The 72089-nt window shown below is 34.8% G+C and overlaps 1 pseudogene; it reads right to left on the reverse strand.

Moving 5' to 3' along the window:
• Positions 1–29375: 29375 nt before the first annotated feature.
• On the reverse strand, positions 29376–54147 carry LOC107865370 (annotated as a pseudogene).
• Between the last annotated feature and the right edge of the window lie 17942 nt (positions 54148–72089).

Genomic DNA, 72089 nt, shown 5'->3' on the forward strand with positions numbered 1-72089 from the left:
AGTGTTATCATGATCTCAATTACTGTTTACATTTTCATACATGTACCATTAGTTAGTTATGTTCAAGTTACACAGTCAGTATTTGTTCATCCATATCAGCCAACCTTACTTAGCATACCAGTACATTCAAAGTAATGACACATACTTCTCTTTTGCAATATTACATTTTATATCATAGATTCAGATGCACAGGCTCCCAATCATACTTAGGATTTTAGTTTTTCAGTAGTTAGAGTTAGTGATGAATCCTCATAGTTTGAGGACATGATTATTATTTTAGTCTCTTAGTTTATTTCTAGAGTCAGATTTAGTTGGGGACTTGTCCCATCAACTCCGTGTTCAAATATTAGAGCTTTTTTAGACAAGAGTATTTTCAAACTGATGCTCAGTTTTAGTATTTATTTCAAATTTAAAGATTTTGGCATGTTTTTGCCTAATTTTAGAATAATTACAGTAATTTTATTTAGTTTTTGGAATAGGTACCAGTCATGGGTTAGCTTGTGGTCCTTTGAGACTATGAGCTCCGTGTAGTACCCAGGGTGTAGACTCGGGGTGTTACAAACTTGGTATTAGAGCCTAAGGTTCAAAAGAGTCCTAAGAATTTTTAAAGTCACATCAAGTAGAGTCTTGTGCATGGGTGTGTAATGCGCAACACTTATGGACAAGAAGCTATGAGGCATTTTTAGGAAAGTTTCCCTTCTTTTAGTATTCATGTTGTGCGACTGAGCATGATCTCAAGTTAAGATCTAAGGCTAATTCATCTCTTCCTTATGCTTCCAAAACATATTTTCTAGAGAAGCTAATGAATGAAGTAATAAAACCAGTCAGCCCCTTCGTCTGTTCAAGCAGATCCCCTGAATGAGCATATTCCTAACGCTGAATTTAGTGTTGCTTTCACCGTCTTAGCTTATTTATTAGTTGCTCAGAACAATTATCAAGCTATAATCCTAGCTAGGATTATAGCTCATGCTCTATAGAGTAAGTAGGAGAGGTATAGGAAAAATGAGAGAAAGAATAAGAGGGCCAAAATGTCAAGGCTAAAGAGAGCCCCAACAAATCCTCTTTGCCAAAAATATGGCAGAAACCAGTAGGGTATTTGCAAAGCTTACAGTGATGTATGTTTTAAATATGGTAAGCCAGGCCACAGGGTTAGAGATTGTCCTCAGTTAGGTTCCCAGAGTCAGTATAATCTACCCCCAGCCCAGTTTGATCACCCAAATCAGTATGGTGCTGCTTCCAGTGCCACTTGTGGGAAACGCCTAAATAGCCTCTATGCCCTTCAGTCCTGACAAGATCAGGAAAGTTCTCCTGATATGTTCACTGGTACATAACAAGTTTTCCATTTACATGTTAATGCTTTGCTAGATCCAGGAGCTTCTTTGTCTTTTGTAACTCTATATATAGCTGTTGACTATAGAGTCGGTTCTAAAATTATAGCAGTGCCTTTGACAGTCTTTACCCCAAAGCATAAATCTATGTTAGCCTGATGGGTATACAGGATCTATACAATTATGGTATTTCAGAAAGTCATTTTAGCAGACTTAGTAGAATTAGAGATTTCTAATTTTAATGACAATCTTGGAAAGGATTGTCAAAATTCCTGCTATACCTCGGTTAACTACAAAAATAGAATTTTCCAGTTTGAGTTTTCAAATATGCCCATCCTAGAGTAGAGATGTAGTACTTCAACATTTAAGGGTCCGCTTATTTCTTACCTTAGGGAGAGAAAACTAATACTAACGGACATGTCTACCATCTTCTTCAAGTCCAAAATTCTAGTTTAGAAACCCCTAATCTTGAATCAATGTCAGTAGCATATGAATTCCCAGGTGTATTTCCTAAAGATCTTCCTGGAGTTTCTCCCGAAAGGGAAGTTGACTTCGAAATAGACCTTCTTCCAGATACTTAGCCCATATTTATTCTGCCATATAGAAAGGATCCTCCAGAACTCAAAGAATTAAAAGACCAATTTAAAGATCTCATAGATAGGGGATTCATCAGACCCATTGTGTCCCAATGGGGTTCACCAGTTCTATTCATGCATAAGAAAGATGATTCTCTTAGAATGTGTATGTACTATCATCAACTAAATAAAGTCATGGTCAAGAAAAAGTATTAATTTCCCAAAATCAATGACTTGTTTGAGCAAATTTAGGGTACCAGTTACTTTTCTAAGATAAACCTCTGATCAAGCTATCATCAGCTCAGAGGCAGAGAATGTGACATTTTGAAAATAACTTTTAAAACTTGGTATGGTCACTTTGAATTCCTAGTCATGTCATTTGGTCTTTATAATTCCCCAGCTGCTCTCATGGACTTGATGAACCGAATGTTCAATAAGTACTTGGGCATGTTTGCTATAGCCTTCATCGATGAGATTTTTGTCTATTTCAATAGAGAGAATGATCCTACTTGTTATCTCAAAATCATACTTTAGACCCTCAAAACTACAGACTCAGGTCATACATCTAATGACTCATGTAATTATTTCATGCTTTACAGTATGCTTAATTCCCATGACTCGTGCTACACTTCTAACAATCGGCAAAATTCAGATTATGTCATGTATATCCTCAGTTTAGATTTCTTGATAAATCCATGATGTTGATATCCTATTCTTCAAAACTAAGTAAAGTGTCAAGTTTTGTATAGTATTCATTCATACCTCAGGTCCTTATGTCTCAACCCTTCAGTGAACCCTCCTTATAAAATGATATAGTGATGAGCAATTACTTAGATGTTCATGTTAATAAGAGATTTTTGCATACTTGTTTTGAACAAGGCTGTATTTATGAAGATATGCTTGAAAGTCAGGTTAGTGTGTAAGTAAATGGCCAGCAAAGAGTTGTATTTAGTTGTTGAAGAGAGAAAATCAGAATTTTTCATGAGATGAGAAGTTTAGAAAATACAGTGTGATTGTATATTTAGATCCTTGATTTATGTCAGTCTCCATCACGTAGTTTCAGATCGTAGAATTCAATTTAAGTATGAGTCCCAGTTACAGTCTTAGTTACAGTCTTAATTACTATCTTAGTTATAGTCTCAGTCAAAGTCCTAATCTAGTAATCAAATTAGTAACTCATTTTAGTTTAGATTTACTTGTCCAAAGCATACAATGCGTATTTCAGTACCTCAGGTTATAGACTATTTAAGAATCATGTTATATGCTTGATCATCCATTCTCAAATAATAAAGTTGGCATGAATTCATGCTCAGTTATCTCATGTTACCCAGTCATTCCTTACCTCATATGCATAATACTATACAGTTTAAGTTTAGTTATTCATTCTAAGTACAGTTTAGTCTTCCAGGCCTAATATTCATCTATCAGTCATTTAGTTAATTAGATAAGTTTGTATATTTACGCATTCATGTTCAGCGCCCATTTGAATATTTTTAGTGGTCTAAAGTGAAGTGTTGTACTAAGGTGGAGAGTATAGTTGAGAGATTATTAGAGAAATATGTCTAATCTTGAAAGTTTGTAGTTGTAGTGCAAAGGGCATAGTCACTCCATCTTAGGTGGTGTTTCGAAGGCCTCACCTTATATTGGTGAATTCTAACCAGGAGGTGATTTCTTATTCAGATGTTTTATTCAGTCCATGCCAATATACTTTCTCCCAAAAGTCACTAGAATGATATAAATAATGTCATAGAAAGGCTCCAATCGAGTTTAAGTTTTCAGCAAAAGTTAGTCGATAATGCCAGTAATTCAGTTTAGGAGTCAGGCGGACAAGTTCGTTCAGTTTGGTGTCCTAGTCTTTCCTCAGTATCTTAGCCAAGTCAATATCCTTTATGGGACGTATTATCCCAAGGGGGAGATGAACTATAATCCCTCGAGCATTCATGACCTTAGCCTTCCATCTTCTCTTTAGGTAATGAATCTAGTTTGGAGTAGGGGGTACTCATAAGTTGACCCTGAAATTTCAATCTCAGTCCTAAACCATGTCTCTAGAGGCTAAATTCAGTTCATGATATTAAGTTCATATCTCACGTTTCAAGCTCAGTTATGTTCTCATATTCCCATTCGTACGTGTTCAGTAAAAGATCTCGAGTTTGGGATTAGAAATTTTGTATTTTTGAAAATCTCTCCTATGAAAGGAGTGAAGAGGTTTGGAAAGAAAGGTAAAATCAGTCCCCAATATTTCGGTCATTACCAAATTCTCAATCGTTTTGGAAAGGTAGCTTATGATTTTGACTTACCTTCATACTTTACTATAGTACACCAAGTGTTCCATGTCTCCTTGCTTAAGATATACATTGGTTACCCAGCAACCGTAGTCCATATAGAGGGCATAGTATGTTCAAAACAACCTCTCTTACGAAGATATTCCAGTTGAAATCCTTGATTATTAGATCTGCAGACTGAGGAACAAAGGAGTCCCTCTAGTCAAAGTTCTTTGGCGGAATCAGTCCATTGAGGGAGCTACTTGGGAAGCAGAAACAGACATGCAGATCAAGTATCCTGACCTCTTCTCTAGTAATTCAGGCTCAGCCCAAGGTAACAGTTTTCCCTTGAAATTACTCAGTTCCTTGCTCAGATTTCCTTTTGACAGATTTGGTATCAGTTACCATTGTATTTTTCATTTATGTATTAATTCATCACATATGGATGTTCAGCATGAGAAATTTAACATATCAGTAATTCAAGTCATGCATTCATGAATCATGTTCAGCCAAGTACTCATGCATCAGATATACATGTTCAGCATGAAAATTTAGTATATTAGTAGTGTCAGTGATGAAATTATGTTGCAGTCATGCATTTCCAGTAAACAAGCTCAGTCTATCAGTACTCCAGCCTCGTTAGTCCCATTTGTGGATTAATATTCCCTTGGGGGAAATATTGTAAGACCTCGCAAAATCCTTAGCTTAACTCAGTCCCTTAAAATTGTTAAGGGGTCCCAGACATAGAAAATTTTAGCTGAGTATTCATACATAGTGTTATTTTAGCCTTGTAAGTTGGAAACTTTATTTCGTGACCTTTGTGGACTTAAAGTATCAATCTTTGTATTGATTCATGATCAGGAATGTCAGTAGCTGTTCTCAAATGAGTTTTGGATTTTTTGGACCATGTTTCAACCATGTTTGGGTATTCAAAATAGTGTATCGATGCGATCTGAATGTGCTGCGTTGGGCATTGCGTCGATCAATATTTTCCTTGGCTTCTAGTGACAATTTCTAGTGAATCGATGCGAACTCAATTCGGCGCGTCGACCTGTGCGTCGCTAGTCCTATTTTCTGTAATTAAAACCCACATATAGAGGGTTAAATAAGTCTTTTCCCATCTTATATAGCCCCCAAATAATATAATTAAGCCGTCCAAAAGGCAAAATTTACTCATTCTCACGAAAACTTTTCAAGAACAAACCCTACTTCATCACATTCAAGATCCAAGTTCCAAGGAAATCCATCAATCTTTCAGAATTCAAGATTTAAGGTATGTGAAGTGTTCATCCAAGGGTTCCTTCCTCCCTTGGAGTCCAAGAAACTATTTTAAAACTTTAAGTGTATTGATTTCACGACTTCCATGTAGGTTTTGATTATATTCATGATAATAATGATTAATTGGGGTTCTAAATCCATGTTTCACTACAAGTTTCATGTGTAGTTAATTAATATATGTGTAGTATCATGTGAATTTATGTTAAACCCTTGAATGGGTGAAATTTGAATTAAAGTTATAATGCCTACATTTTGTTTAGTATCATGTGCATAGATTGTGTTTTCCAAGTGTTTGATAAAATATCTCTATGAATTAGTTATGAACAAGTGCATATGGTTATGCTTTTCAAGTCTATGCTATTATTTACTTTTTATGCTATCGAGTCCTAGGGCTATTCAATAGCCAAAAACTTAGCTGTTTATCTAGAGCTACAATAGTTATAGATCAACCTCAGTAGTGTCATGAACATTAGTACTTAGAAATCCGTCGTAGTTCCAGTACAGTATTTAGTTCAGACCTCAGTAAACTTAGTTAGTTAACAAAACTCTATAGTATTTAGTCAGTTAATAGAATTAAGTAGTACTCCATCAATTAACGAAACTCAGTGGACTCAGTTCAGTTCAGTTAGACAATACATTCAGTAACAACCCAATCAAACCTAGTACAGACTAGAAATTAGTTCACTGTCTATTCAGTTGGGAGTAAAATTCAGCATCGAGTGAACCCAGGGATTGGCATTTCTATCACCGTAGGGTTTGACAATTTGTAGATATCCCTACATTATTGAACTATGTAGTAGATCGATGAAAGAGCTTTCCTGCCAGCGAAGATCGATGAAAGAGCTTTCTATCAGAGAGGGTTCAGAGAGGGTTAACTCACAGTTTATCTCTACACATGGCACAGAGTGACTCCCTTTCAACTGGGGTTACAAGTTAAACCCCAAATCAGTTCAGAGAAGGGGCATGTGGGTTAGATAATTACCTCCCACAATTTTAGTTTTAGATTCAGTCTCAGTATAGAACTAGTTAAGTTCTATAGATTTAGGAATGTCTGACATAGTCACACAGCTCAATATAGAACTCAGTTCAGTCCTACAGAATTAGGATTGTCAAAAATAGTCATTCAGTTTTTAGTAATGTAGTATAAGTTAACTCAGATATCAGTAAATCAGTATTCAGAACTCATTATCGAGTGTTATCATGATCTCAGTTACATTTTACATATTTATACATGTACCCCCATTCAGTTATGTTCATGTTACTTAGTCAATATTTGTACATGCATAAGAACCCATGCATATTACCCTACCTCACTTAGCATACCATTATATTTAAAGTACTAACTCATACTTCTCTTTTGCGCTATGATGTTTTATATCATAGGTTCAAATGTACGGTCTCGATCATACTTAATAGTTTGGATTTTCAGCAGTCAGAGTTAGTGCTAAATCCTCATAGTTCCAAGACATGATTATTATTTCAGTATCTTAGTTCATTTCAGTAGTCAGAGTTAGTTGGGGACTTGTCCCATCAAGTCCGTGTTCAGACACTAGAGGCTTTAAAGACTAGAGTATTTTCAGATAGACGTTCAGTTTTAGTATTTATTTTAGATTTGAACATTATGGCAAGTTTCTGCCTAATATCAGCATAATTACAGTATTATTATTCAATTATTCCAATAAGTACCAGTCATGGGTTAGCTTATGGTCCTTTGGGACTATGAGCACCATGTAGCGTCGGGGCACAAACTCGGGGCGTTACTATTACCAACCAAAATTCTCAACCCTTTATTTAAAATATATCATTAAAACCATGGAAATATGAAGCCATTGCATCTCATAGTGAAACTACAAGTTTAGGAAGAGATAAATGCATGAGATATCAAGAGTTATAGAGCTGAAACAAATCTTAGAGACCTAGATGATAAACCTTGAAAAACCCAAGTTGTTCTTGACTTAGGAAATTTGAGAAAGTAGAGAGTAGGTTATGATTGTTAAAGTGATGAAAATAACCCTCTTTAGGTGTTTTATGGTTTTGGATTTTAATTGGGGAAAGAGGAAAATGACAAAAGTTCTCAAAAATAAAACACACAAAAATTTTTGCCAGTCGTTACGATTTATGTCACGATTTGTGATGGCTGAGTATGAGTCATTGTCAGGACTCCTTGTCTAGATAGTGACACAAGGCACCCTTAGTAGTTTGTTCACGTGTCAAACCCTATGACTCATCACCGAACCCTATGACTTGTGGAGTCTAAGTCATTACCAAGACAACAACCTTAGGCCATCTCTCTAGTTTGGTCACAAATCCAACGCTACGACTCGTGAAATGACCTTACAACTCACTAGGTACCAATTGTGATCAGGATAAAAACATAGGGAATCAACACTAGTTTGGCTACGGATAACACTATACGACTCATATAGAGTCTTCAGGACTCGTTATCAAAGTCGTATCATGGGAAGTGAGGTTAATACTCAGAAATTTTTTAGAGGAAAAAACTAGGGTGTTTCATAGCACCCACCCCTACCCCAAGATCATTCTTCCCCAAATGAGAAGTCAAGGAATTCATTAGCTTGATTGTAAGAAGAATGCAATCACATAACCTTTAACAAAGTCAAAAAAAATAAAGTAAGTAGGAAAACCCATGCCTAAAGCGTGATTATTCAACCCGAGGAACAAGAACGGATATCTGGACTTTAAGTCCTCTTCAGGCTCCTACATAGCTTTTTCCTCCTTATGGTTCCCCCAAAGGACCTTCACTGAAGCTATATCTTTAGTCCTCAAATGATGGACTTGTCTAACCAAAATCTCCTCTAGTACATCCTCATAAGACAAGGAAACCGAAATAACAACACTCTATATAGGGACAACCAAAGAAGCATCACCTGTTCATTTATTCAACATCTACATATGGAAAACTCGGTCAATGGAACCCAAACTCAAAGGCATTTCTAGTTTGTCCGCAACATTGCCCACTCTCTTCCAAATTAAGTATGGAACCATATAGCGGGGTCTAAGCTTCCCCTGCTTACTAAACCTCATCACTCCTTTCTTGGGATATACCTTCAAGAACACCCAATCGCCAAACTTAAACTCCAACTCTCTTTACCTCACATCTGCATTAAATTTTTAGAGACTATATGCAGTGTTAAGCCTATCTCTTATTACATGTACCTACTCTATGGCTTGGTGAACCAATTTTAGATAGAATAATCTAGTCTCCTTAACTTTGAACCATCCAATAGGAGATCTACACCTACTACCATAAAGAGCTTCAAAATGAGTCATCCCAATACAAGAATGATAACTGTTATAATATGCAAACTCAATGAGAGGCAAATGATCCACCCAAATCCTACTACAATCAATCACACAGGTCCTCAGTATATCTTTCAAAGTGTTAATGGTCCTCTCCGTTTGTCCATCTATATGGGGTGGACTACGATGCTAAGGTTCACCCATGTGCCTAAGCCTTTTTGAAACGAACACCAAAAGTGAGAAGAGAACTGCATAATCAATCTGAGATAATGCAAAATAGAGAACCATTACACTTGACAATATCCTAACTAAACAACTTAGCATAGAGTAAGTAGTTTTCAAAGGAAAAAAGAGAGAAAACTAAGTCTCCTATGTGTGATAACCCAAATTAAATTATGTTGATTACAAAACTTATTATAAAACTTAGGAAGGTTGACAATAAAATCTACGTATATCACCCCATATTTCTACTTGGGAAACTCAATATCTTGAGTCATGTCTCAAGGGCTCAAGTGCTCAACCTTCACTTGCTGATACACCATACACTTAGCCACTAAGTCAGCCACATCCCTCTTCATATTGTTCCGCCAATAACCCTCCCTCAAGGCATGGTACATCTTCATTGAACAAGGATAAACAGTGTACCTCAACTTATGAGCCTTATTCAAAATTCTTTCTCATAGCCCATTAATATACGAAACACACAACCTACCCTGGTACCTCATGATATAATCACGACAAATCTCAAATTCCGTAATCATTTGATTCGATACATCAACCTTAATCTACATCAAGATAGGACAAAAACTTGTTTCTCCTTCTAATCAGCATATAGAGATAATTTAACCACTTCTTGAACAATCACCATTCCATCCACGGAGACCAAAAGTCAAACTCTAACTTTAGTGAACCGGTGAATATCCTTAACCAATCCTCGCTTCTTTTCATCCACATGAGATAAGCTACCCATAGACAACCTTCTTAGTGTATCGATAATAACATTAGCTTTACCTGGGTGGTACTAAAGACTCATATCATAGTACTTGAATAACTCAAGCTACCTTCTTTGCCTGAGATTCAACTATATTTTGGTGAACATATACTGGAAGTTGTTATTATCCGAATAAAAATCAACATTAACCCTATACAAATAGTGATGCCAAATCCTCAATGCAAACACCACAATCACCAACTCTAGATTATGAATTAAATCATTCCTTTCATGAACCTTATGTTTTCTAGAATCATACACTACCACCTAACTATGCTACATCAAGTCAGGACCTAGTCTAACTTGAGATATGTTATAGTAAAACACAAAACCATCAGTACCTATAGGCAGGGTAAAACTAGCACATAAGTCAACTTTTCATTCAACTTCCCAAAACTGCCCTCACAAGCATCAAACCAAAGAAAATTCTCCTATTTTTGAGTCAACTTAGTTAATCAAGAAGCAATAGAAAAGAAGATCTCCACAAATCTCCAATAGTAGCTGACTAAACCGAAGAAGCTTCAAATGTTAGTTTGACTCATAGGTCTAGGTAACTTCTTAAACTCCCCAATTTTTTGTGGATCTAAGATAATCCCTTTACAGGAAATAACATGACCTAGAAAGGTCACAACGTTCAACCAAAACTCACATTTTTAAAACATAGCATACAATCTCTGATCCTTAAGATTCTGTAACACTACTCAAAGGTGATTGGCATGAGCCTTCAAACTCTAAGGATACACCAATATGTTAGAAATAAACACTATCATGAACAAATAAAAGAACTGCCTAAATACCTGGTTCATAAGATCCATAAATACCGCCAGAGCATTGTCAACTCAAATGACATAAGTAGAAACTCATAATCACCATATCAAGTATGAAAAGCAGTCTTAGGAATATCTACCTCCCCAATCTTCAATAAATAATAACCCAACCAAAGATCAATCTTGGAAAAATATTTTACATCATAAAGTTGGCAAAAAGGATATCCATTCTCAGGGGAGGGTACTATTATTCACTGTCACCCAATTCAATTATTGCTAATCTATGTATGTCCAAAGGGAACCATCTTTTTTATGTACGAAAAGAATAGGAGCACCCCACGGAGAAACACCAGGATAAATGAAATCATGGTTAAGAAGATTCTTTAGCTGCTCTTTCAGCTTTTTTAACTCAGCCAGAGCCATTTTATATGGAGGAATAGAGATAGGATGAGTATCTGATAGAAGATAAATCCCAAAGTCTATCTCCCTATCAGGAGGAATACTAAGAAAATCCTCAAGAAATACTTCAGGGAACTCATTAACCATATAAACAGATCTTAAGGTAGGGCACTTAGAATTAGAATCTCTAACCCAAACCAGATGAAAAAGCTGCCCATTGGAAATCAATTTTTGGGCTCTAATATATGAAATAAATATCCCTTTGGGCACTAAGTAACTCTTTTCCCATTCAATTACCCGTACACAATGGAATTGGAAGCTAACCTTACTAGTATGACAATCTAAAGAAGCATAGCATGAAGGGAGCCAATCTATCCCTAAGATATTATTAAAATCCACCATATCTAATTCTATCAATTCCACCAAGGTCTCCCTATGAAGGATAGAAACTATGTAACTCCTATAGACTCTCCAAGCCATAATTGAATCACCTAGTGGGGTAGACATAAAGATGAGATTGGAAATACACTCAGTACAAAAACTAAAATGAACAGCCAAATAAGGGGTCACATAAGAAAGTGTATAACCCAGATCAATAAAATAATATACATCACGAGAAAAAAGGTTTAACATAGCAGTAACAACATCAAGAACTGCCTCAAACCATAATATAGGAGACCTATACCTCCTACCATATAAAACCTCAAACGGAGCCATACTAATGCTTGAGTGATGATTGTTACAACATGTAAACTCTATAAGAGGCAAGTGATCAACCTAATGACCACCAAAATCAAATAAACAAGCCCTAAGCATATATTTCAAGAGTTACCTTTGTGCCCAAACCTCACTGGAAAAACCATTGAAAGTGAGATGAGAATCGGGTACCATGATCAGAAATTATAGAAATTGGAGCACCATGCAAATTCACGATCTCCTCAATGAACAACTTGGCCTAATCCTCAAAAGAAAGAGTAGTCCTTAATGGAAAGAAATGAGCAGACTTAGTCATTCAATAAACGATGACCCAAACAAAATCAAACTATTGGAGAGACCACAGAAGGCCAATAATAGGATCTATATTAATTATTTCCCATTTCTACACCGACAGCTCAATCTCTTGAGTCAACCCACCAGGTCTCTAGTGCTCACCATACTTGTTGACACACTGGTTACTTATCCATAAAATTGGCCACATCCTGCTTCATATCATTACACCAATAAATCTCATTAAGATCATAATATATTTTCGTAAAAACATGATAAACCATATAACGCTACTCATGAGTGATGTTTCTATATTTGATGGAATATTTTGCATCTTTTACAAGGGATAATTTTATGTTTTTAAGAAAATATTGAGGTATTTGATGTTGGGTTTTACTTGTTCTTAGGTAAATGACTTAGAAGAAGAAATAACTTAGAAAATTAGGACGTGGATATGTGTAACAGACTAACTGACGGGCCATCAACTTTGTGATGGTCCCAGCAACAGACCGTCAGGATAACGACAGACCATCACTATGTCCATCAAACTTAAATAGAATATAGATCATCAAGGTGTCAAGTAACAGATCAGGTGATGGGCCGTCAGTCCAGAGATGGGTTGTCACCTTAGCTGTCTGAGCTAAACAAAACAAAGATGATTTAAAGACCAAGTGATGGTCCAAACAATGGACAATCAAGCCATCGATAAACTATCACTTTATCTGTCAACCATGATGTGACATTCTTTATTTTGAATTTTAGATATACACTTCCTTGGAACATATTAACACTTAATTTAGGGTTTGATTAGACATCTTTTTGTCTATAGAAATGTTTTGTAATTGATAATTCTCCAAGAACAAGATGATTACTTTAGGTTTTCTCACTTTATTCATAAACTATCTAAGATGAAGAACAATCCTTTGTATCTTTGTAAGTATTTTCTTAATTGTTTATGATAATTGCAATGGAATCTTTCTCTTATATTATGTATAGATATATCTCCCATAACTAGGGTTATGGGAGACTTGGTGTGAATTGTTTTCTCACTTTATTGCAATTGCATAATCTTCCCTTCAAATTAATGATCTTTATTGGTTGTAAACTTTAAAGGTGTGCCTATGAACATCATTTGTTTGAGTAGAAAAGTTGGTGTTGGGAAAAGAGAGAGTTACAAGAAATTCAAAGGCTTTAACCTTTAGGTTATGGGTTAGTTCTTTAAAAGGATTAAGACACTTGAGGATTCAATTGAACATTCCATATACATGTTTAAGTTCAAAATAAAATATGTGACAATCTATTAAGATTGTGAAACAAATAGATAAACTTTAAAGTTTAATTAACCTTGTAATTGGAATTGTTAATTAGAGATATGAAATCACAACATTTATTTCATTAACACCTTGGTGATCATAATCCTAGCTTGTTTAATCTCATTGAATTCACTTTGCAAAATACTCAACACTTTGAATAAAAATTGATACTATCAATAATATTTTTTAATAACATACTCCATTTATTTTTGGAAGCATTTGATCAATCGTATATTAATAATCTTATAACTTACTTAACACAAGATTCTCTGTGGGATTTGACCCCAAACTAGTTGGGTTATAGATTTTACAACTATTACTTACACTTTCTAGTAAAAGTTGTAATTTTGGCATATCAAACTTCAGGACGACCAGTGTTACCTTTCCACCCAGAACCTCACTAATTAGGAGAGAGACTAATCAATAAGATGTTGAAAGATTAGCTGCTTTTTCTAATTCATAACTCAATCAACAAAATGTTGATGACCCGAGTTGTGTAGATAATACAGAGGATAGTGGCCTGGGGATGATGACTTGGTTGATTCTATTAATAGGAGACACACAGAGAATATAACTGCACAAGCAAATCAAAATCAGCCAATTAGAGGGAGAGCAAACTGACAGGCTGCTGTGCAGTTGGACCTAGATGATAATGATGATGCTTATCTGGATGAAGCTAGTGCTATAGGAGGAATTATTCCGCTAGAATTAGTACTAGGAGTGAAGTTAAAAATCATAAGTACTATGGTACAAGTGATAAACCCTAAGGGTTTATTTGGTAGACTTTCAGGGAATAACTCGAATATGCATTTGTTAAATTTTATTAATATCTGTAAATTCTTTGATAATACTGGAGTAGGGAAAAATACAATCCATCTATGACTTTTCCCATTGTCTCTATCTGGGAAGGCAACCATGCAGTTAAATAAGCTAGCACCTGATTCTATAAAAAAACTAGAGGCAATTGAAAGAAGCTTTCCTATAAAGGTTCTTTCTGCCTTGTAGAATATTATAGTTGAGGGATGAGACTAGCAATTTTAGGAAACTGCCAAATGAAGCTCTTCATTAGACATTGGTATGATTCACGAATAAGTTGACTCAATTTATTAACCTTAAGATGACTTATGAGCATTTGATGGAGAATTTTTTAGGGCTTTTAACTTATTACAAAAGCAATTGTGAATAATGTTGTAGGAGGAGGGAACATTCATGGATCTTAGTTTCACTGAAGCTATGGAGATGCTAAAGAGAATGACTAAGACAAGTAAAGATTGGCATACTAGGGATTCTGTGGTATCAACTAATACTGGGTATAGTAAAATGTCAACAAAATAGTGCAGGAGAGAAGAAAAGCATAATCAGGAAATGACTCACACAAAGACAGAGATGGATTACTTACAAATAATCTATTATCATGGAATATAGAAAAGTTAAAAGTTGTAGGGTCACATAGTAGAGAAGTTGAATATAATTCTGATGTGGAGGCAAACTATTTCAATAATCTGGGTGTTTTTGAGGCAATTTGAAAGGAAATCAAGGTCAGAATTACTACGAAAAGGCTGGTTATCGATATCGTGACAAAGGCAGCTGAAAGAACAAGACCGATAAGAGTGGTTTGTATGTACCACTCAGGAGTCCTAATACTGCTATGACTAGTTTGGGTAAGATATAGATGGATGATATGATGGCTATATTGCTTAAAGGAATGGAACAAACAGATGCTAGTGGTAGGGAAATAAAATGTGACTTATCACTGATGAGTCAATTAGTTGACTCATATTCCACTTAGATTAAGCAATTAGAGCAACAGATGAACCAGTTGTCGGTAATGTTTAATTAGAGGAAGGGGGAACATTCCTAGTAATACTATACAAAACCCATGGAATGATAGTTCATGCATGGCTATTACCACTAGAAGTAGTAAAGTGTTATGTGGCCCTTGTTTAGGCTAAATTGTTTTAGATTATGTGGTAGAATTAGGCACAGAAGAAGATGGAGAACATATAGTAGAGTCTGAAAAGAAAGAAAAGGTAGAGAATCCATTTAAATAGAACCAGGTTGATGATTTAGATAAAGACAAAGAGAAGGAAAGAGAGTTGGCTGTTACAAGAGTACAAAAAATACCTTATCCATTCTCACATAGATTGCGGAAGAAGGCATATGAGACTAAATTTAGTATGTTCATGTCCATTCTGAAGTAGTTTACAGTAAATGTGCCTTTGGTTGAGGTGCTAGAATAAATAATTATGAAGGATCTTGTGACAAAGATGCGGACTGTGAGCTATTAATTGGTGGATAATCTCTATCATTGTTGTGCTATTGCTATAATATCTTTTGTGTAGACGAAGGCTGATCTGGCAGCATTCACTATTCCAATTACCGTCGGATCATTTAATTTTTCAAAGGCCCTTTGTGATCTTGGGGCCAGTCTATGCCATTGGTGGTTTTCCAAAAATGGTGTTTGGGAGATCCTACACCCACCAGTATCCGACTACTAATGGTGCATAGATCACTGAAAAGGCCTGTTTGAATTCTTTATGATGTCCTTGATAAGGTGGTCAGTATTATTTTCCCAGCATAGTTTCTAATCTTTGATTGTGAGTTGGATTTCTAGGTACCCATAATCTTGGGTAGACCATTTTTAGAAACTAAGAGTATATTAATTGACTTGAAGATCAATGAGCTGAAATTCAGGCTCAGTGATAAAGAGGTCAATTTTGATATTTTTTAATCAATAAAACCATAAAAGGAGGTGAGTGTTTTCTCAATAATTGATGTATTCCATGAAGATGAGCAAGAAGTATTAGTTGAGGAGTGATTTGTTGTGGAGACATTATCCGCAGTATTGATGAACTTTAATAGTAAGGTAATCAACTAGTATGATATTATGGTGTGTGAGTTGAACATTTGTATTAGTTGATTCTAGGTGAAGTCTGAGTAACCCATATTCTATAGTGTTGATAATTTGGTTGAAAGTAGGTATTTTGGCATAAATTTCACGAATAACAAGCCTACGTCTAACAGGTGTTCGACATAATTCCTTAAAAAACATGAAATAAAAAGGGAATAGTTGACAACTGAGTTGATAGACCATCAACCTTATGACGGACCATCACTAAAGCCATCAACAAAATAAATCTTTCATGTCTTGCTATTTAAGAAGTGAATTATAGAGCGATGGACTGTCAGTCAACTGACGGACCATAAACTAAACCGTTACTGAATAACTGAAGTATTGAGTCTCTGGTTAAGCTACGAAAGATGAACTAATGGGTTGTTACTAGCCCGAAGGACCATTACTTCAACCCTCAGTTCAAGAAAAAATATTTTCCTCCTGTGTATTTACAACTTGTTACATCTTTTGAATTAGTGATGTGATCTTATGTTCTATTTTCAGAAAAATAACTCAGAAACTACCTGTAAGGCAAGGTGGTAGGAAATATTAATGGTGTTGATACACCACTAATCAATGGAGCAGATATAAATAGCAATTGTTTGAAGAAGCACCATCTTATAACAACCGTTAAAATATGAAAAAGAAATAAGCACCGTCCTAGTCTGAAGAAGAGAGTGAAAGTGAGAGTAGCAGTAGCATAAGTTTTAGACCCGATGAGGAAGGGGTTAACACAACAAACCCCAAACCAATCAAGGAATCACAACCTAATGAAAGAAATGTAATCAAATACAATGACCCAAAAGTGCATGAATCGACTCGGCGGAAAGTTGAAGGTGCAAGGAAAAACTTATATGATTGGCTCCAACATACTCAAAATAGACCCATGAAGAGGTCCTTTATGGAAGATTATCTTATTGTCACGACTGAACTTCATGAGTAACCAAACATGGAAAGGAGATTTAATGAATATGAGTTGGCATGGCTGAGTAAGCCTCTAAGTATATACTACCCAAATCTAGTTTAGGAATTTTTTGCTAACTATTTGGCTTTGTTGTGAAAGGACTGTCCCAATGTTGCAAAAAGTATCGTGGATATGAGGAATAGAACACAGGTTCCCGTTAGGGTTGATGAGTTACATTTCAGTCTGTACACTCAATAGGATGTTGTTTGGTCCAAATTATGAAGCACCAGCCATCAAACCAGAGCTTGAGCATTATATGCTTAAAATATCTAATCAAAAGACCTAGTTGGCTCGACTTCTTACAGATAAAGATAACCCATCATAGCTGCAGGGAAAGGAAAGTATCACAAAATCATCCCCAAGTTTAAGGGTAAAGTTTTAGTGGGCCATCATTAGACTAAGGCTTATACCTACTAGAGGGGATGCTAATTTGGATAATCAAAGAAAAGTGTTAGTAGATAATATGATCGACGGCTAAAAATTAATTTCAGGCAATTAATTGCTGATAAGATGTTCATTAGTGCTCACAAGACGACAATCACATTACAATTTTCATTCTTAATCATAAAATTATGTAAGCAAGCTAATATGCCTATACTCAGGGGAGTAGATAATGAAGTCTGAACATTCAGAAGGAAAGAATTGAGCAAACAAAAGATGATTCTAAGTTTGAGATGTGAGTCCATAAGCCACCATCTTATGACACATAGTCTACACCCATTCCAGAGTCTTCAGAAATGCCTCAAGGTATTTCTTTTCCATTATCCACTCATGTACCACCAGGTTATGTGGTAGCAAGTACTTTTATAGGTTTATAATCTAGGCTTCCCATAGGAGATACTTCAAACACTACTTCTGTACCACCGAAATATTCAGAGTAAAGGTTGAAATAGGAGAATTTTGCAAAGACTGTGAAGGCTCAGAAGATATTTCATTAAAAATTGAAAGCTTTGTCAAAAGAATTCAAGCCATTTATAGACCATATTCTTGTTGAAGATCTCAAGCCCTTTAAAAACATACATGCAAGGATGGATGACATGTAGGAGTAGAAGAACAATTAGTTGAGAGAGCTATCCATCCCAGATTTTGCAAAGTTCGTGGCTGAGTTTAAACAAACACAGGTTGATATTGTTGAGTTGAAGAGAAAACCACCATCAAGTGCATTTGATCCAACATTTATGGTAAGAGATAAACAAGAAAGCCTTGTTGAAATCATGGGAAGGCCGTTCAATGATAAATTTAAAAAGATTGATGAAAGTGGCAACATAATATGAAAGAGAAAGAGAAGGCATGATATTTAACACCAGAAGAAAGACAATTAAGGAAGTTGATAAAACAATCAAAGAGATATAAAGAGAAGAGAGAAAAAAGTCGTTGATAAAGTAGTGGGAGTTTCAATAAATTCAGATCAAGGAGGCGGACACATGCCAGAACTAACTCTTATTCTGATACCTTTTATTGAGGAAGAAGCTGTTTTGAGTACCCCTACTACTGATGGGGTTGAAACTATCCTACATAAGTTTGAGTACGCCTCTGCTGAGGGTTTTTCTGCTTTCATACCTGAGTCTGAGGATGCCTCACCTTATTCGACTAATTCACCAGCCTAATGAATGTCTTTTCAAGTATTCTACTCCCTTGTACTTTATTGATAATGCATTAAGGACAAAGCACATTTTCTTAGTGGGGGTGGGTTCTTGGTTTTTGAAGTTAGTCACCATAGGGTTTTTGCTGCCTATGTCTTTCCCTCGTGTGTAATCTAGTAGAACCGACATGTTTTGGTTGTTATTTTTTGTTGGTTATCATTTGTGTTAATTTTGTTTCGTGATTAGAAATATGGTCTTTTATATTGTCACCTCTCATATTTATTGAAGAAGAATGATGTGGTAGAAAACTATGAACTTATTAGTTTATGAAAATACTTCAGTCGCTTAATGTCTGATGATCAACGATGGTGGATCTACGAGTGGCATTGAAGTGTTAAGTTAGAGTAAGCATAACTATGTGATGCAAGAATCTGACTTTGTATTATGAGTTGAGTATTTACTATCATTTTACATTATTTGTACTGCCAGAACTTGTCCAGTTCATTTGTGTTACTTTGTGACTGATTTAAGAGAATAGAATAAATGGCCTCCTTCAAATACTAGTACACTGAGACTTAAAAACCCCTCCAAAAGATGTAATTTTTCCTTTGAACCATTTTTGTTCCTTTATTTTATTTATTCAGCCCCAAAAATTCTGATTCACTCCCTTTGGGATGTTAGAACCTGATTTTGGCGCTGGACCAGTATTGGATATTGTGCACCTTAATTTAGGCAAAATGCCAAAGATAAGAGTGGCTACTATTAGAAGTTGACAATTTGATGTAAGTGGTTTGAGTTGTGATAAAATGACTTATCTAGCCATGATCTATTTAGATAATGTGCACCTCAATAGACAACATCAATATAAGTTGAAAGTGGCTGATGTAGACCAAAGAAAGGGGTTTATTTTGAAACTGTTGGATAAATAATATAGGTTTTAAGAGGAACGGAAAAGAAATAGTTATGGTGACTAGAAATTAAGGACAAATAAGGTGAAGTCTTTACTTGAAGTCACTATCCCAAAATCCTTTCTCACCTGTCACCAAAGCCTCATTAGAAGCTATAAAAAATCATGTCTGATCCTTGCACATCAACCATAGGGTGTGTAAGATGATAAGGGAAAGCTTATGGTATATGTGCAGTATTTGAAACTTCATTTGTGAGAGTAAGAGTCTTAGTTGATAGTTAGAATGTGAAATGAAAAAATGTTGAAGGTTTATTTGAATGTTAGGACAATCTGAGTTGTACTTGTTGTTACTGATTTCTTTCAGATGTTTTGTCCATAACCATACATGTGTTGGATTGTAAAATAATACCAATTATGAATCCTAGTGTATTGAGACTTTGTGATTAAGGTGACAATTAAGTAGGTGTGTAATGCATTGTTTAATAGTGGAATACCCGTCATTTTTCTTGGTTATACATGTGATGCGGCATTGAGTTTCTTGAGTACAAGAAATCGTCTTAAGTTGAGGGTGTTGATGTTTTGACATTTGACGAAACATTTTGCAACTTTCACAAGGGATGATTTTCTGTTTTTAAGCAACTATTGAGGATTTGATGCTAGGTTTAACTTGTTCTCATGTAAATGACTTGGAAGAAGAAATAACTTGAAAAAGCAGGAACTGTATGTTTGTGAAAGACTAACTGACGGGCCATCAACCTTGTGACAGAGAATGACTGAGTCTGTCATCCTTAAATAGAAAAGAAGAAATAGAGGACCTAAGTGACAGTCCTAGTGATTAACCGTCAGGCTAGTGATGGACTGTTTCTATGTCTGTCGGACTTAAATAGAATGAAGATCATCAAGGAGTGAATGATAGATTAGGAAATGGACCATCAGTCTAGTGATGGGCTGTCACCATGTTTGTCAGAGCTTAACATAACAAAGGTGATTTACAAACCAAGTGACAGTTCAAGCGATGAACCGTCACTTTGATCGTCAACCATTATGCGACATCCTGCATTTTGAATTTTAAATCTACACTTCCTGGGAACATTTAAATACTCAGTTTTGGGTTAGATTACACAGCTTTTTGACTGCTTAAATATTTTGTAAATAATAATTCTCTGAGATCAAAATTATTACTTTTGATTTTTCTTTAACTTTATTCACCATCCATCTAAGATCAAGAACAATCCTTTTTGTCTTTGTAACTAATTTCTTAATTGTTTATTATAATTACAATGGAATCTTTCTTATGTGTGGTTAAATCTCCCAAAACTACGGTTATGGAAGCCTTGGTGTGAATTGTTGTTAGGGTTGTGAGAATGCTCAAATTCCTTAGATAATTACAATTGCATAATCTTCTCTTCAAATTAATTATCTTTATTGGTTGCAAACTTGAAGGGTGTACCTATGAACACCACTTGTTTGAGTAGAAAAGTTGGTGTTGGGAAAAGAGAAGAATTACAAGAAATTCAAAGGCTTTAACCTTTGGGTTATATATTAATGCGTTAATAGGATTAACCCACTTAAGGATTTAATTGAACATTCCACATCACTCTTGAATTTTGAAAGAATTAAAGTGTAGCTATCTATTAAGGTTGAGAAACAAATTGATAGGCATTAGAGTTCAATTAACCCTGCAATTGGAATTGTTAATTAGGGATTTTAAATAGCTCACAACCTTGATTTCAGTAACATCTTGGTGATCATAATCCTATTTTACTTAACTCTTTGAATTCACTCATCAAAATTCTCAATAGTTCGAAGGCAAATTGATACTATCAATAATATCTGTCAACAACATAGCCCCTGTATATCTGGAAACCTTTGATGACTAGTCTGTTAATACTAATATAACTTAATCAACACCATATTACTTGTGGGATTCAACCCCAACCTAGTTGGGTTATATAATTGACAATGGCCGCTTACACTTTCTAGAGAAAGTTGTCATTTGGAGGTATCAATGAGCCTCTACAAAATAATTTCCTCGCAAACCATTAACATTGGAGACACATGATCTACCTTGTTACCTCAAGATATCATCACCACAATATCCAAAGCCATCACTTTTTGGTGACCTACCTCACCCTTGATCTGCATCAAGATAGGATCAAAAACCTATTTCTTCTTCACCTCTACATGAACAGATGACTTTGCCACATCTTGAACAATCACACCACCATCCTCAGAATCAATGATGTGGACTCCATTATTAGTCAAACAGTGAATGAACTTCTCGAAATTGCACTTCTCCTTATCCACATGAGATAAGCTCCCATGGACAACCTGTTAAGATCATCAACAACAACATTAACTTTATCTGGGTGATAGTGGAGACTCATGTCATTGTCTTTAAGCAACTAAAGCCACCTACTTTACCTGAGTTTTAGTTCTTTCTAAATGAATACATGTTGCAGACTCTTTTGATTAGAATAAATATCTATATGAACGTTGGACAAATAGTGTTGCCAGACCTTTAATACAAACAACTCAGCTAACAATTCCAAATCATGATTCGGATTGTTTTTCTCCTGAACCTTTAACTACCTAGAAGCATATGCAACCACCTTGATAGGATGCATCAAAATGCAACCCAGTCCAATTCAAAACACATCACAATTGATAACAAAACCATCAGTACCCTTTGGTAGAGTCAAAATAGGAGCCAAAGTTAACTTATCCTTCAACATGTCGAATCTACCATCACAAACATCTAACAATGAGAAATTCACCTTCTTCTAAGTCAATTTAGTGAACGGGGCAACAATAGAAGAGAAACTTTCCACAAACGTTGTATAATAATAGGCTAAACCCAAAAAGCTCTGAATTTCAATTGGACTCATGGGTCTAGGCCACTTTTTCACCATTGGAAATTTATGTGGATCCACCATGATCCCTTTACTAGAAACAAAATGACCCAGATAGGACACAACATTCAACCAAAACTCATATTTTGAGAAATTTGCATACAACTGCTGATCTTTCAAGGTTAGGCAACACAAGGCAGAGGTGATCGACATGATCTGCCTCACATTTCGAATACACCAAAATATCATCTATCAACACAATTAAAAACAAATCCATAATCTAATGGATTACTCAATTCATAAGGTCTATAAATGTTATTGAGGTATTAGTCAAAGCAAAGGACATCACACAAAACACAAAATATCTTTACCGAGTTTCAAAGGCAATCTTAAGTATACCCACTTCTTTAATCTTAAATAGATGGTAACTCAAAGATCAATCTTAGAGAAGCACTTAGCACCCTGAAGCTGATTGAAGAGATCATAAATCCTAGGAAGCGGATACTTATTCTTCACCGTTACCTTATTTAATTGGTGGTAATCTATAAACATCCGAAGGGACCCATCCTTCTTACACACAAAGAGAATTAGAGCACCCCAAGGAGAAACACTAGGGCGAGTGGAACCCTTGTCTAGAAGATCTTTCAATTGCTCATTAAGTTATTTCAACTTAGACCAAGCCCATCTATAGGAAGGGATAGAAATAGGATGGGTGTCTGGAAGAAGATCAATCCCAAGAAAATTTCCCTGTAGGGAGGAACACCATAAAGATCATCACGGATTACCTTAGGAAACTCATAGACCAGAGGGACTGAATGGAAAGAAAGACCATTAAATCTAGAATCATTTACATGCACTAAGTTATAGAGACACCTTTTGGAAATCAACTTCCAATCTCTAATACACAAAATGAACCTTACCTTAGGTACCAATGAACTTCTTTCCCATTAAATCACTGGCTTATTAGGGAAGTGAAAACTGACCCTTCTGGTCTGATAATCAAAAGATGCATAGAACTAATACAACCAGTCTATCCCCAAAATCATATCAAATTCTAATATGTTTAACTCTATCAGATCCCACAAGGTCTCCCTACTACAAACAGATATCACACAACCCCTATACACTATTCTAGAAACAATGGAGTCACTCATTGAGGAAGACACAAAAAATGTATCTGAAATACACTTAGGATCAATCCTAAAATGAATAGCCATATAAGGGGTCATATAAGATAAGGTAAACTCGGGATCAAGTAAACAATACACATCACTTAAAAAGTTTGAGCATACCAGTTACAACATCCTGCAATGACTCAGAATGTGATAAATGGCAAGAACGTACAGACTATTCTGACCAGTGTCGATGCCAGAAAAAGAAGTAGCACCCTTTGGTTTAGGAGCTAATAAAATAGCAACGTGGATCTTATTTTCCCCATCAGCAACCCTAGAAGAAAAATTCCTCTTCATATGACCAATCTGACCATATTAAAAGAACTTGTTACTCTCCCCTTCACAAATACCATGATACACCTGACAACAAAGTCTATAAGGGGGATATAATGGATTTTACTGAGCCATATGAGCATATGATTTAGCACCCTACGCCTAGGATCTAACACTATTCTAAGAACGACTATCACTTAATGGCTTCGAATAAGGAGCACTAGCAGTAGAGTAGGAACAAAAATTACCCCACTTCTTCTTAGGTCATTTTCCACCATCTCTACCACTCCTCTGCTGACCTCCACTAAAATCCAAATATCAAAACATCTTATTCTGCCTTTCACTCATCTCTTCTTTCTTCTTTCTCTTATCTTCTATTTGTTACATATACACCATAAGTCTAGATATGTCCATATCCTTATACAACAAAGTGGCCTTGCTCTCAAAAATCAACTCACAAGACAAACCAAAAGCAAACTTCATTATTATAGCCCACATGCTAGACACTAATTTTTTGGCATATCATGATCGCTGATGAAACTTCAAGGCGTACTCCTTTACTGTCATCCTACATTGCGTCAAGTTTATGAATTCCTCAACTATTAAGGAAAAAAGCGATCAAGATAAGAACTAAAAAGGTCATCCCACAAAGCAGACTTAGCATCATCACCCCTAGACTGATCCCATTCCACATACCACTGATATGCCATATCTATTAATTGATAGGCCATGAACTCCACACCCTCCACATCAGTATTATGCATCACACAAAAATTCTTTTCTATCACATCAATAAAATTTGAAGGATCTTTATCAACTTTAGAACTAATAAAGTCAGAGGACTCAACCTCATTAATTAACCAAATCTAGTAAAATTAGAGTATTGAGCAATAGAAGAAACACACTCAGTATGAGAGTTCACCAGCTGGGTAAGCAAATGAATCGACTTATGAAACTCAACATTAGACACATTATCTTGAGATGTTCGAGGAGGGATAGGGACAACCAGTAGAACTTAACAAGGGAAATTAGAAGCAGCAACCCAAGACCATATTAAACTCTTTAAGTGGGATGAGTCCATCCATATTGTCCTCAGATGGAATAGAAGAGTTTCCCTTATCATTAGATCTTATAGGACGCATGATCTAAAAATCAAATATATGGGGATTAGAGGAGATTTCAAGACCTTAGACTCTATAGGTCAAAATAGAATAACAAGAAAGGGAAACATTCCTAAATTCATCATAGCCTCTCCATTATAAGTATGGTGAGCTAAACACCCATAAAAGAGACTCTACTTTACATGGCTTTATGGACACCCAATGATAGCAAACCTAGACTCTAATACAAACTTCATCATGACCCAAACCACGACCTAGCCGTGATGGGCCTCTCTTATCCACTATGGACCAGAGATGACTATCTAAACCTAACAAAACACCATACACCATCCAACAATGATAAAATTTTGAACATATAAAAAGATGGAACAAGATAAGTTCAAAGAATAATAGATATGTCTGCAGCCGATAACCAAAAACAGACTAAACAAATCCAACTAATATCAACCAAGTCCATAGTAATCCAACAAAGAATTAATGCCAAAAAAATATAAAATCAGTCTTGGTCGGGACATCTCCCTGACTGTAACAATGACAATGATAATTTTAATGATTATAAAAACTCAAAATCCTTATACATGATAAGAACTAATGAAATCTCTAAGTCTTGTTTAGAAATTAAGCTCACTACTTCACCATAATAAACTGATGAATCTAGCCGATCCACCTAACGTTGTGTAGGAAAAGTAGAGGTATCTCCAATGACTGAATCCTATAGGGATACGGAGTTTGGAGATGGTTAGTGGGTTGAGCACCAACATGTAACTCAGGAATAAGGATAACATAATGTCGTGATCAATTGTTTGAGATCATGTTATCAATTATTTGAGATCATTCAATTTCGATGCAAAAAATCAAATACATATACATATATATCACATACCGGGATAGGGAACAAGGATTAATATGCACTTTAAAACTTCAGCCTGGATTATGTAGCTCAACCATCACAACAAAAGAAGACACCCACAGTATATATGGTCCCAACTTTCCCACAACTGGTATGGACCCGGTGCGTGTTACTGCAAGGACTAGAGGGTATATATATGGCCTATGGTGGGCTTGAACCTTCCGTCATATCAAGGTAACGGAAAAACCTAATTATGCAATGTAAAATAAGGGACTCAAACCTGTCAATCATATGATAATAATATTGGAGATTTGAACCACTTGACCATTTAGACCACCACATCGGCAATTGTCGTTTTTTATATTGGCCTCTCAGGACCTCCACTTTCACGACTTAGATACACAAACCTCATTAAAGCCCAATTAAATCATTTATCACATATTCTTATTAATTGAACCATGATACACATTAAGGCATACATTATTGGTATCGTCATACCAACTACAGTTGTAAGGTAACATCAATATGCCAAAATAGTTTTATTATTTGGGGATATTCATAGCTCCATTAGTTAAATGAAGCATTTACTTGGGGAACTACACTACCTCATAAGGTTCAATTAAAATTCGTTATGCTTTATTGATTTTTCATATTATGCAATAGATCAATAGTAGTTCAATATACATTCTTTTCATACTCATAACCAATTTTGCAATATGAGCTTGAGGTCATACCACTTCAAAAGTCATAAGTTAAGGGAAACCATAATCCTCTCATTTATTCACCATACCCATGCATCCCATAAGTGTAAAACCATAATTAAATCATGAATAGTCATAGGTAAACCATTGGAAACACTGTTCTTAACAAACATCCGAAACCCTTAACCTATGTTTCAAAAAAATCATCAATACCATATGAACATCGCTTTAAAACATATGCTTTTAGAAAATTTTCAATTAAGGAATAGTAAAATGCCTAAAATGACCCAAATTATGGAGAGAGTCCAACCCTTGAGCCCTTGGGTGACCTACTTCTTGTAAACCCTAAGTATGGATTCTTAATAAACTTGAGAGAGAAGAAAGAATATTTTGAGTAGGTTATCATGAAAATAAGGACCCAAGTATGTTTATAGGTTGTGGTTTACTATTGGGATTAGGGGAAAGTCTAAAATACCCCCATTTAATAAAATGGAAAAATAATCTGTTAGTAGTTATGGGTCTTATAACAACTGCTCACGATTTAGTATGACTTGTCTCTATGAGTCATTCTCAATAAAGTGTCACTAGGAACACATAATGTTGGCCTTATGACTAGTATACAATGGCTCATAATGGGAGCACTACAAGAAAAATAGCCTATAAGAAAAGAAAATCTTGTCCCAAAAGTCTAAATCTTGTCCCAGTTGGTCTTTTAGGATAGGAAAAAGCTGCTCGTATCCCATCCTAACAGGCTCTGCTACTAAAGCTCAATAGCGACGAGTCAACAATGCCGGTCCTTACAATCCTTTTGAGATGGAAAAAATCTCGATCTTAATTATCCCTTAGAGTTGATATATCTTGTCCTAATAGACTAAATACTTGGTCGTATTTATTCTTTTGCGATGATACATCTCATCTCAAATAGTCTAACTACCTTGTCATAGTTATCTTTTAGTGATGGTATATCTTATTCCAAATTGACTAACTACCTAGTCATAGTTGTCTCTTAGTGATCGTATATCTTATTCCAAATAGACTAACTACCTAGTCATAATTATCTTTTATCAATGATATATCAAGTCCTAAATAGATTAACTACATCATAATAATATTTTAGAGAAGGAAAATCTCATCTCAAATAGACTAACTACCTGGTCCTTAATTATCTTTTAGGGATGAGAAATACTTGGTCCTAAATTATCCTTTAGCGACAGGCAAAATTTTTGTCCTACATCAACCTTCAAGGACAAGCAACATCCTAGTTGTAGATCAATTTTTAAAGATGAGTGATATTCTAGTCCTAGATGAAATTTCTATCAAGAATCTCAAGAAAAAAATATGATATAATTAGAGACCAGAAAACATAGTTAACATTTAGAGATGAGAAACCAACTCATCCAGCATGGCTTTAATTGCTCACCTTTTCAAATCCTTATATTTTCACCAAAATAATAAATGATAACTCCAAAATATACATTTAGAATTAAGCTGCAAATATCAAATAAATATTTAAGATGAAAGTATGCATCAGCAATAGAATAGAAGGTGCATTTAATCTTAGTATCAGTTTTCACAAATTTTCTTAATCTTCTGGGTAGGCCTAGTATTTAGTGTATAGTCTAAATCATTGATCAAGTCATTGACATATTCAATCCCAACTAAAATTCTAACCATATCCTCAATAAGACCTCTAGCCTCTCGTACTTCAGCTGGTTTGCTTGCATAAGACATGAAGCAAGGCAAGCTTATGTGAGACTTGACGCTTCCTGCAAATTTTTAGGATTACATAAAATGTTCTGATATCAACAAAAGGAAAATGTAAATGGAAGAAAAGGTACATACTAAATGGCATCAATATAGTCATATATTTGTATAGAATATGAAACATAAGATCTTGTATGACATGAATAGAGAGGTCATTTGAAGAATCTTTTACGTCACCCACTACCATACCATTGTCATGTTGACAGGTTCAAAAGGTCAAATGGTTCATGTGCCATGTAGTTGTTTACAAGAAAGAGTTATTGCAATTTTAATATTCATTCAACATCCCCATTTGTTATCTCCCCTAGTATATAATAAAATCTACAATTGTAATTAAAGCTAAAATTTTGAGATCCAGCTAGTTTATCCTAAAAACAACTGAAAGGCCTAAACAATTGTCTACATCTATCTCTCTTACCACTAAAAGTGTTCTATGGATATCAAATATAACTGAGTTAAGGTGGATACAAAGTATTTCAACAGACCATCTCCTAGTTTTTTTGTAAGATTTGGTGTTAAAATACTCCACGTCCAGGTTATTTTGCCTATCCTTGATAACACTAGTGTTAATGCATATTTCCCATGATACTACCATCTATTTCTGCATTGTTCATTCTTGCCTTTTGCTATTACATGGCGATTTCAAAAAGAAACACTGTTTGGATAATAATCTGTCTGTTCCACACAAAGGAGCAGACACATTTAAGAATAAACACTATTTTGTTATGAGATTTTTATCCTCGGTAGAATATAGTTTCAGCCTTCCAATGGAAATAATATTACATGTTTACAATCATCAACAAGAAAATGAGAGAGGCCAAACTCATGTAATATACATTTTAATAAGAAAAACTAATTTTAAATATCGGATAAAGTAATTGTGCATATGATGAAACCAACCAAAACTGACAGTAATGCTTAAGTATTTCATAGCCTCAATAAGATGCTTTGAGAGTGTCAAAGAACCTGTCAGAAAACTCAGGACCGATCTAGCGCCATTAGCCAATAAAGGGGTCTAGAATTAGACACATATCTTTCAAGGGAATGCTTGGAATCTCTGAAAGTGTTGTTGTATACGCATCAGTAGGGCCTTACATGCATAAGGTGACATTTTTTAAGAGTCCAAGCTATGGATTCAAGTTATCATCAAGCTATATATGTTGTTTGTTTGATTAACTAAAGAGTTTAGTCTTTCTTATTTTTGTTGAACAATGTCTCAAAGTTGACTTTTTTCCAAAACCTTGCACATATGATGACAACAGAAATAAGTGTTGAAACTGATTTTATAGATAAATAGTTATGTGTATGGATAGAACTGTAGAACATGATTATAAATAATTAATGAATTTGGTAGAATGTGTCGATAATACTTCTCTTAGGACAATAGAAATGCCCTTTACATGACAAAAGGACAAATATTGTAGCAGAATACAAGATGGTATACTACAGAATGATAAGTTTTGTCAATGTTTATAGGTAAATGTTACCTCTCATCATTCCTGACTAGTGTGCTCTGATAGCGGGTCAAATTTGTATCAAATAGTACCGCTAAAAAGCATAGGATCTTGTGGAATGATTGATAAAGAATATCAACGATCATTAATACCGATTGTTGAAATACTTAGTCCATCGATGATGATCCTTCCTTCCGTTGTATCTACCAAGCAACACAAGGAACTAATAAGAGTTGCTTTGTCACTACCTATCATGACAAAAATTCCAACTTTATATCCACTTTCAATTATGAAGCTAATGCCTTGTAGAACTAGTGGAGCATTCGGTTGATATCTGACCTAGAATATAAATATGTATGATCTTTCTTCTACACCGATACATAAAGGAAGACGTAAAACTAAAGAATTTGGATAGTAACCTTTAAATAGATAATCTCCATTTACCAGGGGAAAGCCAAGAGGGATCAGGTCTGTTGGCTTGTATTATTTTAGGCCGTTCACTAGGAATATTCATGTATTACTCTAGTCTTTCTACTAAAATAATGGATTTTTCTACCATGCACTGGTTTTAGACTGAAGCAACTAGAAATATATTTAAGGAAAAAGTGTACAACAGAGCAATGGCAATATATCATAAAAATCAAATGCCAAAGTCTTAGAATATGAATAGAACATTATTTTGTTCTAATTTAGTTGTATGATGTAATGAACTTCATTAAATTAGTGAGAAGCTTCGAAGGGAAGTAAAAAATGGCTAAGGATTATTATAAGAGAACTATTGCACAGAGAATTTTTAGATAGTTGATCAACTACTAAGTTCTTGAAAAGCTATGGGAAAAATCTATTGCATTTCTATCAACAAGATGCATATATTCTATGTAAAAATGGTCCTCCTCTTCGAAAGCTCTTATAGCCATTGCTCCTGCTATGGCTTTAACCAAATTTCTAGCAATCGATAACATTGTTGTACCATCAATTCTCATGACTTCTTTTGCTAAAGTATAGTAGAATCTCTCTGTAGAACATCAAAATAGTGGACTTAAAGTTTGAGCAGGCAGTCGATATAAGGACTAGTAATGAAACATGAGAAGGTAATATGTACACCAGCAAAATCACAGTCATATATATTGTTGGTACAATAACATCAAGATTAGCCAGGTGACAGCAACCAATAGTCCTAAGCTAAAGTATGTGATGAAGGTTGAGAACAGGGTTTGATTGTATCCAAAAGACATGTCAAGATCAAAAACACTGAGGTCTAAGGACAACTGCAAAAAAAAAAGGCTATGTTATTCTATATATACTATCAACTCTCAAGCATTGTTATAAGCTATCTTAGGTTGTCATTTCTTACCCGGGTAACTATTTTTCACAAGTGGGGTAAAATCGTAAAATGACATTGGTGATCAGAATATAGATGTTCGTAACTTAGTAAAAATAGATTTTGATAACTTGAGGCCTAAATCAATCACAGCATAGGACCTAAGAAACAAGGTCAGTGAAATACCAAAACCTATAAATGAGTATACTAGGATTACATTAAACTTGGTGATTTTTGAACTCTTCAAATCAACAGCTAAAATTTTTTTGGCCCTAGCTTGCTAACCATAAATAAGAGGTGTGAAAATATAGCCAAAAAAAGATAGAAAAGGTTGTTTCTTTGACCAACATAATATTTATACGGCTTAAGACCAGTGTATCCTGATTCTTTTTATTCTTGTTTGATCAACTACTCACCAAAGGGGGTTATTAGTTGTTCTTTTGCTAATAACTGATGAATGTTTTCTTCTGAGCTTTTGGTCCTTCCATGGGGAGAATACCCTCGATTACTCTCACTTCCCTTCGGACATTAGCTTTTGACAAAATAGAATTTTGCTAAATCCCTCACTTGCATAAAAACATCTAAATATGTGCTGAAAACAAGGTCATCATAATGGAGAGAAAGTTTGACATTATTAATTAAAGGATCAGCATGCATAGTAAGTGAGATTAAGCTATCCAAAATAGATTACTAACCAATATCGAATCAAATGTAGGAAGAAAATCTACTTGATGAGTCAAAAGAAAGACTATCTTTCCATAATGAGCTCAAATGACATAATTCCGATAGTATTCCAAGTTAGCAAAGTTACAAAAAAAATTTGTCTTTAGTTTGACAAAATAAATGTTCTTACATTAAAGAGACAAGTTGAGGTGTGTGTCTCCACTGTGCTAAATGGATCGTCCAAAAGGTATATATCAGAATCTTGATACAGTGCACGTGCCAACTGAACTCATTATTTCTATCCACCACTGAGGTTAACACCTCTTTCACCAATAATCATATGTTCACCAAAGGAAAGCATTTCAAGGTCCTTGGTAAGAGATCACCTTTCAAGTACTTCATGGTATTTGATCTGATCTATGGTGGAACCAAAATGTATGTTTTACCTTATTGTTCATGTCTGAATCCTTTAATTCTGAGAAACATATGCAACTATTCCATGAACTTGGACCTAAAAACTTAGAAGCCAATGAAATTGGTTTATCATTTACTGTGATCAAAGTATTACACAAAAATTTTACAGTTAAAAGTGAATGAGAAGTCGATGTAAAATATGCCGGGCCATCAACTTATGGACCCTTTCTAAGGATTGCATGTAAAAGAGTTGATTTACCAGAACCAATCTCTCCATAGATGGCTAGCTTTTTCCCTTGTTTAGCATAAAGCTTTACACTTTTCACTGCAGAATTAGGAGAACTTTCAACCCATGATATCCAATTGGACTTTATGAATATGGAAGGTTCAAGTAATTTCCCCTAGTACTTTTTCTCTATACGCCCATTTTTCAACTTGGGAGCCTCTAGAAATTCCATAATTCGAGATAAGGAGACTTTTTGCTTGTACGAATACTCCAACAATATCATGAACTAGCCTAAAAGGTTCCTGAATAATGCATAAAGTGGCAAGGAATGTGAAGACATTAGTGGTATTAAGAGGTACTCTGAGTTAGTAGCAAGACCAGAAAGTAACTGTAGATAAAATAATTGGAGTTGACCAAAACAAAACCAGGTAATAGGCTTTATACATCTGCACTGCTGATAACTATTAGTATTTTTCTTCTCTTAGCTTTTCAATGACATTCTTAACATATTTCTCCCACGTGTACAACTTTAACACTTTCATACTTGTAAGGGATTTTATTATAGCCTTTAGCATTCTGTCTTGTGTAGCCATAAGCTATATCAAGTAGTTGTGCAGATATTTGGAAACCAGAGAATTTCCTAACACTCTTGCTACAACTAATAGTAGAGGTTGTATGGTAGCCAGTCCCATAGCATACTACATTATGACTAACGCAATGAATAACTGGATGCATGTTGTCTATATTTGATGAAACCAATATGGGAAATTCACAATCTTTAAAAGTATCAAATGTGGCATAGTTTATTATCTCACAAGGTCAATGAGTATTTTTAGCCATGTTTGAAAGTTGGAATTACTTATCATAGATAGCTGCAGTTAGCAACGATTTAACTTGAAGGCCTATTAATCTAGTCCAGAAAGACCACTGCCTCTATGCTAATGATTCTATGCATTTAGCAATAAGGATTTCCCTTGCTAGCACATAACCTTCATATTTGAAAGCTCTCTTTCCTCGGAAACTTCAATGAACGCATAAAGAAACCACTTCAATGAGATGAAAATTAGTGCTAAATTTGTTAAATAGAGAACATTAAACAAATTTTATTTTTATTAAAAAATTTATTAGAGTTTTGGCGGTATGTCCTTTCTGCTTAAGATTCTAAATTATTAGAGTAGTTAAATTTTTTCTAGAACCAGATTTTTATACCTTTGCAAAGAATTGCACAATTAGAAACGGAAATATAATCCTCTCTTAATAAATATACTTTTAGAGATGAGATTATATTCCCTTCCCTAAATGTTGGTTTTAGATAGACCTTTTTGTTATAGTCGACCCTATGACTCGTCAGGTCCAATCGTAGTCAACACAGAAACCAATTGAGGTAAACATTGGACATCTAATTTGCACAAAATGGCTTATAAGTAGTCCTCATATCTCATTGTGAGCCACTCGTACTTAGAGAGGAACTTATCCACACACACTATTTAGATTGCAATTTGAGTCCAATGACTCATCATGGATCTTTATGGCTCGTATCCCTAAGTTATAACAAAGATAGCAACTCAAGCACCATTCACCAAACACCTTACAGCTAGGGTCGTATGACCCATCAAGTCACCTTACGACTCATAGGGTGAGTTGTAGTTAGGTCGATGAGGATAAAATTTCAAAAAATATCAAGGACAAAAATCTAGGGTTTTACAGTAAGCCAAAAATCCAATACCAACATGTGAAGCTAAAGTATAAAACTTGAAGAAACTAAGACTATAATAAAACCCAAAAAATCTTCAAAGAAAATTAAGAGTACCATAGTCAAAACATAAATAATTCCAAATTTGGTAGTCACTAATATAAGCATCTTATTAAGAAATGAAAGAAATGTCTTTGTATATCAAAATTCTTGAAAATGCATAAAAATAAAGGTGGAAGAGCTTTTAGTTGTCATTGAAATCAATAACGTAATGTCAAATCCCCAAAGGTGCTAACACAGAAAAAGCCATAGGAATTAATGCCTAGAGGTCGTCAAATCGGTACCTGCACGTAAGGTGTAGAAAAAGCAAAGGTGTGTATAGAAACACAGGTTCTCAACAATCATTTTTGTCCGACACATTTTTAAAGAGGTGACAAGTAACACTATGTAAGCAATCTAAAACAACCATATAACCGGCACCGGGAAAGCTACCCCAATCTAACAGAATAATCAAGTCTAAATGTCATAAGGATATCATAACATAGTTATAGAAATCCTCAATACAGTGAATTCAACTAACATATATAAAGTACTAAATAAATAGTACGAAACCAACAAACAATCCTTACTCAATTTGAACGAAAAATTAATGAATACAATGCAATGCATATGGTGTGTATACACCTACCAAGCAATGGCTTCAAATTAGGACCCATAAGGGACTGAGAAGGTCCACATACCGTACAAGAGTGCACTCCAATCCTAATACATACATACATACATACATACATATACATATATATATATATATCATATGAAGGCACACACTTCGATCCCAATAATATATTTTGCAGATGTATACTTCGATCCCAAATAAAATGCAATGTATGATGAGTAGGCATTCAATTTTAGTCCTAAATAAAAAATAAAATTAAACAAAGAATATCATGTCTTAAACTAGATCTGATGTCAATTCCAAAATCAACTCAATCTATCAAGTGGGAATATTCTCATTCGCTAGCATTTTGAACAAATTCAATTACAATAGTAAACCAACGAAATCCTGCTAGTAAATAGAAAAAAATAGTTCAAAATATAAAATTAACTAATTTTTACACTTAAAATAATGACAGTTCCCACATATATGCTCATCACCTCACATATATGGCACCCCCATTACATATTACACCCATTACATATAATTAACATATAAACAGTACTTCAAAAAAGAGTCTAAGAAAGTTTCAACTTGCCTTAAAAAAAATTAAAACATCAACTAACACACTTGTCCTTCCTTTAAATGGTCAAAACTGATTCAAATACATAATCTCCATAAGAGTATGAACTATTATACAAAAAAACATTAGCAGAACAATGTATTCATAGAATCCATTTGAAATTCCTCATATTCAACCACTTATATTACACTAACCGACATCATTAATATCATTAACATAACATATTACCACCAAATAATAGCTCAATTATTACAAATCATTAATTACCTATTCATTTTGTCATAATTATTGAATTCTTAATATTAGTTAAAGGTTACTACCTAGCTTCTACTTACCCACACACATCACTGCCCACAATTTCCATATAATTCTTGTTATAAATAAGACATAATTAACTATTAACTAATATATCAAATTCTATTGCACCAAATTTAGCTACCAATTCCCTCCTAGTATTATTAGTTCAACGCTATGACCACCTTTTAAATACTAATCACCTCACATTATGATAGATATAGTAGTAGGTTGGAAAGGATGTAAGAATTTATTGACATAAATAACCTACCTAAAGTTATCTAGAATCCTCTCTTCAATGATGCAATATGAAAACTATAGGTTTGTGCTTGTTTTCTCCTAAGATTTTGATAATTATTGTTGTTGTTATTATTATTAAACCCTACCTCTTAAGTTTATTCTTATTCATGGGTCACAAAAAATAAAATAATGTGAATTTGACCTATTAACCACTAACTTAATTATCTAAAAATAAACTTAAACTTTGAATAGGCCATTGGAATTTGTTTGGATCCTCATGAAACTAAATTAAATATGTAAGTTGACTATAAAGAACATTCAGAACCTATTGAAAGTACAAAAATACTAAGAGAAAGTCATCTTTATTGATGGTTGATCCTAGTCAAGCTTAAATTTATTAAAACCCTAAAACCCAACTAATGACCTAAGTCACAATCAAAAACCTACAATATTGGTACTAACCATCCCTTTAAGTCATAAATGTCATAGGCAAACCATGGTAAGAGATAATGATAGGAAAGTCAAGTGAAATTCACCAAATTACTAGAAAGGTCATTACATCATCCACCACTAAATTATATGTTCGTCCTCAAACATAGAGAGAAAAAAACTACTTTGACTATTGAAGAGATGAGGATATCTACTCCGTAAATATGAACCAACCGTCCAAGTGGCTTCCATCATAGGCTAATGACTCCACTGCATCTTTACAAAGGTTATTTCCTTGTATCTCAACTTTCTCACCTATCTATCTCGAATAGCTTCTAGCTCCTTAACAAATGCCAAATTATAATCCAAACTCATAGACTCCTACTGAATCACATGTGAATCATCTGAATGATACCTTTTCCACATAGTAAAATAGAAAATTAGAAGCACGACTAAAAGACCTAATGTTGATGTAAACTCATATTGAATTTGCCCAATCCGCTAAAGAACCTCAAAAGGGCTATGAAAGATCTAACTGAGCTTCCTTTTCTTCCAAAACCTTATAACACCTTTCATGGAGTATACTTCCAACAACACCCAATCACCTGCATAAACTCCAAGTCACGAACCCTCCTATTAGAATAAATCTTCTATCTACTCTGAATTGTCAAAAGCCTATCTTATGTTAATCTCACTTGGTCCATCAAATCTCTCAATAAATTCATTCCCCAAGGCCTAACCACAAAATAATAAAACTATCCAACAAGAGACCTACACCTTCTACCATACAAAGCCTTAAGCTGAGTCATCTGAATATTGGAATGATAGCTATTATTATAGAAAAATTGTATCGAGGGTCAAAACTGATCACAATGACTCCCAAAATCCATCACACGAACCCATAATTTGTCCTCTAACAACTACATGTTTAACTTCAACTTTCTATCTATCTATAGATGAAATATTTCAATCATATCTAACTAACTACCTAACTCTCACTGTAAAGTACTCTAAAAGTTCAAAGAGTAATGGGTTTCTCTATCTAAAACATGGAAATGAGCACACCACGTAATAAAACTATCGTATGATTATAATTCTGGGTTAATTTTTCTATATTGTATCTTATCTTCATAGGTGCAAATGGGGTAATTTGGTCAATTTGTCCATAATCACCCAAAAAAATCAAACTTCCCTAAGGTTCGAGGAAACTAACTACGATGTTCATAATGATATGGTTCTATTTCAACATGTGAATGGGCATTCTCCGTAGGAAACCACCTTGTCTTTGATGCTTGTTTTTCACCTCCTAGCAAATCAGACATATAGCCATAAACTCTGTATTATCCCTCTTAATCCCACGCCAACAATGATACCATTTTAAGTCATATACGACTTTCTCCTGACTGGATGAATAGAATAATGTGAACAATGGGCCTCATTGATAATAGATCTAGTTATTAGCATTTTAATCCTCAAAACACCCTTCTTGTCTAAAATTAACTCATTAATCTCACTTCAAAATACCTTATATTTAATAATACTCAACTTGAAGTCATTAAAATAATGATCTTAAATGTTCTCTATCAACAAAGACCTCACCTCTATGCATTTAAAAACTCTACCAGAGTCTATGATATCAATACGCATGAAATTGTTAGCCTACAGCTGAGCCTCCCTAGCAATCAATCACTCCCCCAAACTCAAAAGTGCAAGACTACCCATACTAACCACCTTTCTACTAAAGAAATTTGCCATTACATTGGCCTTTCCTTGATTATATAAGATGGTCATACCATAATCTGTATCAACCGCAGCTACCTACGTTATCTCAAGTTCAACTTCTTTTGCTTGAACATAAATTGAAGGTTGTGATGATTAGTGTACCCCTCATAATGAATTCCATACAAATAGTATCGCAACAAATTTAATACGAACACAACAGCTACTAACTTAAAATCTTGGGTAGGGTAATTTATTTCATTTGGTTTCAACTGCATTGACACATACACTATAACTTTATTTTATTGTATCAACACACCAACTAAGACAATAATAGAAATGTCAATAATTTGATTTTTGAGTCATGATGGCACTAACTTTAACCCGCTAGTAGGTAAGTCGAACCATAGCTTGGAGTTAGATGCAATGGGCTAACTCAGGGGAAAATAACCTAAGAGGAAAAAATCAACAATTAATGACTTAAGTAGTAACAAAATTATCATAATAGTCTAATAGTTAGATAGATAATCAAAAAACATTCCCAGACTCAGTAATGTCGGTACAAGAGCTACTACAAATGAACTATGAGTACTAAATTGCCAAATATAATTTGTCTCAAAGATGAAATACTAGAAATAGATAAATAGAAATAAAAGAGTAACTCCGACTCCAAGATCTCACCCAATCTCCGAAATCGACCCCAAATGAGCATCAAATTAGTGGTGACAACTACTACTTAGATCTATACCAAAAAGGTATAGAAGTGTAGTATGAGTGCTAAAACATGGGTGCTAAATAAATATCATTGGCTAACAGAGCTAAATTATGACACAAATATAATGAGATACAATCTAAAATAATCTAAGTCAAGGAGAATGGGCAAAATATGATAAGATACAAGGTAAAATAAGCTAATTCAAGGTAAAAGGGCATACCTGAAACAAGTTCCAACCCTATTGTACATAAATGAATAAATGCATAAGAAATGGTAACATATAGATTACACAACTATAACTACAAGATTGGTGTCATCACCCAAACCAGGACCTAGCAGTGAGGGGTACCTCAAGTCCACCATGGACCTGAGACCACCCCCTTAACGTACCCTTAAGGGTACAATAATAATAACAACAATGGGAAGCCCAATTAAACAAAAATAAATAAAGAACAGATAACTCTGTGAAATCTAAAAGTCAATTAAAAACTAAAGAATAATTTTCCACCATAGCTTCTAAAACTAGAAATACCAAATAAGTTGGGACATGCCCTCGACTATGACCAAAAGAATCCAAAGTAATATGAAATTAAAGAGAAAATGATGAAATAAGAAAGCCTTCTGAAGGATGGAGACTCACCATTTGACGATAACACAATAGACGTGCTAATCCACCTAACGATACATAGGAGCAACAGAAATGTCTTCGGATGCCACATCATGAAATAATGTAGCATCCTAGGACGATCAATGGGATAAGTATGGGCATGTAACCCATGGGAAGTGATAAAGTAATGCCATTTCCATAACCAATAAAAACCATATGCATACACGTTCATATATATATAAATAGGATATTGAGATAGGGTAAAGGTTATGAACATGAAAGTTTTAAAACCATTAACCTGTACTGTTTTACTTAATCTGTCCTAAAGGAACCCATGGGCTATATGGGTTTAGCTCCTCTTGATGAAAGGATACCTGTTCGTGTTATCCATATGAACTGATGAAAATCAAAGAGAAATCTAAAGCCACCATGGTCAATAGCCGTCCCAAATATATATATCAAGTATGTGTCTAGGATAGTGTTTTATAGACCCCCAACATCGGCACATGTGGTTTTAATAGTTCATCCCCCAGGGACTTACACCATCATAGTAAGTTATACAACCCCCTTTATGCACAAATAAAAATCACTTTGCATATAATTCCAACCATTAATCCAAGAGTCATTTATTAAGGAATTTCCAACATTGTATTGTTATGCGAATATACTTTCAAGCCAAATTATGGCCACCAAGGCCATCCAAAACCATTTTTGTATCCAATTATCTATTAATGCCATGGATTGGGTTCCTAAGCAAGTTAAAACATGCAATTTTCCTTAATAAAAATCCAATTTACAAAGTGGGTTGTGGTTCACAAAATTTCAAGACAAAATTTATCCAAAGATGGGAAACCCATATTTCCCATTCCAGCCATATAGATAATGTACCAATTCAGTTACAAAAATATAATTTTAAAGCATGACTTATAAATTTAAAACATAGGACAAGTAATTAAATTATTAAAACCCAAACCCCATAATCAAATTTAAAAACCCATAATCTAATCACATAAAAAAATCCATTCATTTTATGACACAACGAATAACTAAAGTTTAGGGAAGACAAATATGTATGAAAAACACAATAATTTGTAGTCAATTTGATATTTGGAGCCCGAAGGATGCAATCTCTATGAAAACCTTAAGATTTCTTGGTTTAGGTGTTAGAAAAGAGAAAGAGAGTGTTTGATCTTTTCAACTGAAAGAGGAAAGGTCAATTTTTTGTTTGTAAGTAGTGCAAAAGGTAAAAACAACCAAAAACCCCTCACCCCTAAGTGATAAAATAAAAACTGGATGAACTTTATACCTCAGCATCAACGCTAATATCGCGGAGCCTAACCAGCATATTATGGTGATATCGCGGAGGCACACATCATCGAATTTCAAAAATAGCCTCGAACCCATTCTAAAAATTCCCATATTTTCCCAAATTACCCTTTTAACATCCCTAAAAATAATTCAAGTAAAAAATCGATATTATGAATGCATGAAGGTCAAAAATAAAATGATCAAAATTTTAAGGTTCTTACAGTATACCCCCTTAGGAGCATTCATCCCAAAATGATGACTTAGGACACTTTTTTGCATTAGAATAATAAGATACACCAGAATCCAATTACAAACTCTAATAGTGACAAGAGGAAAATTAAACTCATACCTTAAGCACTCTCATCCAATCCAGGGAAGAAAAATGGATACTTGTTTTTTATATCTCCCTTAGTTTCCCATGTAGCCTCTTCTACCTTTTGATTTTTCCAAAGCACCATTACCAAAGCTACATCCTTAGTCTTCTATCTATGAACTTGCCTATCAAATGTTTCAATTGGGACTTCTTAATAAGACAAGGAATCCATCACACCAATATCCTCAACTAGCACTATAAAATAAGGGTTACCCATACATTTTTTAGTAAGGACACATGAAACATGGGATAAATAAAACACAAACTCACAGGACAATTTAACTCATAAGCAACATTCCCAATTCTCATAGAAAATATATACCGACCAACATAACGTGGATTGATCAATTTGTTCTTCCCAAACCTCGTGACTCCTTTCATTGGAGACACCTTCATGAATACCCAATCATGTACTTAAAATTCTAACTCTCTTATCCTAATATCTACATAAGACTTTTGGCTACTTTGAGCAATTTTATTTCTTTATATAATCACTTTCAATATATTTATGTCTTGGTAATCCAATCAAGGACCAAAAAATCTAGTCTCACCAACCTAAAACCATCCAATAGGAGACCTACACCTCCTACCATAACGAGCCTCAAAACGAGCCATCTTAATGCTTGAATAGTAACTATGGTTGTTGGCAAACTCAATAAGAGGCAAATGATCAACCAAACTACCTCAAAATTTAATCATATAGGCCCTTACAATACCATTTAAAGTCTTAATAGTACGCTCCACTTGTCCATCAATTTAAGGGTGGAAAGTGGTGCTAAGGTTCACCTGAGTACAGAAACCTTTCTCAAATGAATAGCAGAAGTGAGAAGAAAACAGAGTACCTCAATCTAAAATAATGGACACTATTACACGATGCGACCTAATAATTTACTGAATGAACAACTTAGCATAATCCTCTCTTGAGCAGTTAGTCCTCAGAGGCAAAAAGTGAGCAAACTTAGACATCATATCAACAACCTAAATAGAATTAAAATGATTGTATGGTGGCAAAAAACCTATAATGAAATCCATATTGATTATCTCCCACTTTCTTACCAATAAATCTATCTCTTGATACATACGACCAGGCCTTAAATGCTTAACCTTAACTTATTGACAAACCATATGTTTGGTAAAAAAAGTTATTGAATCTCTCTTCCTATTATTCCACCAATATATTTCTTTCAAGTCATGATACATCATAGTTTAACATCAGGGATACACAACCTACTAACATAACCTTTTTTTGAACCACAACATTCTTAATCTGTATAATTATGAGATCTAAAGCTTGCTTCACTTTCACCTCAACAACAAGAGATGATTTGACTCCTCCTTGAACAATAAATCCCCCATTTTAGCCAACATGTGAATACTCTTCACTAATCCTCTTTTGTCCTTATCAGCATGGAATAAGATCCACATAGACAACCTTTTATGAGAATTAGAAACAATATTAGATTTACCTTGATGGTAGTGCAAGCTCATATCGTAATCATTAAGAAATTTAAGCCACTTTCTATGAATGAGATTGAACTTCTTTTGAGTAAACATATACTGTAAGCTCTTATATCTGAATAGATGTCTACATACACTTCATAAAGATAATGGCTCAAAATATTCAATGAAAAAACAAAAACCATCAACTTTAAGTTGTCGGTTGGATAGTTCCTCTTATGAACCTTAAGATACCTCGAAGCATCGGCGGCAACCTTACTTTGCTGCACCAAAACATAGCCCAGACCCACATGGGGCAAATTACAAAACACAAAAAAAACAATCAGTACCCTTGGGCAGGGTCAAAACTGGTGCACAAGTTAACTTAACCTTCAACTTCTCAAAACTACCTAAACAATCATCGAACCACAAAAACTTAACCTTCTTCATAGTCAACCATGTCAACGGAGCAACAATAGAAGAGAAACTCTCCAAAAATTTCTTATAATACTCAACAAAACCAAAGAAGCTCCTAATGTCAGTTGGAGTCATGGGTGTAGGCCACTTCTTAACTGCCTCAACTTTCTATGGATCCACCTTAATCCCCTCACTAGAAATGACATGCTTAAGAAATGTCACATCACTTAACAAAAATTAAAACTTAAAAAATTTAGCATACAATTTTCGATCCTTAAAGGTCTGCAACACTATTTAAAGGTGATTGATATAAACCTTCTCACTTTTAAAATACACCAAAATGTCATCCATGAAAACTATCATTAATAGGTCTAGAAACTAGCTGACAACCTGAATTATGATATCCATGAATGCAGCTGGAGCATTAGTAAATCCAAATAACATCACCAAAAACTCATAGTGACCATACCATATTCAAAAAGCAATCTTGGGAATATCAACATCCCTAATTTTAAATTAATGATGACCTGAACAAAGATTAATCTTATAGAAACATGTAGCACCTTGAAGCGTATCAAAAAGGTCATCAATCTTAGGAAGAGGGTACTTACTCTTCACTATCACCTTATTTAGCTGACGATAGTCTATACACATTTAAAGAGATCCATCTTTCATTCGCACATAAACTACATGAGCACCCAACAGAGAAAGACTAGGACGAATGAACCATTTATTAAGAAGTTCTTTTTGTTGATCCTTTAGCTCATTCAATTTAGACGGAGCCATTCTATAAGGAAGGATGAAAATAGGATGAGTATCTGTTAGATGATCAATCCCAAAATCTATTTTGAAATAAATGAAAATAGGATGAGTATCCGTTAGATGATCAATCCCAAAATCTATTTTGAATTAAATGAAAATAGAATGAGTATCCGTTAAATTTCTAAGGACTTTAAGAGGCAAAATCCTTAACTCGAACAAGATGATATAAACATCATTTTGAAATAAATTTCTAAGATCTAAGATACGAAATAAACCCCCTTTGGGCACTAAGGAACTCTCCTCCCATTCGATCGTCGGTTCATTAGGAAAGTGAAAACTGACCTTTTGGGTCCTACATTATGGAGAAACATAGTATGATTGAATCCAATCCAACCCCAAGTAAACATCAAAATCCATCATATATAACTCTATCAAATCCATCAATGTCTTTTGATGAAAGATAGACACCGCACAACCCTTATAGATTTTTCTAGAAACTATAGAATCAACCACAGGAGTAGACACAAAAAAGGGTCAAAAATACTTTCAAGACCAAAAACAAAATGCACAGCCACATAAGGGGTAATGTAAGCATGTGTAGAAGCTGGATATAAAAAACAATAAACATCACAGGAAAAGAGGTGCAACATACCAGTAACAACATCTGGAGATGCATAAAATTATTAATGGGTAGAATGTGCATTGAGATGATTTTTGCCAGAGTCGGTACCAGAAGTAGCGCCTTTTCGGGTAGGAGCTAAAAATTTAGCGAACAAAACTTTATTAGCCCAGTGGAAACATATCACGACTCGAGTGAGGGCATGGATGTGATGGGCATCTCAAGTTCAACATGGACTTGAGGCCAGTCCTTGCACCTAACCAACTGAACACAACATCACCATAGTCAGATAAATTTTTAACACATAACAAGATAGTATAAGTATAAGATTATTGAATAAAATATAAGTCTATGACCGATAAACAGTAACCAGTCAAAACAACCGACCAACATTACCCAAGTCCATAGAAATCCAACAAAGCCTTCTAAAAAGTAAATCAAAAGACAGTCATTATCAAGATATAACCCTATTCTAACAATAATAATAATAATGTTAAAGATAATGAAAGCTCTTAATTCTAATCTAAGATAAGAACTGATGAAATGTCTAAGCCTTCAAAGAATGGGTTCTCACCACTTCACATAAAAAAATAGATGAACCTAGCTAATCCACCTAACTCTATGTAGGAAAAGTATAAGTATCAGTGGTGCCTGCATTGTGTAGGGATATAGTGTGTGGAAACGGTTAGTAGGGTGAACACTAGCATATAACTCAAGGATAAGAAAAACATAATGTCATGATCAAAAATTTAAATCTTTCAAAACCAAAGAACATGAGCAAATGCATATACATATATGTTTATATATATCATATGTCAGGATAGGGAACAAGGCTTAGCATGCACTTTAAAACTTTAGCTTGGATTGTATAACTCCAACATCATCATTTAAGAGGACCCTCATGGGGTATATGGGTCCAGCTCTCCCCAGCTGGTAGTTCCCCAGTACGTGTGGCCGCACGAACTAAAGGGTATACATATGCTCTATGGGGGACTCAAAACTCCTGGCCTATCAAGGTGAAACAAGCATCAAATTATGTAATATATTGAGAGCAACTCAGTACTCCCAATCATATGATAATAATAAAGGGGACTCAAACCACCCGATCATTTAGACCCCTGCGTCGACAAATGTGATTACTAGTGTTGGCCCCATAGGACCTGCACTTTCACGACACAGTGACGAAACTCTCATTAAAGCCCAATTAAAGTAGTTATTACACATTACCATTCATTAGACCATGACACACATTCATTCATACACTATTGGTATTGTTATACCAACTATACTTGCAAAGTAACATTAATCATACTAAACCAATTATCATCACGTGGGGGTATTCATAACCCCCTTGGTTCAATTTAAAAATCATGATGCTTCATCAGAATTTTTTCACCTTTGGTAATAGTTCAAAAGTAGTTTAATATCCATACTTTTATATGCAAAAATCAATTTCACAATATGGGGATAAGGTCATAACCACTTTAAAAGTCAAAAATTTGGGAAATCATAATCCCTTTGTTTATTCACGATTCCCATGCATCTAATTAATTTTTAAAACCACTATTTTAAGTTAGCCCAAGCGGGAGCAAACATGAAACATCACATAACCATTAATTATGCAAGACCCCAAACCTATCATTAAAAACCAATATCAATACCATATAAAAAACACTTTTAAACATATGGTCTTAAAAAATTAGAAATTAGGAAAGAGTAACATGCCTGAAATACCAAGTTTAACAAAAATAATTCAACTCTTAAGCCCTTGGATGTGCTACTTCTTTGAAACCCGAAGGATGGTTGCTTTAGAGACTTCAGAGAGCTTTTGAAGTTTCGAGTACATTATAAATAAGAAATAACCCCCTTAAAATATTTATTAACATGGGATTCAATTAGGTGAGAAGGGGATTGTCCAAATTACCCTCCATTTAAAAGTTGGAATTTAATCATAAGTGACTATAGGACACTATAGGACTTGTATGGATTCATTATGGCTCATCACCATAAGTCGTGACCAAGATAGTTTCCTTGGCACCCACAAACTGTTGACCCTACGACTCAGCTGGTAAAACTTTTAATGAGACCCTAACACTCATAGGGTCAGTCGTAGTCAACACAGAACCCATTTGGGGTAAACACTAGACATCCTGCGATTTAAACTCAACAACTTGTAATGAGTCCATACAATTTTTTATGAGCCACTCAATCAAATAGAAGAAATTAGTCGCACACATACTATTTAGGTTCTTATTTGAGACCAACATATCATCAAAACTCCCTATATCTTGTAGTGTAAATCATTGTAAAGAAAGTGAGGATAAAATTTTAGAAATTTTTTAAGGACCAAAAACCCGGGGTGTTACACTCTTTCCCCCTAGGATAATTCATCCTCAAATGATAGGACAAGACATTATTAGAATGATTTGACTCCAAACACAACAAAACTTAACTTTAACTAAGTAAAAAAACAAGGATGCCATGAAAATAACACATTCCTTTAACAAAATGTTAAGGAATACTAATACCTCAAGGATGATTATCTAGAATGGGAAACAATAACGTATATTTGGACTTCATGTCTTCCCCGTTTTCCCAAGTAGCTTCCATATCCTTTTGGTTTCTCTAAAGAACCTTTACTGAATCCACATCCTTAGTTCGCAACTGTCGGACTTACAGATCTAAGAACTCAATAAGGAATTTCTTATAAGACAAGGAATCCTAAATGCCTTCCTTTTATAAGGGAACAACCATAGAAGGATCACCCACACACTTTCATAATATCAAAACATGAACACCAATGAATGGATCTCAAACTTGAAGGAAACTTCAATTTATATGAAACATTATCGACCCTCTTCAAAACTAAGTACGGACCAACATAACGGAATGTAAGCTTCCCCTTCTTACCAAACTACATCACTTCCTTGATGGGAGACTCCTTCAAGAACACCCAATTACCAACACCAAAGTCCAACTCCCTTTGCCTCACATTCGCATTGAACTTATGGAATCTTTGGGCTGCCTTAATTCTATACTGAATCACCTTCACCTTCTCAATAGATTGGTCAACTAAATCAGGGCAAAATAACTTATTTTAAACAACATCAAACCACCCAATAGGAGACCTACACCTCCTACCATACAATGCATCAAATGGAACTATACACATGCTAGTGTTATAATTGTTGATGTAGGCAAATTCTAAGAGAGGCAAGCGGCCAACCCAACTTCCACCAAAATAAAATACAGAATCCCAAATTATATCTCCCAAAGCTGGAATGGTCTTTTGTACTTACCCATCTATCTGCGGGTGAAAAGCAGTACTAAGGGTCACCTTAGTCCCTAAATATCTATAGAATGACCTCCAAATATGAGATTAAACTGAGTTCTACAATCAAATATGATGGACATTGGAGAACCATGCAATTTCACCATCTCCTCAAAGCATAACTTGGCATAATCCTCAAAAAAGAAATTAGTCCTCACTTGCAAGAAGCGAGCAGACTTAGACATCCTATCCACAATGATCCAAATCAAATCAAATTACTGGAGAGATCTCAAAAAAATGGTAATAAAATCCATATTAATTAATTCCCATTTCAACATCAGTAGCTCAATCACTTGAGTCAACCCAGTTGGCCTCAAGTGCCCCAACTTAACTTGCTGACCCCCATGCACTTAGCAACAAAATTAGCCACATCCATCTTCATATTATTCAATCAATAATCTCCTTAAGATTTTGATACATTTTCATTGAACTCTTATGAATCATATACGTGACTCATGAGCTTCTTCAAAAATTCTTCATCACAATCCATCAACCTAAGGAGCACATAATCTACCTTGGTACTGTGAGATACCATCACCACTAATCTTAAAAAGCATCACGTTCTGCCTACCCATATCAGTCTTGATTTGCATCAATATAAGGTCCAATACTTGCTTCTGTTTAACCTCAGCACCAAGAGATGACTTCAACTCCCATTGAAAAATTACACCACCATCCTTGGAACCGAAGGTACAAACTCTAAGATTAGCAAAACAATAAATATCCTTCACCAAATCCCACTTCTCCTCATACACATAAGATAGGCTTCCCATGGACAACTTGCTAAGAGCATAAATAACTATGTTAGGTTTACCTGGATGATAATGAAGACTCTTGTCATTGACCTTGAGTAACTCAAGCCACCTCTTTTGCCTAAGATGTTTAAGAGTGAACACGTATTGCAGCCTCTTATGATTAGAATAAATGTCTAAATGGACCCCATACAAATAATCTCTTTATATCTTCAATTCAAACACCACAACTAACAATTCAAAATCATAAGTTAGGTCTTTCTTCTTATGAACATTCAACTGTCTAGAAGTATAAGCGACCATCTTGCCATGATGCCTCAACACACAACCTAATACCATACGGGACACATCATAATAGACAATAAAACCATCAGTGCCATAAGGTAGAGTAGCTTATCCTTCAACCTTTCAAAAATACCCTCACAAGTATCAAACCATAATAACTTCATCTTCTTTTGAATTAACTTAGTAAAGGGAAAGCAATAGAAGAGAAACTTTCCACAGATATTCAATCATGACAGGCTAAACCCAAAAAACTATGAATATTGATTGGAGTTATGGGTCAAGGACACTTCTTAACCACAATAACTTTTTAGGATACACTATGATCCCTTTAATCAAAATAACATAAATCAGATAAGTCAAAACGTTCAACCAAACCTCACTCTTATAAAATTTAGCATATAACTACTCCTCCTTAAGGGTTCACACCACTAAACAGAGTGGATCGATATGATCTACCCCAATCTTTGAATACAAAAAAATATCATCAATAATGAAAATGACAAACAGGTCTAGAAACTGATAGAAAACATAATTCATAAGATATATAAATGTTGCCAGGGTAATTGTCAAATCAAAGGACATCACCAAAATCTCAAAATGGCCACACCTAGTTCATAAAGCAGACTTAGGGGCACATGCCACACTATTTTCAGCAAATGGTTCCCATACCAAAGATTACTCTTAGAAAAGTACTTAGTTCCCTATAGCTGGTCAAAGAGATCATCAATTCTTGAAAGGGTTCCTCATTCTTTATAGTCACCGAATTAAATTGGAGGTAATCTATATACATTTGAAGATAACCATCCTTTTTATTAATGAAGAGAATTAGAACATTACATAGAGACTCACTAAGGCTGATAAATTCCCTATCTAAAAGATTTTTCAACTTTTCCATGAGTTTCTTCAACTTATCTTGAGCCATTTTATATGGAGGGATAAAAATAGGCCGAGTGTTTGAAAAATGATAAATCCCAAAATTTATTTCCCTATCAGGAGGAACACAAGTAAGATTATGAGGGAAAACCTCAGGGAACTCACAGACCTCTCAGAAATATTGCAAAGAAAGACCCTCAGATCTAGAATCCTTAACATGTACTAAGAGATAGAGGGACCCTTTAGAAACAAATTTCTGGGCTCTAAGAGATGTAATAAAACTTTACTTATGCACTTGGCAACTACCTTCACATTCAATCGTTGTCTCATTAGGGAAATGGAAACTGACACTTCGGGTTTGACAATTAAGAGATGCATAGCACAATGTTATACATCCATCACCAAAATCACATCAAAGTCTACCATGTCCAACTCTATCTGATCCACCAAGGTCTCCCTACCATGGAACGACATCACACAACACCTATAGACCCTTCTAGCCTTAATAAAGTCACCCACCGGGGTGAACAAGAAATAGGTTTCAGAATATACTCAGGGTCAAAACAAAAATGAATAGCCATATAAGCGGTCACATAAGAGAGGGTAGACTTGGGATAAATTAGCCAATATACATTAAGAGAGAAGAGTTTAAGCATGCTTGTAACAAAATTAAGGGATGCTTTAGAATTCTAGAGGGTGGAAAGTATATACATATGGTTCAAACCAATGGTGGAGACAAAAGCAGATGTATCACCTTTTAGTACAAGAGTTGATGAAGTAGCAACATGAATCTTATTTTCCCCAGAAGCAACCTTAGAAGGATAATCTCTCTTCATATAACCAATCTAACCATATATAATGCACTTGTTCCTTCCCTCTTCATAAGCACCATGGTGCACTTGGTAAAAATTTTAAAAGAGGAATATGATGGAGCTGACTAAGCCCTACTAGCTTAAGGCTGAGCTCCTGGTGCTCCTAGCCTACTATTATACATAGAATGATGATCACCTGATGGCTTTGGATAAGGAGCACTAGCTAAAGAGTAGGAACCAGAGTTATTCCAACTCTTCTTAGACTATTTCTCACTATCTCTACCGATTTATTGTTGACTTATATCCTAATTCAAATATCATAACTTCTTATTCTATCTTTCACTCATCTCTTCTCAATTTTTCTTCTCTTCTTTCACTAGTTTCATAAACACCATAGGTCTAGAGATTTCTATATCATTGTTTAACAAGAAATCCTTGCTCCCTAAGATAAACTCATGGGTCAACCCATAGGAAAAGTTTCATATTCTAACCTTTATGATATACACCAATTCGGTAGCATAATGCAAAAGTTGATGCAACTTTAAGTCATACTCCTTTACTATCATCCTACCTTTCCTTAAATTTACTAATTCCTGACCCTTTGCCTCTGTCATCTCCTGAGGAAAGAAGTGATCTTGAAAAGCACTGCAGAAGTCATCCCACAAATAAGACTCAATATGTTTGCCCTTAAGCTGCTCCCACCCTTCATACTATTGGATGCTACATCCTTCAACTGATAAGGAACAAATTATACACCCTCCACACCTGTAGCATGCATCTTAAAGATGATATTTTCCATCTTATCAATGAAATTTTTAGGATTTTTCTCAACTTTAAAGCCAATGAAAATAAGAGCACTCAACCTCATAAATTTGTAAACCCTAGTGACCTTGGAGGATGAATCAACAGAAGTGTAATCCTTAGTCTAGGAGGCCACCAACTACGTAAGAAAATTAATAGACAGACAAAACTCAGCATCATTTATGCTAGCTCGAGGTGCTTGAGGAGGGATAGGTGAACTAATGGAGCTCCATCAGAGAAATTAGAAGTAATGAACATATTCTAGGTCTGAACTCTTAGAGTAGAACGAGATCCATCAATATTATCCCCACATATAATAAAAGAGTTTCCTTGAGAATTAGATCTTCTTGGAGGCATGATCGGAAAAGGGAACATACACGAATTAGAGGATATTCATGACCTTAGACTCTATAGCACAAAATAGAACAACAAGAAAGGTAAACAATCTTAAATGCCTTATAGCCTCTTTTCTAAAAGTAAGGCACGCTATACACCTATAAAAGAGACTCTAATTGATAGGGCCTTGTGGACACCCAATGACACCAAAACTAGGCTCTAAAACTATCTTTATTATGACCCAAACCAGAGCCTGGCCCTGACGAAAATCTCAAGTCCCACATAGATCGGACACCATCCCATGCACCTGACTAATTGAACACAACATCCCCAAGTTCGGATGAACTCCAAACATATAATTAGATAGTATAAGAATAAGCTTTATGAACAAAAGCTGAGTCTATGACCGATAACAAGTAACCGGATAAAACAACAAACCAACATCTCCCAAGTCCACAATAATCGAACAAAGACTTCTAATAAAAGAATCAAAAACCATTTTTTGTTGGGACATGTCCCCGACTCTAACAATAACAATAATAATGTTAATGATAATGAAAACTCTATATTCTAATCTACAATAAGAACTGATGAAATGTCTAATCCTTCTGGAGAATGGAGGCTCACCACTTCACCACAACAAACAGGTGAATAGAGCCGATCAACCTAACTCCATGCAATAAAAGTGCAACTATCTCCAGTACCTACATCGCATTGGGATAGAGCATCCAAAAATGGTTAGTGGGGTGAAAACTATCATGTAACTCAGGGATAAGGATTACATAATGCCATGATCAATAGTTCAAAATCACTCAAATCCAATGCACATGAGCAAATTCATAAAAACAATCATATATATATATATTTCACATGTTGGGATAGGGAACAAGGATTAACATGCATTTTACAACTTTAGCCTGGATTGTACAGCTCAACTGTCATCACATAATTAGGCACCCACGGTCTATATGGCCCAGCTTTCCCCGAGGTTATATGGCCCAGTGCGTGTGGCCACATAAACTAGTGCATGTCACTACACGAACCAGATGGTATACATATGCACAATAGGGGACCCAAACCTCTCGACATATCAAGGTGACACAAGTACCAAATCATGTAATATAAGGTAGGGGACTCAAACCTCTTTATATTATGATAATAATAAGGGGTACTTGAACCTCCCAATCTTTTGATAATAATAAGGGGTACTTGAACCACTTGGTCATTTAGACCCTACGTCGGCAACTGTGAGACCTCTACTTTAATGACTCAGCTACACAACCCTCATTAATGCCGAATTAAAACAATTATCACACATTTTTGTTTATTGAACCATGATACACATTTAGGCATGTATTGTTGGTATTGTCATACCAACTAAACTTTTAAGGTAACATCAATCATACCTAACCAATTATCATAACTTGGGGGAATTCACAACCACCTTAGTTCAATTTAAAAATCTTGATGCTTGATTAGTTTTTTATCACCTTTGGCAATCGTTCAATAGTAGTTCAATATGTATACTTTTCAAATTTAAAAACTAATTCAGAATATGGGGTTGAGGTCATAACTACTTAAAAAGTTACAAGGTTTGGGAAATCACTACCTCTTAGTTTATTCACCATCCCCATGCATCCAATGATTTTTAAACCATCGTTTAAATGTAACCTATGCAGGGATAAACCTGAAATATCACATAAACAAAAATTACTTAATAACCTTAACCTATGTTTCAAAACAAACTTCAATACTTTATAAACAACACTTTTAAAGATATGCTTTTAACAAATTAGAAATTAGAAAGAGTAACATCCCTAAAATACCAAGTTTTAGAAAAAGAATTCCACCCTTGTGCCCTTATATGACAAACTTCTTAGAAATCCTAAGTGTGGCTGATTGAGAGATTCGAGAGACATTTTGAAGTGTTTGAGTACGTATGAATGAGAAATAACCTACTTAAGTTATTTATGATCGTGTGATTTTATTTGGGTACGAAGGTATTTTGTCCAAAGTTACCTCAATTTAAAAGCTAGAATTTAGTCATCAGTGATTACGGATCACTATATGACTTGTAAATTTAATTATCACTCATCAAAACGATACATAACCAAGATAGTTTCCCCAATACCCACACATTTTTTACTCGATGACTCAATTTATACATCTCCTAAAGGGACACTACGACTTGTAGGATCCAATCATATTCAACACAAAAACCTTTTGGCGTAAATACTTAGCCTACTACGATTAGCACCCAATGACTCGTAACGACTCCGTATGATTGATAGTGGGCCACTCAAACTCAGAGTAGAACTTAGTCATACTCTTATTGTTTAGGTTATGATATGAGTCCAACAACTAGTCAATACTCCCTACGATTCATTGGGCAAGTCGTAGTCAAAGCAATGAGGATAAAATTTCAGAAATTTTTTAAGGACCAAAAATCTAGGGTGGTACACAACCCTAGTTGAAGGACAATCTCACTGCATATGACCAAGCTAACCACAATTATAGCACTGATTCATTTGTTTCATACATTAACTACGATGAAGATATCCACAAAATGATAAGGTGGATAAGGTGGAGCTGACTGACCTCCACTAGTGTTAGATTTTGTATCCTGTACCTTAGGATCACTGCTACCCTGAGAATGATGCTTCCCTACAGGTTTAGAATAGGGAGTGCTAGCGAACGAATAAGAATTTCCCCAGTTACCAGCTCTCCCACTATAATGATAAACCCCGCCCTGCTCTGAATACCAAACTTTACTTTGCCTCTCTCCCATCTCTGCCGATCTCTTTTTTCATCCTCTACCTACTACATTAAAATGACATGTCTAGTGTTGTCCATATCATTATTAAATATTGTAGACTTATATTCCAATACCAAGTCACGGGACAACCAAGAAGCGAATTTCCTCATTTTAAATCTTATGCTAGACACAAACTCTGGTGCATAACGCGGTACCTGATGAAATTTCAAATAATATTTTTTCAGACTCATCTTACCCTGCTTCACATTCACTAACTCTTCGGCCTTAGCTTCCCTAAACTCTTGAGGAATCAGTGATCAAGAAATACACCAAAAACATATCCCATAAAGTCATCTCTGCATTATCACATCTCAATTACTCCCACTCCTTATACCACTAATAAGATACATCTTTCGGCTAATATACATTGAACTCTACACCTTTAGAATCAACAACATGCATGACTCTAAAAATTTTCTCCATCTCATCCACAAACCTATGAGGATCCTCCTCAACTTTAAAGACTATAAAGGTTGGGAAATTTAGGCTCACGAACTGGCCAGGCCAAGTGATCTCAAATGAAGGAGTAACAAAACCAACACTGTCCGATTAATGAGATTGAGATATCACAAAATAAGTAAGCAAATAAATAGACCAGCAAAACTCTGCATTAGATATGTCACTCTGAAGTGGCTAATATAAGCATCACCACCCCTAAAATCCCCAGAAGAACTAGTTGGGATAGTTGGAACTCCACATGGGGCAACATAATTGAAATGTGGACCATATATCGAGTCTATACTCTATGCACAGGGTGAGTCCCATCCATATTGACCATAGGTAGGATAGATATTCTAAGAAAGATAGGAGTTAGAAAAGTTTCAAGACAACTAGACTCTATAGCTTGAATAACACACAAGAAAGTGAAACATTTCTAAATTCCTTATAGCCTCTTGCTTATATGTGTTGTGTGCTACACACCCATAAAAATTATCTAGTCAATACCACATTGTGGTCACACAACGACCATAAACATTGATTTGATACCATGTTTTTAGGACCCAAACTAGGGCCTGGCCTTGATGGGTATCTCAAGTTCACCATAGACCAAAGACCACCTCCTTGATGCAACCTTAAGAGCACAATAATAATAATAATAACAATGCAAAAACCTATTAAATAGTAATAAAAGATGAATATATAAATATATGAAATCAAGAGTCAATCAATAACCAACCCACATTTGTCCACAATAGCCTCTAAAACTAGAAATGCCAAATAAGTCAGGACATCCCCCGACTATGACCAAAAGAATCAAAATTACTAAGATATTAAAGAAAAAATGATAACATGACAAAGCCTTTCGAAAGATGGAGGTTCACCACTTCATAGTAACTCAACAGACGTGATAATCCCCCTAACACTGCACATGAGCAACAGAAATATATTCGGACCCTACGTCATGAAATTATGTAGTGTCGTAGGATGGTCAATGAGATAATCACTAACATGTGACACAGGGAAAGTGATAAAGTCATGCCATTTCCTAAAACAATCAAAACAACATGCACACTTGTTCATAATGCTTATATAGGATTCAAGGATAGGGTAAGGGTCATCAACATGAAAGTTTGAAACCATTAAATTGTGTTATGTAGGTCAATCCATCCTAAAGGAACCCATGCACTATATGGGTTCAACTCCCCATGCTAAAAAAAGTCCTCAGTCCATGCTAGCCCCACGAATCAAGAAAAATTCAAGGAAAATCTAAAGACACCATGCGTAATACCCATTCCAAATATATATATATATCAAGTATTTATCAAGAGCACGATCATATAGACCTGCAACGCCGGCAAACATGGTTTTCAATGTTCATTCCCCTGGGACTTACATATTTATTGTGACCTATACAGCCCCATTTAAGAACAAATTAAGATCACTTTGAACATATTCAAACCATTAACCTTGGATTCATTTATTAAGACATTTATCACCTTGTATCGTCATGCCAATATACTTGTAACCTAAATTAAACATGCCAACCCAAATCCACATAATGACATTGACTTTCAAGTTCTATTTAAATCAAAACCATGGCCACCAAAGCCATCCAAATACATTTTTATATCCATTAATGAAATGCATTGGGTTCAAAAGCAAGTTAAGCCATGCAAATTTCCATAATAAAAATCAAATTTACAAAGTGGGTTGAGGTTCATGCAATTCCAAGGCAAAGTTTATCCAATTTAGGGAATTCCATTTCCCCCAATCTAATCATTTAGATAATGTTCCAATCTAGTCCTAAAAATATTAATTTAAAGCATAAAAAATCAATTTAATACATGGGATAAGTAATTCAATCCGTACAACAAAAACCCCTCTACAAAATTATAAAACACATAATTTAATCATATGAAAATCCATTTAATTTATGCTACAATGAAATTTAAAATTTTAGGGTAGAGGAACATGGATAAAACTGAAAAATATTTGAAGTCAATTTGAAGTTTGGAGCCCAGATGATGAATTTTCTGTGAAATCCTTAAGCTTTCTTTGTTGAGGTGTTAGAGAAAAGAATGAGAGTCTTTGATCTTTTTAACTGGAGGGGAAAAGGTAAATTTTATGTTTGTAAGTTGTGGAAAGGGTGAAAAGACCAAAATCCTCTCACCTCTGAGTGAAAATAGGATGAAATTTTCACCTCATCGTGGAACAACCTTATCGCAGAGGTTAACCTTTGTGTCACGTCAATATCGTGGAGTCTAACCTCCCTGGCATGGTGATACCGCAGAGGCATACTGCCTCAGAGTTCCGAAATAGTCTCGATCCCTTTTCAAAAATTTTAAAACTTTCCCAAATTACCCTTTTAACATCCCTAAATATAATTTAAATCAAAAATCGATATTAAACATACGGGAAGGTCAACAATAAAATGATAAAAATTTTAAGGGTCTAAAAATTGGCTCACATAAATCAATAAGTACAAAAAAATAAATAACTCAACGTAGTCCCCATTAGTCTAGAGGGTACAATAATGGAAACTAAGCAACCAAATAACCATAAATTACAAATTATCATGCCATAACCAAGAATCCATATTAACCGTATCTTATCATAATAACTACAACACCAGACTTAAACCAGCAGTCAATAGTATGATCATCACTATTATTATTGGCCGGACTTGAACCAGAAGTCATATTATCAATATCACCATGAACTGTCAAACTCGAATGGGAACTCATATTTATAAAACATACCATGAATCAAAACCATAAGTCATATTAGTACCAACACTCATAAATCATGCTAATACCGCATGTAATAACTTATGCGAATAACCTTGCCCATAGGCCATTCAATAGTCATATTAATAAGTTATTTCAATTATTCTTACCTATAAGCCATATCACTAATTAAATTGATATCTATATCATTAAGAATGTCGGTAGACCATATCATTAATCTGTGACGACCCGAGACTACCCTATAGTCATAATACAATGCTCATAACCATAAGTGATCCCAAGCTTACCCATGAATTGGCATAATACTTGAGAAACTGATTTGGAATACATAAAATAGCTAAATTTTTTTGCAGAAACATTATCATGGCATAATATGAATAAATATTATAATGATAAAGTTTACAATTTGATAAAAATAAAGATAGAATTGGAATTTACATTTTATGACAATGACTGACTGTCTATGAAGCCTCTACTATACTGACTATAGTTAGCTGGGACATGCCTCCAACTACAACTATTCAATACACATGAATAATTAAAATAAAGCAAATGAACTACTACTAATTGGAGTCCCTAAAATAGGAGAGCCCATCACCTACTAGATGAAAATTGCAATTGTGTAATTATGATGTGTAGGCTACTACTGGTACCTATATTATGAGACAGTGTACCACATAGAAATATGTGGATCGATACTTCTGGAATGTACTGAGTAAGTTAGGGTGAATGTAATAGTAAAACGGAATAGGTACATAATCTTAAAAACATGTTTGCCTTTAGTAGACTCACCAAGAGACTGAGAAAAACTAAAAGCTGAAGTATCTTCGAATATGCCTAACAAATAAAATTTAATACAATAGTGAATAACAACACTTAGTTTCTTCAAATTTTACTTTTGTAGAATGAATAGAATTGAAATAGGGAAGCAATAAATCATGAATATTGTATAAAAATCTCATATAAAGATGAACATATTATTGAACTGTACTAAAGATCATGTATGAAACTTGGGTCTGAAACTATGGGATAGAAACAGACATAACTCAAGGATTTGAATATACCAGTATACTTAGTATGAATGTATGAACATACAAAACCAACATTAAATGTACTGATCTTTTATGATTCACTGAATAGTTGATGTCTGTGTGACTGAATGGTTGAAATCTAATTAAAGGTATAACTAATGTCTACATACTGAGTAGCAGATATTTAAATACTAACTAAATGATTTATAAACACTTAACTCTATAATATGTCACACAGGCCTACGAAACGTAAACTAGGATAGAATAACTAGGCCTTAGGCAATGCAACAACCCAATTTGATGTTAGCCTCGCTCATTAAATATGTACATGGGTACAAAAAACTACTCAATCCAAAGTCTGAGTTGAACTACCTACTCTCACCATGTTCAAGCCTAACTCAAAATTATAAGGTACTTCACATAACAATATAATACTAGTCTGAACCATGAATTCAATACTCTAGGCATTTTCACAACTTCTCATCTCAAGAATATTCTTCTTACAAGTTTTAGAACTAAAGTCAAACCTCTTTCTAGGAATTCACTAGCGCACAATGCACCCATCAACTTATATACCAAAGTAACATTCAAGAATTTCAGTATAACCCCATAAGAAATTCTAGGGAAACACCCATAAAAGTATCTTTCTTATTTTCTATAAACCTGTATAAATAATAATGTTCCTGCACTGTTCTAAAGAAGACATACGAAGAATTCTTAACTAACCATGACATATACAAAAAATTTTGCCTCAATGTTTCTTCAAACTTATAGCCCTACATAAAACAAACATATAATAGTTTTTCCTCCACAAGAAATATTTACTCTCTCCCATGAAAACAATTGTCCATCGCTACTATGTTTTCAAAAGGATATGTCACCGAAAGTTAGAACATGAGGACATAAAGCATAAAAGAATACTATGCATAACTTGGACACTTAATTAAGGCCTGAGAAATAGAGTCTCCAACATAGATTAATTACAGAGATCTAAAGTGAGGATATAAATGACATAATGAATATGCACTGAGTAATGAACTGAATGACCCGAGTTTGGATTTCATATTTTCAAGGAATATGATTTGTACTTTAGAGTAAATCGAAACACCTCATACTAGGAACTGGGAGCATACATAATTCTATGGAAATTGCATAAATATGAGCTATGATAATGGAGCTGACATGTACGACATTAGTACATATCAAGATAACTGAAGTACAAAAATTGCTTTGAGATAAGAATGGGTCAGGCATCTGCCTCCTGAAAGATGTTCTACAAAACTCTAGCATCGCTACTAGAATTTAAGAGCCTAACTTTTTTTCTTATTCTATAATCTGTCCCTTAGCTTTAAGTAATCATTCTAAGCTAGTGGACCCCTTAATAAATAAACTCTGAACTGGACAACAACCACTGTAATCGAGAGTACAAGATATAATACCCACTGCTAATACTTCTTTCTAAGATAGAACTCTAACTTTCTATAGCCATAATAGTAATCATATAATAACTTAAACAATTACTAAATTTAAATCTTCATGAGTATCACCTTACCCTAAGTTTACACCATCTAAAGCTTTAACCCTCCTTTTTATTAGCTCAATCTTCAAAGATTCAAACTTAGATTCAAATATTTAACATAGATATCCCCTAATATTTAATTAACCATTCTTACTTCCTTCATAGCCTATTAATATCACATCTCTAAGCTTTTATTTTTCCTTAAACTATGAAAATTACCACACAATTGCACCCTAACATCATCAACTAACAACCCATACGTTAGCTCGTAAGAACATCATATACTACATAGCCTCATTCATGCTTAACAACATAAGCGTACTATCTAAGCACACATACCCTATTAAAACTTAGAAATAATACAATCCCACCTCTATTCGTAGGGACTGTATAAGAAAACTCTGTATGTAAGGATTTAAGCTTGGGTATTTCTGTTGCCTCAAGTATAAGACAGAGTTGGAATTAATAGATTAACATAAGAATCTGCATAAGTTACTTAGAGAACACTTTTACTACATTATCTGAGAATGGAAAGAAGTAAAACATTTCTTAAATTCCCTGTAGCCTCTTAAAGAAAAGTACAAACGTCTTTGTACCATTTCGGAAGACTCTACTAGACACGACATCATAGACTTCTAGGGACACTTGAACTATGGGCTCTGATACAAATTTTTGTAATGAACCGAGACTACCCCTTAGTCTTAACACAGTGCTTAGAACCACAAGTGATCCCAAGCTAACCCATGAACTAGCATAATACTTGAGCAATTGATTTAGAATACATAAAATAGCTAATATTATTGTGCGGAAACATAATTACGACATAATCTAAATAAATATTATACTGATAATGTTTATAATCTGATAAAATTAAGAGAGAGCTGGAATTTAAATTTTATGACTCTGACTGACAATCTATGAAGCCTCTACTATATCGATGATTGATAGCTGGGATATGCCTCAAACTACAACTAATTAATGTACATGATTAATCAAAATAAAGTACATGAACTACCATGAATTGGAGTCCCTGAAATGGGAGAACTCATCACCTGCTAGCAGGAAACTACAATTGTCTGATTATGTTGTGTAGGATATAACTTGTACCTAAATTATAAGACAATGTAGCACATAGACATATATGTGGATCCGTACTTATAGAATGTACTGAGTAAGTGGGGGTGAATGCAATACGAAAACTAAATGGGTACATATTCTTAAAAACATGCATGCTAAGTGTTAGTCGTCTGACCAAGAGACTGAGATAAACTGAAAACCAAATTATCTTCAAACTTGCGTAACAAATATAATCTAATAAGCTAGTGAATCACTACACTTAGGTTTTTAAAAATTTACTTTTGTAGAATGAGTAGAACTGAAGCTGGGAAGAGATGAATCATGAATACTCTATGTAAATCTCATTTAAAGTTAAACATATTGTAGAACTGTATCGAGGATCATGTATGAATCTTGGGTTTTAAATTTTAGGATGGAAACTGACGTAACTCCAGGATCTGAATATACCAATATACTTAGTATAGAATGCATGAACAGACAAAACTAACATAACATGTACTAAGCTTATCTGATTAATTGAATAATAGATCCCTACGTGACTAAATGATTGAAATCTAAGGAAAGGGATAACTAATGTCTATATACTGAGAAACTGATATCTTAATAACAACTTACTAATTTACCAACACTAAATAGTTGATGACTGTATACTTAGCAACTGAGATGTGAATACTGATCAACTATTATATGAATACTAATTTACTAGTAGTTGTATATTAATTAACTGATATATGTATACAAATTAACTAATATTTGTATGATGTTTAACTTGTATCGGAATATTGTTCATATAATACTGAACTGTACTTAGTCTGAATAACCTGACTGAAATTGGGGGAGGTATAATGTAATCAACATGCCCCTATCTAAGCTAATTCAGGTCCAACCTTTAACCTTAGTTGGAAAGGTGTCAGTACTGGGCCACGAGTACTAACACAAGCTGTGTGGATTCACTAATTTGATGTCCTGAAGGACCAGGGTATAGAGAATAAATTGATGGGTGAACCTTCAGAGGAAGTCAAGGCTAAACTAATGGGTGACCCCTCATATACTAAGCTAGATATGTAGTTCTAGAATATAGGGACTTCTACTAATGACTCTGCCTAACTGACGAGAAAGTCGCCAACCCTACATTTGCTCGGTGCTAAATCCTACTCCTAACTTAACTTACACTACTACTTTATTGAACTAAGTTTAACTAAACATTATTTTTATAACTGATAGTGCTTATCATTATCATGAATATTTGAGTAAATAACAAGACTCATGGTTTTACAGAATTACTACTTAAAAGATATGAAGCCTAAATAAACAGATAGGTATCGGGTATTCATTACCCGCCAGCACTGAATGACCATAAAGAATGATATCAACACTTAAAATTGTAGGATGGGAATCATGGTTCAAAGATCCAAAACATAAACATATCACCAAGTAAGTGAAGAGCAAGAACTTGAACATGGGAATGTGTTAAACATGAGAAATCAACATGATTACATGGCTAAATTCATAAATTAGGGGTTTAACTTGAAATTCACTTGAATATAACATAGGAAATTAAATCTTGAAGCATAAGATAACATAACTATCCATGCAATCATACTTGGACATGAATTAAGTTAAAATCACTAAGGAAAAGCATAAAATAAACCGATCTTGAACATATGCATCTTCATAATAAAAGAAAACTCATCTTTTTAATCAAATAAAGGTTTTTGGGATACATGGGATAAAGGGACCCAAGAATGTACTCCCACATACCATAATTTGATGAATTCTTGAAGACATCTGGCAATTAAAGCTTGAATCCTTGTGTTCTTGAGAGAAAAAGCTTGGATTATCCTGAACATAGCTCAGCTATTCATCCTCGAATAATGGATAGGAATTTGTTGAAGTATTATAAGTGTTGAATAATGTACACATGCCATGTCTTGTAATGAAGGGTATAGCTGAGCTGAAACATTATAATTTTATCATAAAGCTGATTTCTTAGATGACTTAACACTATTGACTATAAAGAGTTGATTAATGCTGGGAGTTTAGAACTCACTTGAAATGTTTATGATATGAACTTACATATAGAACTTTGAAGTGATAGCTGATGCAATAAAATTCCAAGAGTTACTAAGGATGGAATAAAGTTTGTAACTTCACATTAGGAATTGTTCCTCAACAAAAAACGTATAGGGATCAACAGAAAAGGGCTTCATGGAACCACCAAGTACATTATGAAAGCACAAATCATGATATAATAAGACCAAGGTCGTACAATGGGTACCATAATATCTAAGATGTGATACTTGACGAATTGAGATCATGCACTGAACACTTATGTACCGAGTCATGACTAAATAGCTAAATCTGAAACATGATGCATGAACTGAACTGAATTTGTAACTTGCTGATGATAGGCGAAATTACGCGCCTATATCAATATATTTTGCCCATATTTTAGCCTAGTTTCGAGAACTAATTATCTATTTCGTACACTTTTAGTCCTTTTTCCTGTAAATGAGCTAACAAATGTGATTAGGAAAGTTTCAGGTATAAATGATGCAAAATACAGCAATTTATGGCTTACTTGACGCAAAAGAAAGCTCACAAACGAGATGGAAAGGAGCTGGACGCATAAAGGACTAAATCTGCTGCATGGAAAATCTGTCCCGGGCTAAAACAGCATTTCTGAAGACTTTGGGACTTACAGACACAAAGCTGGATTTTTGCCATAATACATTAACCTAGTGCAATTAGGTTATGTGTTTCATTATTCTATTTGGATTATAATTTTGTAACCTTGCCCTAGTACATTTGGGTCAAGGATTTCATTAGTATATTAGGATTTGGTTATTTATTTCATTAGCTTAGTAGGAGTAGGATAGGAGTATTATAAATACCCTATCATGTTAGAGATTTTTAAGAACTTCTTCACTTCTTCAATAATCAACTCAACAATATAATTTTCGTCCATCTTTCTCATCTTCCACTACAAACACTTCTAATCTATTCTTCTATTCTTAAATTCCGCAACAAGAGAATCGTTACTTGCTACGATATCACCAAAACCACACGCCAAACACCTACTATTCACGCCATCCACCATGCAAAACGTGATATCCTTCGCATTCATGGGTAACTAAATCTCTTAGTTGGGGTTATGGAAGCCGAATGAGTTACTATCTATAGCTATGAGTTTGTGAGTTCAAGACAAGTATATTGCTTATATCATTATTCTCTTCATCTTAAATCTACATTCTTTGCGGTTCAAACACAAGAACACGCCATTCTAACATCTAACCTGTTCGAGAGAAAGGTTATTTGTCTAGAAAAGAAGACGCATAGACCAACGCCAGTCTAACATCTGACTTGTTCGAGAGAAAAGTTATTTGTCTGGAAAAGAGATAATGTCAAGGTAGTAGGACACCCTTTCCTATTAAAAAGCTAGTGCCGTACCTGGACTAACTTCTTGGAGAATTCGTACCGTTAGTCACGCTTTAAGCTCGAGAGAGTTAAAGTGAAATAGTCCTTGTTTAGGTCGAGAGACGCTTGGATTTACCATCGACTACAATTCTCTATAAGCAATTACATGTCAAGACTCTACACACTCATAGCCAATAGAGACGTATACCTCAGAAGGTGGACATAACCCCAACGCCTCAATTCTCATTGTTTCACAACCTACGAAATACTCTCTTTTTACTTTATTATTTTCAGCTTTTATTTCATTACTTTGGTTACTTATTACAATCCCCCTTTCTTACGAGACTTGCACCAAAAGTCTAATAATTTCACTTACTTGTTGACCAAGCTATTCTCTGTGGGATCGATACCCAACCCAGGTTGGGTTCTATATTTGCTAACGACCGCTTTACACTCCCACGAGAGCTGTAGATTGAGCGTTATCACTTGCATGGACGTGAATGAATTACCTCATGGAATAGCCATAATAATGAAACTTTGGATAGTAAGACTAGATGGAGAGGTGGAAAAATATAGGAGCTTATCTGTATTACTACTAAACTGAATTACTGGCTACACAAATTGAATCATACTGAAAGCTTATTATAAACTGGAGCATTTCCTTCAACACCTTTGTCAAGAAGACCTAATAACATTAGGGAGTAAAGAATCTTGGGCATGATCTAAATAAGATATCTAAATAAGGAATCTTAATATGAAAATAACTCTATAACATGGAACATGGTCCTATCAAACATAATAAGGGTATATCATATGTAAATAATCCATATCACAAGTAAGTACTCCAAATTAGCGCCAAATTTTCAATACCAATCTAAGAAACTCATTAGATATAGTTAATGTCCTCAAGTGTTAAACCAAACATTAATATGGGTATATCATATGTAAATAAGTCTACCAAGATAACAAAAGTCTTGGCCTAAGGTGTGTTGGAGGGGCCAACTTTTAAACCTAAAATCTAATTTTTGCAACTTCTACCCCAGACTAGGTGAGCATATCTAAGTTTATTTATAGATGTTGAATAATCTATATATATCCCTAAGGTAGTAATTTTTCTCAAACATGAGCAACTAAGTTAATCTCAGATAAAATAATAGCAAGTAAAGCAACATTCCTTAATTTAAGCAACTAAGGCCAATTTCACTATAAAACAAGAATGACTAAGACAATTTCACCAAGTTTGAGTAAGTAAGGCATTTTAGTTCTGAACATGGGTTATGAATACAAATTAGCTGAAGACATAAGTAACTAAGCTAACTACCCATAATTTATAGCACTAATACAGCCTAAACGGCCTAATTAATTAAAATATTCTCATTAATAACTCCCACACTTAAGTCTCACCCTATATCGAGCATAATATCATAAATATACTACAAGATATCTCATTCTATGAAGAAGGTAAACCTAGCCTGCCTAGACTCCATAGAAAAGACTGAATAATCGATTAAATCACCTATTTTTCTTTCTGATAGGCTTTTGCAAGGTGCCATATTATGAAAATCACAATAGAATCATCCAAATGAGAACAATGACATCCTTATTGCACTATTATGCTTTGAGTCCAAAATTACATAAAATCCCATGTTGGGACCATTTATGGAATCATAATTTCAAAACCAACAGAACATCTTTCTATCCTCAAGGAACAGTTACCCTTAAAAATTAGGGAATTCCAAGCTATAATGGATCTAAAATCAAGCTACCAAGCTTTTATTGATTTTAGATGGGAATGGACAGTAAAATTATAAACTAAAGTTTACCAGAAATTCAAAGTGAAAATGAGTAAATAAAACTTTCCCAAGTTCCAAGATTACCCACAATGTTTATCCCTATTTTCCACACTATTTAGGGTATTACTCTTTTGAGAATGGGAGAAATGGTGCAAATCGATCTAAATTGGGTATTTATACCCTTCCTAGGTACACAAATGCCATTACAGCGGACATTGGGCCGCTTTAGTGGTCATTGCTAAAGCAACTAGGTGCCGATAAAGTGGTACCCATCCCTATAAGCCAGAACACTAAAGAGGTACCTCTTGGCTATGATGTGGCCGCTAAAGTGCCAATTGGGCCACTAAAGTGCCCTCCACTGAAACACCTAAAGGGCTTCTTTAGTGTTCACTCCAGATATCAGGCACTAGCTTGATCTTAGAATATTTTTGAGTCTATACAATCGTATGTATGAAATGAACTATGCTATCTAATGGATTTCAATGTTCTAGACTCAATGGCACAATCAAAATTTCCATCCATGATCATTTTTATGAAAAGTGGGTCCCATATCTACTTGCCATTTTTCTTAACTTTTGGCTAATATCCCAAAATGAGTTCAGGAGCCTTGAGACCCAAAATAAGGGTCCACCAAACCTAAAATCAATGGTATAGAGTTTTTAGAAGTGTAAAAATTGGCATACGAGGTCGTTTGGCTGAAGTTTTTGCCTTGTAGTCAATATAATCTAGCAAAGGCTTCAGAATAAGGAATTAACTCTAAGAACTAAACATAATTCCCAATAATCGAACTGTCTGTTCTTGGGTAGCTATAGGAAAGCTCTACATGGAAAAAATAAAAAGAAATATAGAAAATGACTTGGAGGGTCATTACAATATCCACTACTAAAAGAACTTTTTTCCTCAAAAGTAAAGGATTAGGATATACCTAAAGCCTCAAACAGGTAAGAATATTAATTCTGCATCTTGCTCTCGATCTCCCAAGTAGACTACTTTACTAGGTTGTTCCCCCACTGAACCTTAACTACCTGAAGCTCTGTTGTGCGGAACATCCTAAAATCACTAGCCAAATATCCATAGGCTCCTCCACAAAGGTCAACCGCTCATCAAACTGAATTGAGTCCCTTCTAAGCACATAAGATAGGTCAAGAATGTATCGCCACAACATAGAAACAGGGAAAACTGAATGGACAACATCAAAATCTAGGTGTGCAAAATCATAAGCTACCTCACCAACTATGTGAAGAATATCAAATGGTCCAATATATGTAGGTCTGAGATTAACTTTTTTCCAGAACCTCATCAAACCGTTCATGGGTGATACATAGAGGAATAATTGATCACTAATTCCAAATCTTAAGGCACGGAGTTTATAATCTGAATAAGCCTTCTGCCTTCTCTGAGCTACCCTAAATCTGTACTGAATCCCCTAGACTCTATTCAGTGACCCCTTAAGCAAGTCAGGACCACAAAGCCTATTCTCAAAAGTCTTAAATCATACGATCAGAAAATGACATGACCTAACATTCAAAGCTACGAAAGGCCCCATATCAATAAACAAAAGTTAATTATTATTATATGTGAACTTTGTTCAGTCTATGTTCTGCTCCAACTGACCTTTAAAATTCATAACACCAGCTCTAAACATATCTTTAAGAACCTACATAGTCCACTTTGACTGTCTGTCGGTCAGGGGATAGTGTACTAAGATCAACTTGAGTACCCAACTCTTTATGAAATACTCCCCAAAAGCTAGAAGTAAACAATAAACCCCAGTCTAAAATGATAGATACATGAATTCCATGGAAATGAACTATTTCACTAATAAAGATATAAGCCAGCCTCTCATCAGTGAAAGACACCAAAATAGGAATAGAATATGTCAACTTTGTCAACCTATCCACAATGACTTAAATAGAATTGGAACCACAGGATATATGGGGAAGCCTACTAAAAAATTCCATGGTAATCCTCTCGCATTTCCACTTAGTAATGGGAAACCTCTAAATCAAGCCAACGAGTCGTTGATGCTCTATCTTCACCTAATGATAAAATATGCAATGAGATACAAAATTCACCAGATATATTTTCATATAACTCCACCAATAATGTTGTCTCAAATCATCATTCATCTTAGTTACACCCGGGTGCATAGAATACCTTGAGTTGTGAGCCTCACACAAATCAACTGAATCAAGTCATCAACCCTTAGAACAAAAATACAACTGTTATATATCAAAACACCCTTAAAATATATGGTAGCCCTCTTGGATTCACCACTCAACTCCTACTCATGGATGGTGCAAAGTTTCGTATCCTCTAAATAGTGATCCCAAATAAACTCAAATAATGAGGATCCTGCCTCAACACAGGCAATTATCCTCGTAGGGTCTGAAATGTAAAGTTGCACCACCAAGTTCTCTTAGTAGTAAATGTCCCATGCCAATAACCTATGAGAAACTAAAATACAAACCAAGCTAACCATACTCACAGACTCCTAGCTCAAGCCATCCGCTACCATACTCGCCTTTGATGGATGATACAACATAGAGATATCATAATCCTTAAAAAACTCCATCTATCTATAGTTAGCATTAAGAACTCTATGGGTCATAAGATAATGAAGACTGCTATGATCTGTGAAGATCTCATAATGTACACTATAAAGATAATATCTACAAATCTTAAAGGCCAAAACTACTGCCACCAACTCTAAATCATGAGTGGGGTAGTTACACTCGTGAACCTTTAGGTGCCTTAATGCATAAGAGATAAAACAATCCTGTTGCATTAATGCACAACCCAAACTAACACCAAAAGCATTAAGAGAAAAGGTGAATCCTTTACCTTTATCAGGAAGGGGTAAAATAAGAGTTGAACTGATAAATCCCTTGTTCTTCCTAAAGCTTGAGTTACACTTCTTTGAGTATTAAAAATAAACCTCTTTCTGAGTCAATTTGGCTATTGGTGCCATAATAGTAGCAAAATTCTCAACGAACCATCTGTAATAACTAACCAAACCAATGAAGCTATGAACCTCAATTGGAGATATTGGTATGGACCAGTCATAAATAGCCTCATCTTTGTTAGGTCTACAATAATCTCATCCTTAGACACAACATACCAAAGGAATGTCAGTGATTCAAGCCAAAACTCAAACTTACAGAACTTGACAAAAAGAATATGATCTCTCTATATTTATAGAATAATCCTCCAATGCGGCATATTCTCCTCTCTACTCCTTAAATGTACAAGGATGTCATCTATGAATATAATCACAAGTGAATCTAAATGAGGACTGAAAATGAAATTCATTAAATCCACAAATGTAGTTGAGGCATTGGTCAACCCAAAAGACATCACTAGAAACTCATAATTACCATAATGGGTACTAAGGCCTATATTTCGGATATGCTCACCCAAATTCTCAACTGATGGTAATCAGACCTCAAATCAATCTTAGAGAGCATTGCTACTCCTAAAAGATGGTCAAACAAATAATCAATGAGAGGCATAGGATAATATTTTTTTACTATCAACTTATTAAGCTACTTATAATTAATACACATATGCATGGAACCATCTTTACTCTTCACAAACAACACAGGAGCTCTCAAAGGAGACACAATTATTTTAATGAAACCCTCACAAAGAATATCCTGAAGCTTAGAATTCAACTCCTTAATCTCGGATGGAGCCGTACAGTAAGTTACTATAAAAATAGGTCGGATGCCAGGCTATAAATCAATAACAAACTCAATTTTATACCTGAGAGAAAGGCCAGGTAGATCAGTGGGGACAACATCATGAAACTGACGAACAACAGGAACAATGTCAAGAAATAGACCGTTCGTGCTAATGTCATAAATATAAGCTAGATAAGACTCGAAAACCCTCAAAATAAGCCTCCTAGAACAAATATTAGGAATAATTCCCGTTGGCTCATAGCTAACAACTCCCTACCATAAGATCGGGGGTATGCTGGGCATGGCTAAGGTAAGGTCTTCGCAAAACAATCTAGGACCATGTGATAATGAGATAACTAGCCCATGCCCTTAATCACATAAAAAACAACCATGTCTAAAATAACAAGATCAGTATGAGTATGAAGCTCTCGAACAGTAACAACGTATTATTTGAAAACATGATACACTACTAAAGAATCACTGACAATAGCAGATACATATAATGCCATTGATAATAAATCCTAAGATAATTCTAACCCTAGTTCATAATAAAATGATATATAAGATTAAGTTGATCCTGGTTAAAATAAAGAAAAAGCCGACTGACAGCATAAAAAATCATACCTATGATAAAAGTATCCAAAGATTCAACCTCGAGTCTAGAAAGTACTATGTAAAACTAACCACACCCACTACCTTTCTAGGATCCTAACTAATCTCCTATTCTTCCCTCCTGATAACCTCCATGAGAACTCTAGGGCCCACCTCTATGACCACGTATACCACCTCTAGCTTGGGGATGAATGTTTCCCTAATAGGTGGAACACTTTGAGTTGAAGAATAACTTCTCTGTGATTGGGGAATTCTCTCAAGAAATGACCAAAGGCTATGTAACCATAACATACCTCTGGGCGTTAGAATAAAACTATAAGATCCAGCTTACCCTACTAACCACCAATATTAGAATAGCTAAAAGACAAACTCCTTAAAGATAGACCACGGCCCTGGATAGGATATCACTGGTGCAAGACAAGCCTTCATTGGTAATCTTAAATGTGGCCTAAATAGATCTACTAGACTGACCCTTATATCAACACCTGATGTAGAGAGAATAATTATCTCTGAATTATGAGCTACTACATCTCCTACTAAACCTACCTTTATATCATAGCCTCTTATTATTATCTATTTAAGCCTTATAATTCATCTTCTTCATAAGATAAGCATGATCAGATACCTATACAAAAGACCTATTTATAGTGACCAAACTCTAAGTAGGTATATGAAGAGGATGTCTTAATCCTAGGACAAAGTAATAGACCCATTGACACTAAATACTTAGAATAGATGTAGCATGCCTAGCCAACTCATAAAATAGTGTTTCATACTACATAAGAGTAATAAATCCCTACTCCAACCTATAGAAATGATGTCCCAACTATTTTTAAGGACTTTGAGGCATGTACTTCTCTTAGAAGTTCTTGGAGAACTTAGTCCATGTAAAAAGAGAAGATCCAGCTGGCTTGGAATCAAGATGACCTCTACAACAATGATGATCTGCCAAGTCCAACTGAAAAGTAGTGTAATATACTCCACGGGTATCAAATAGGCCCAAATTATGGAGCCTATCCTCATGAGTAATCAACAACTCATAAAAATCTTTGCTTGGTACATCAGAAAACCATTTTGCCACTATCTTCTTCTAATTGATAATCAAAGTAGGCTGGACAACTATCGGCTAAGCAACTACTAATGTAGGAGGGACCTCAACTTTGGAAGTAGCAGCTATAGGTTGTTCCCCCACTCCTGTACCACTTTGATCTATAGACTATGCACCATCAGAAGGTACACCTCCAACCAATCATAAAAAATAAACTAAAGCATCCATAAGAAGTTGAAGAAGAAATAAATTTCATTGGAGCCTGGGTTGGTGCCTATCCCACTACTAGCTGGAGCAAAAGAATCTCTGGATTGGGAGAAGGAAAAGGGTAGGGTGAAGTCCCCCTATCCATTCCTCTAGCTAAGGGAATATCTCTTGGATTTTGATGACCTTTCGGTTATCCTACTACCATATCTCTAAGCTCGATTGTGGGACCTTCATCACGTGTAGTAGTAGCACATGTCTTAGTCATCTGCGAGTGAGTGAAACTAAGGGAATGCTTTAGAAACAAACTCAAACTCTTAGCATGAAATGAGTAAAAACAGTG

The sequence above is a fragment of the Capsicum annuum genome, chromosome 3 (assembly GCF_002878395.1).
Source record: "Capsicum annuum cultivar UCD-10X-F1 chromosome 3, UCD10Xv1.1, whole genome shotgun sequence".
Taxonomy (NCBI): domain Eukaryota; kingdom Viridiplantae; phylum Streptophyta; class Magnoliopsida; order Solanales; family Solanaceae; genus Capsicum; species Capsicum annuum.